The sequence below is a fragment of the Nicotiana sylvestris genome, chromosome 1, assembly GCF_000393655.2.
Source record: "Nicotiana sylvestris chromosome 1, ASM39365v2, whole genome shotgun sequence".
In the NCBI taxonomy this organism is placed as follows: Eukaryota; Viridiplantae; Streptophyta; class Magnoliopsida; order Solanales; family Solanaceae; genus Nicotiana; species Nicotiana sylvestris.
The window spans coordinates 8,822,161-8,894,249 of record NC_091057.1 but is presented as its reverse complement, the minus strand read 5'-3'; the positions used below and the strand labels follow the sequence as shown (position 1 = coordinate 8,894,249).

The window sequence follows — 72,089 nt, the reverse complement described above, 5'->3', positions numbered from 1 at the left end:
AGTTCTAGGTCGCCCACCAGTATAATGCGGGAATACATTTAAGTTCTAGGTCGCCCACCAGTATAATGCGGGAATACTTTTAAGTTCTAGGTCGCCCACCAGTATAATGCGGGAATACATTTAAGTTCTAGGTCGCCCACCAGTATAATGCGGGAATACTTCTAGCTCTAGATTTTGGAATCAGTCACCCCACCTGAAGACGGAAGGGTACAACAGAGATCCCCAAACGGGAAACAATAAAATCCCCAGCACCAAGAAGCAGACAACTGCAGAGGCAAGCGCGCAATTCAAAAGGAAAAAGGAACGCGTCTCAAAAGAAGCAGTTTGGGAACGTTATAGCATGCCCAACATAACAATTTTGATGAAAATCCATACCACCAAAGAAACAATGGAAAGGCTTGAAGAAGAGGGCATGTTCCCAGCGGATCAAGCAAAGTGATGAAAACTGGCATTCAAATGTCAGCGAAGGACCAGCATCCTCTCGCAAAGTCACAAGATAAAGGCATCGGAGGAAAGCGTTAGCCGACAAGAAAGCAAGGCAACAAGAACAAGTGGAAGATGGATAAGATCTCATGATCCTCAGTCTAGCTTAGCTTCTTGTTTTCCTTTTAGAGCAATGTAACAGGGAGATCGGTTGAGCAGTAGCATCCTACAGCAGCATACAACAACGCACAACAACAGCAAGCACTACAGTCACACGGTAGTCCCAGCTACCAAAATTTCCCGAACTACATTGACCTGATTCCTGTTCAGCCCAGGATATGTAGGAAACCTCTGAAGCAAAGGTTCGGTCAAATCTTTTTCAAAAAAATGCTTCACACGGAGTATTCGGACGGGCAAAAATCGCTCGCTTTATCTTTGCGCGAAAACCCTTCGTGTCTTCGTGCAAAGAGGGGCAGCTGTAAGCACGTGATTTTTGCTTCACGGACAATCGCTCCAAAAGAAAATAAAAATAGTGGCAAAAGGCTTCGCTGTACAATTTTTCGATCTTTCCGTGACATGTGTTGTTAGTCGTTTGTGAGTCTGTCCATTTTGCATCTAGTCATTATCAAACAAAAATACAAAAAATATATGTGGCGTTAAAAGAAAATTCAAAAAATATATGTATGTGTGCATCGTTCGTTCTAAGCTGTGATCTAACCATTTTATTTTATTTTATTTCTTATGTGTGTTTATTGTTGTAGGTGTTACACAATATGTGTGCAAGCTTATTTTAATTATGTACCTTATTTTAGGAATTTTTGGATTAATTGTTTGAAATAAAAAGGGAAAGGAAAATCTGATTGGGCCCCAAAACGAGGCCCAAAACCAAAACACTGATCCAGCCCAAGACGAGCCTGCCCAAGCACGGACTCAAACGACGTCGTATCGGCGTCCCCATTTGAAGTCGTTGATCTGATTCAAAGGAACGGTCCAGATCAGGCTGTTCAACTCACCTCAACGACGCCGTTTCAGGCAAAATGATCTGAAACGTCTGAGCCTCTTGATCCAACGGTCCACACACGCACCCGTGACCCAACCCCTCACTTAAACCAAACCACCCCGTTTGACTATCAAACGACCCCGTCTCATTTCTCACCCTCAGATCCAAGCCGTTGAGATCATCTGATCTAACGGCTCAGATCCAATCAGCCTCCCCATATATAAACTCGACCCTTACCCCCACGCCCCAAGCCGCACCCCCCTTCAGCCACTGTTCACCATCTTCCCCAGGACCCCTTTCCTCTCAAACCCTTAGCAGCCTAGGTTTTCCCCCGTGAGCCCGGTAACCACGGTTCCGATGACCACCAAAATAACATCCCCGATGCACCCAACCACCCTGAACACAAATCCGTTAACCGTTCACCTCGAATCAACCCGTAGATTCTCGAATCTTCGAACGAAGATTCGAGCAAAAACTAGATCTACACCGATTGACCCCAAACTCACACCACAACCCCTCCTGACCTCCCTCACCCCCTGAGTGGCTTTGGTTCCGTTCGAATCTGACTGGAATTGAACGGTTCCCAAATCGAACCTCAAGAGCCCTAGGATTCAGATCTATGGGTTTGTCCGAATCAGTGGCAGGATCAGGGCCTAGCAGACTTTTACCGAAGTGTTCTCAGTTGAGAACGCTTCGGTTAAAGTCCATTAGACCCCAAAATCACCTGGCCCGAGTTCGAGCTTGAATCAATCTTAGTTTCATTTTCCTGAGGTATTTTTCCTTTTTCTTTTGTCCTCCTAAAATCTATCTGTCGTTCATGTTCTGGTTTGTTTTGTTTCGTGACTCGTCTATCCATGTGTGTACGTTTTAAGTTAATAATGAGTTTTTTTGTTGGTTTTATTGGTTGTTTGCTGTATATTATAGCTTGTGTAGTCATCTAAATAATTGTCGTCAACTGAATTCACTTGAAAGATGTTATAGCTTGTGTAGTCATCTAAATGAGTCTACATTTCAGTATTGATTACTATGCCTGTTTCTTGTTGGTGTTACTTGTATCGGCATGACCAACTTGTACCCTTTAATTGGCACCCTTGTTTGCTTAAAGTTTGAATCATTGCCTGAACTTAGGCAGAGAATTGGTAATTAGCTTTAGAAATCTAACAAATCAGCCTGAAAGCAGTTTGAGTTTAATTAGCTAGTAGTCAGGTATTGGCTGAAATTAGAGAGGTTTATATACTAACTATTAAGAGTTAGGGTAATACAGTAATATGCAAGGTATAAGGGTAATCTTGGCATAAGACAGGGTCTGATTAGGGGATAATTTCAGAATATGTCAAGTGGTAATTAAAATAGGATTAAATTAATGCTAATGGGGGACCAGACCTAAGAGTATGAGAATTAATTGAATACTTAACTAAACCCATAACCCTTGATTAGAGTAATAAGATAGGGCATGGGGGCTGATTAAGGATTCCAAGAAAGGTGCCTTTAGGCATGGGGAGTTAAGGGGTATGGGCAGTCTGCAAGTAGGAGGAAGGCAGCTTAACTGCACTGGGTCATTGTGGCTTATAAATAGGCCATTTGAGAACTTAAAGGAGGCTGGACTTTTGGTCTTCAGAAGAAGAGAAAACAAAGTGGAATTTTTAGTCTTAAGACTGTAATTTTGAGTCTTGAGAAAGGTTTTGTGAGTTTAAAGAAAAAAAAAGGGACTGAAAACATAAGAGAGTTCCAGTAAATACTGTAACCAAACACTATCTAAAAGTTGTGTAAGGATTCATATTGGTCAAGCTGTCTTGGCCAGGTTTTGTTGTTTGCATTAACTGAGATGCTTGGGATTGTTGAACTGTTGGTGTTGCTGCATTGAACACTCTGCTATCTCTGTTGTTTCCTTACTCTTTCCTGGGATTGCTGGTTTGGTACTCGACTATCTGCTAGTTCTTTGTTCTGGAAAACATTGCTGGTTGTCTGTGGGTTGTGGAAAACTTTTGATTGTTGGTTTGTTGCTGTGCTGTTGCTGTGTATCTGTTGTTGCTGTGTTTACTGCATACTGCCCAGCTGATCATCCCTTTCTTCTTTGTCCTATATACCAGGTACACAACCAATGCACTGTCAAGAAATGTAATTGAAAAAATGAGCATGAATACAAATGAAAGATCCTGAAGGATGTCTCTTATACATAGATTGTTACATTAAATATTCATGTAATGTGTAATAGTTTTTACATTTTTGTTCTGGGTACTAGAGACAATCTTCATGCCTATAAATGTCAATGCATGGTAGTTGAATGCTAGAATGTGCATATAGGTTGATGATGAGAGTATGCCCAAGGCAGTAGGTAGTATCTCATACTTAGTTCAATGGTGTAGTATGAGCCTGTAATATAGTCCAAGCATGAAATTCGTACACTGTAAATAAGTTCTTTCCTTTCTAATAAATTGCCATATATAACTCTTAAAATCATGTTTTAAGATAAAGAACACAAATTCAGGGCCTCAACCTCATGAAGGTCGAGCCCAGGTCAAAAACAGACCAGGCAGGCCCGCATCGAACGAGCAGTGGCCCAGGTCTGGCCTATTACGCATGGGCTGGATTTGGGCCCGGGATTATTTGTTCGGCTGACTGTACATGCAGCCTCATTTCTGACTTTAAAGCATTTCTGAATTCCATTACAAACAACTCGCAAGCATGTAATTAATTAGGACTATCTGCTGTTTTCAATTGATAGAGACAAACACGACAAGAAACGTAGTTGCTATAGGATATCCTTTTAAAATAAGAACGAGATGAGCCTCGATGAAAATAAACAAAACGCGCAGATGCGGGGCCCTTGTTAAATGTATATTATTGAAGCATTTAGTTTCCAGGACGGGTTGTTTAGCAAATCTCACAACCCTCCTAAAAATAACAATACGTTAGTCTCGTTAGAATACGCTTTAATAAACCTTACCTTCTTAAACTCGGGTGCACATTTATGTGACCCAAATCCAAATCTCGACGGGTTCGAAATGTATTTCTAATCACGGGTACATTGATTGTGACGTGGTTCGAGAGGCATATCCATGACGTCGCAAATTCCTTTTAAAAGTAGAACGAGACGAGCCTCGTCAAACAAAAAATGTACACAGCTGCGGGGCCCTCTAACTGTATATATATTAAAACACTTAGAATTTGGGACAGGCCGTTTAGCCAATTTTTCGGCCTTACCCAAAACAACAATGACGCGTTAGACTCTTTAGGCGCGATTTAATTAATTTTACCTTCTTAAACTCGGATGCGCATTTCATGCGACCCAAATCTAAATCCTAAAACATCAAATAAAATATGTTTCGTATTGTGGGTGCATTTCATGTGACACAATCCAAAGATATGTTTTAAGCGATGTTCACATTCCTAAAAAATAATAATTATAATAATAAAGCGGTAAAAGATAAAATTTGCACATGGTTCATAATTGTATTAAAAATCAGATAAATAAGCCGAATATAACAGTTGAGCGACCGTGCTAGAACCACGGAACTCGGGAATGCCTAACACCTTCTCCCGGGTTAACAGAATTCCTTATCCGGATTTCTGGTACGCAGACTGTAATATAGAGTCATTCTTTTCCTCGATTCGGGATTAAAATTGGTGACTTGGGACACCCTAAATCTCCCAAGTGGCGACTCTGAAATAATTAAACCAATCCCGTTTCGATTGTCCTTTAATTGGAAAAAACTCCCTTGCACCCCCTCGAGTGCGGAAAAAGGAGGTGTGACAGATGGAATTTCCGGGTTCGCTGAGGTGAAAGGACCAGGAGGGAAAACAGTGGAAGTAGAGGCATGCTCAGCAGGAGTCACTACCACAACTGGCTCTTCAGACTGGCCAGTTGGAGCAGTAATTGTACCCTGCATGCTGTATCAGGAAAAAGGGCCTTCGCTTTGACTTTGATGTCGCAGGGCCTCTTCTCCACTTTCAGGTCCCGGAAGTACATAGTTAGGAAACTGGGGAATGAGTAGTTTCTGTCATGCTTGGCACCCACAATGGTAATAATTCTTGACATCACATTCCCCATATTTATTGGGTACCCCGCCATGATCAACACCACCAAAACTGCCCAGTGAAGAGGTAGGGAGTTGTCATGTGTCGTGAGGTCTAACCTGCTACATCCAAATGTCTCCCACCCCCATGCCTCGAAATTCAGACTACGTCTCAGAATCTTGATGCCCGCAGTCAACCAGTTAGGGGTGGTACCCGGTATTGCCAGGTATTGTGCAAACCATGGGCAGACCTCCTCGCACAATTCCATCTTCGCCATGTATATGGACTCATTCTCCTCATCAAAGTCGAGGTAATCATTGATTGTCTTTCCATCGAATAACACATTCAAGTTCCGCGCCTTGGTCACCTTGGTGCCCTTTTTGATGTGGGCAATATTGGTGTAGAATTCTTTGACCAAATGCTCATTGGTGTCCACACAGTCCCCCAGAAAATGTTCCCATCCGACTCTCTCCCTAAATTACCTTCTCACATTGGGGTTGTGAGGTAGCAAGTCTCTATCTACAAAGCTCCTTTCCGGGATCAACTTCCTCACTGGCCACCACTCCCGGAATTTATGGTATATAACTTCGCTCACGAATCTGTCTTGCCAAGCCTCCGGCTTTCTAGTTTTAGCTACCCCTCCAACTTGAGGTTCACCTCCTTCTCCTACTTATTCTTCTCCCCTACTTACTCCCCAACATCTACTGCATCCTATCCAGATAATGAAGCTATGGGAGAGGTGGAGTATTCCCCACTACCTGCACCTGAGCCCTCAGACGACCCAAAAGAAACATTTACGGACGCTTGTGCAGTAGGAGATGCTGGCGATGTGTCTGTTAGCCTGAACCTCTATGGCTAGTCAGGGACGTACTCTGGCACGGAGTCCGAAGAAATCTCCCAAGAGGGCTCGTACTCACTCCTTGACATGTCAAAGGCTCTATCAACTGCTTTTATCAGTTTCCTTGTGTTCTTTATGTTTTTATAGCTTGGGGAGTGAGTTTAATCATCTTCTATTTCCCTCCCCGGGAAGATTCTCCTCTGCCCGGTTGTTTAGATCCTATACCTCATTGTTTTACCATTGTCTGCAAACACAATTCAAATGACTTTGTTAGTATCAGTAGCAACAGGCAAGAAACAGAATTGTAGACAGAAGAAAAATTTCAGACATATTGCAAAAGTCACCCAGTGCGGACCGCACATGGGCTAATGCGAACCACACAAAATGTCCATGCGGTCCGCACAGGGGTGGGGTTCAAACTACCCACCCTCTGTATCTAGGCAGTGCGGACCGCACAAAATGTAGTGCAGCCGCATGGGGGGCAATGCGGTCCGCACAAAATGTAGTGCGGCTACACTGCCCAAAGTTCAGCCTTCAGGAGTTTCATCAATACGGTCCGCACAAAATGGTACTGCGGACCGCACAGGGGCACCACGGACCACACAGAATCGACTGCAATCCGCACTGAGTGCCCAGAAGCAGCACAAACCTAGAGTTTCATGCGTTATGACTTTATGTCCAATTTTAACACCTAGGTAATTGCCCTATGATTTTAATTACTTAATCCCCCATTACCCAAGAACATACTAACCTGATTCTACCAACATTTAAGAAAATACGGGGAAGAGCCATGAGAAGAAGCAAGAAAAATGAAAAATAGAAGAAAAATAACGAATTCAAAACAATTATAAAGAATGTGATGTTACCAGATGCAAGAAGCAATGATGATATCAAGTCCAAGAAATTAATTGCAGGTAAAAAGATGATGAACAATGTTCTAGAGGGTCTGAGAGTCAATAGTGTGAAAACGGTAAAAGGAGGCCCTCAGGCCCTATTTATAGAAAAGGACCTGGGGCCCAGTCTCACCAACCAGTGAAGACCGCACAAAATGGACCGCGGTCCGCACCACTCAACATGATTCAAATCTTGAGAAGGCAACCACCGCGGTGCTTACAAAATGGGCTGCAACCGCAGTGGTCCACCGCGGACCGCACAAAATGTAGTGTGGCCGCAGTGGTAAACTTCAGAGAGGTGGTCATTCACCCTTCACCAGTGCGGTCCGCACAGAATGTAGTGCGGATGCATTGGCAACTTCAGAGACCTAGCACTTTTTTCCACTAAGTCCTGCACTACATCAACACAACCCTGTAACATCTCACAACCAGTTAGACCAAAAATCAATCCTATACTACAAAGAAAATCAAAGAAAACAAGAATAAAAACACATGGGTTTCCTCCCAAGAAGCGCCTAATTTAACGTCGCGGTACGATGTAGGTTACCATCACATCATTTGAAATGAAGAAGTGCCACCACGTGACTGTCATCAATTTTTCCAAGATAATGCTTGCCTGGTGCCCATTAACTCTGAAAACTTCACCATTTTTGTTCTTCAAATTAAGAGCACCAAACGGGGTCACACACACCACTTCAAAAGGTCCACTCCATTTGGACTTAAGCTTTCCCGGAAACAAACGTAACCGGGAGTTGAACAAGAGAACCAAATCACCTACTTTGAACTCCTTTCCACGAGCATATTTATCATGAAGGTACTTCATCTTGTCCTTATACAAGGACGAACTGGAGTAGGCATGGAATCTGAATTCATCAAGTTCATTAAGTTGTTCCACAAGAAGATTGGCTGCAACATCCCACTCAAGATTTAACTTCCTCAAAGCCCACATGGCCTTGTGATCTAACTCAACCGGTAGATGAAAAGCTTTCCCAAACACCAACCGATACGGAGACATACCAATCAGAGTCTTGTAAGCAGTCTTATAAGCCCATAGAGCGTCATCCAACTTCTTCGACCAATCGGTCCTATTTGCATTGATCGTCTTTGACAATATGCTTTTGATTTCCCTGTTGGATACTTCCACTTGACCACTTGCTTGAGGATGATAGGGGGTAGAAACTTTGTGATTGATATCGTACTTAGAAAGCAACGTATCGAAAGCTCTATTGCAAAAATGAGAACCCCCATCACTTATGATTGCACGAGGAGTAGCAAATCTTGTAAAAATGCTTTTCTTGAGAAATGCAACAACACTCCGGGCCTCATTGTTGGGCAAAGACACGGCTTCAACCCACTTTGAAACATAGTCAACCGCCACAAGAATGTAAGTGTTCCCACAAGAGCTAACAAATGGGCCCATGAAATCAATACCCCATACATCAAAGATATCCACTTCAAGAATTGTATTTAGAGGCATCTCGCCTTTCTTTGAAATTTCACCCGCTCTTTGGCATTCATCGCATCTCTTCACAAAATTACCCGCATCTTTGAACAAAGTTGGCCAATAAAACCCACAACTAAGAACTTTAGAAGTCGTCCTCGCCTTGCCATGATGGCCACCATAGGGAGAGGAATGACAAGCCTCCAAGATACTCAATTGCTCTTGCTCCGGGACACACCTTCGGATCACACCATCTGTGCAAATCGTGAACAAGTACGGCTCATCCCAAAAGAAATCCAAACTATCCTGCTTGAGCTTCTTCCTTTGGTTAGAAGAGAGCTTAAACGGGATTATACCAGTCACAAGGAAATTAGCATAATCGGCAAACCATGGCATATCATTCATCGACACCGAAAGGAGTTGTTCGTCGGGAAATGAATCATTGATCTCTCGGCCATCACAAGGCCTCCCCTCCTTTTCCAAGCGGGACAAGTGGTCCGCCACTTGGTTCTCACGACCCTTCTAGTCCACAATCTCCAAATCAAACTCTTGAAGCGGCAAGACCCATCGTATCAGTATAGCTTTGGAGTCCTTCTTTGTCATCAAGTACCGGAGTGCGACATGGTCGGTATGAATAATAACCTTAGCACCCATAAGATACGGCCGGAATTTTTTCATAGCAAACATAATAGCCAAAAGTTCTTTCTCGGTCACCGTGTAGTTCACTTGATCATCATTCATTGTCCTGCTTGCATAGTACACCGGATAAAACATTTTGTTCACTCGTTGACCCAAAACTGCCCCAACCGCAACGTCGCTCGCATCACACATGAGCTCAAAGGGAAAGCTCCAATTAGGCGCGGTAATGATAGGAGTGGTGGTCAACTTATGCTTGAGAAGTTTAAAGGCTTGCATACACTTGTCATCAAACACGAACTTAGCATCTTTTTCCAACAACTTGCACAAGGGATTAACTACCTTTGAAAAGTCTTTGATAAATCTCCGGTAGAACCCCACATGCCCAAGAAAACTTCGAACTCCCTTGACGGATGTAGGGGTAGGGAGCCTTGAAATCACTTTGATCTTAGCTTTATCCACCTCAATGCCATGCTTCAAAATTTTATGCCCAAGAACTATTCCTTCTTCCACCACAAAGTGACATTTCTCCCAATTGAGGACAAGATTGGTTTCTTCACATCGGGCCAAAACTCTATCAAGATTCTTCAAGCATTCATCAAATGAGTCCCCCACAACACTAAAATCGTCCATGAACACCTCCAAAATGTCTTCCACTATATCAGTGAAAATGGCCATCATACACCGCTGAAATGTAGTCGGTGCATTACACAACCCAAAAGGCATCCTAAAGAAAGAAAATGTACCATACAAACAAGTGAATGTGGTCTTCTCCTAATATTCTGGAGCAATAAAGATTTGGTTGTACCCAGAATACCCATCTAAGAAGCAATAGAAGGCATGCCCAGCAAGTCGGTCTAACATTTGATCAAGGAAAGGCAAAGGAAAGTGATCCTTGCGGGTCACTTTATTCAACTTGCGGTAGTCCATGCATACCCTCCAACCGGTGACGGTTTTTGTAGGAATCAAGTCATTTTTGGAATTTGTCACCATGTTCATGCCACCCTTCTTCGGTACACATTTCACCGGTGAAATTCAAGAGCTATCAGAGATGGGGTACACAACCCCGGCATCCAACCACTTGATCACCTCCTTTTTCACAACTTCTTGCATTGCCTCGTTCAACTTCCTTTGATGCTCCAAGGAGGGATTTTCATCATCTTCCAGAATAATCTTGTGCATGCAGAATGCGGGGCTTATTCTCCAAATATCAGCTAAAGTCCATCCAATTGCCTTTTCCGCTTTTGAAGCACCGCCAATATGGCATCAACCTGCATCTTAGTAAGGCAAGAAGAAAGAATAACTGGCAAAGTAGAATTTGAGCCTAAGAACTCATACATGAGGTGTGGAGGCAGTGTTTTAAACTCCAACACCGGAGGCTCCTCAATTGAAGGTTTGGTTGGTGGAGTCTTTCTATTCTCGAGATCCAAAGACAATTTCCTAGGCTCATAAGAATAAGAGCTCATTCCATATAAAGCATTTACACACTCCACTCGGCTTGCATCCTCATTGACATCAAGATTCAACAATATAGCCTCCAATGGGTCCTCCACATTGTTGCATTAGTGTCATCAATTATTACTATTGTGACGAGGTCAACAAAAGAGCACACCTCGGTACTATTGGGCTACTTCATATACTTGCACACATGAAAGATGACTTTTTTATCACCCATCCAGAAGGTGAGTTTCCCTGCTTCCACGTCGACCAATGCCTTCCCCGTAGCTAGGAAATGTCTCCCCAATATGATAGGAACTTCATAGTCAACCTCACATTCCAAGATTACAAAGTCAGTTGGCAAGATAAATTTGTCCACCCGAACAAGCACATCATCAATAATACCCAACGGTCTCTTCATCGATCTATCCGCCATTTGTAACCTCATGGAAGTTGGCCTAGGTTACCCAATACCCAAGGTTTTGAAAACTGAGTAGGGCATCAAATTGATACTAGATCCCAAGTCACATAAAGCCTTGGCAAAATCCGCACTCCTAATGGTGCAAGGAATGGTGAAAGCACCGGGATCTTCAAGCTTCGGGGCCATTGAATGCACTACAACACTAACTTGGTGAGTCATCTTTATAGTTTCACAATCCATAGAATGCTTCTTTGTGACCAAGTCTTTCATGAATTTTGCATAGCCCGGCATTTGTTCAAGAGCCTCCACCAAAGGGACATTAATGGACAAGCTCTTCATCATGTCAATGAACTTCTTAAACTGATTCTCATTCTTTTGCTTTGCGAGTCTTTGAGGATAAGGTGGAGGTGGCCTTGGCAAAGGAGCCTTGGCTTTTGGCACAGCCGAATCCGGCATGTCTATTATGTGTTCCTTAGACGGGTTCACATCATTTTGAGTTTCCACCTCGACATCTCGAATATGAATCCTCACTTCATTGTTCACATTTTCATCAACCACATCTTAAACTACCAAAGGTATTTCATCGTCTTGCAACTCAACATCATCACCCAAAACTTGCTTTTGCTTAGAGGTATTCACATCACCGCCTCTCCCACTTCTTGTTGTTACCGCCATCACATGATTGTCTCCACCCTTCGGGTTCACTACTATATCACTTGGTAGAGCACCCTTAGGGCGTGTATTCAATGACTGAGAGATTTGGCCTAACTGCACCTCCAAGTTTCTGATAGAGGTATTGTGGGAAGCTAACTGTGCATCAGAATCCGCATTCTTCTTCATCATCTGCACGAACATCATTTCAATTCTACCCATATCATTACCCGAAGAATTAGGACCTTGAGATGGAAATGGGGGTGGATTGGTCGGTTGTTGGTACATTGGGGTCCTTTGAAAGCCTTGGCCCCGATTTCCTTAGTTTCCATTATTCCATCCACCTTGATTATTGTTGTCACCCCAATTGTTATTATTACCAGTCCAATTCCCTTGGTTGCCTTGATTGTTGTTCTCATTTCCCCAGTTGTTGTTTTGGTTGTTGTTCCCCCAATTACCGTTGTTTTTCTATTGATTGCCCTAATTACTCTCTCAAGGTTTAACCCTTTAATTGGGACTATCAATCTCTTGAATACGCCCCAATTCCTTGTTGGACCAATTTTGGAGACTTAGACTCTCTTTCTCAAGAAGAGCCCAAGTCAACTAAACACAAACTAGTGTTTACAACCACTAATTCAACAATTAACCATGAAATTGGTCCAAATATCAAACACCCATAGTAAATCTAGCCCTAAAATACAAGACCCATCAATTACCTACACTAGGGTTGAGCCACAACCCTAGCTTATTGGTCTAGCTACTCATAATTGAAGAAGAAAAGCAAGAAATAGATGAAGAACAGTGCATATTAATTAATCACTAAGGTAAATAAGAAGATTCAATGATTAAAAGTGGATAAAATTACCCAAAATGGCTAAGAAGTCGAACCCACGAGCGCAGATAAGTGATTACAAAATCTGATACCCTAAAAATAAAAAACAACTATTTATACTAAGCTGGAAAATCTGGACAAAAATACCCCTGCGGGGTTAGTACGGACCGCACAAAATGGTGTGTAGCCGCACTAGGGCTCTGATCTTGAAAATTGAACTCTATGAACTCAGGCACTGCGGACCGCAGAGAATGGACTGCGGCCGCGGAGACTTCTTGTGCGGTCCGCATAAAATGGAGCGCGGACCATATTGACTCGAAAACTCCAAAATGGCACTTTCTGATTCTTGGCTCTACGGACCGCACTAAATCGTTGCCCTTGTGCCTGATTTTCAAACTCTTTGAATCTCCTAGTGCGGACCGCACAGAATGGTGTGTGGCCGCATCGGGGCCTGTTTTGCCTGAGCTTGCCTTATCTTTGTCACTTGTGCAAGTTTCACTCCTTTTGAGCTGATCTTTGACATCTTGTCACTTTGCTGATCAAACCTGCAATCAAGCACAACTTGTGAGCCTTTTAGGACTATTTTGTATGAATTTCTAATCAAAGCATAAGAAAGAAGGAGTATAAAATGCGTTAAAATCCCTAGTTATAAATGATGAAGAGGGTTTCCCTCTTAGAGCAATTAATGCATGACTACCAAGTGGAAGCGGACAATTGGAAGGAACTGTATGAAAGTCTTCAAATTGACATGGAGATATTAGAAGAGAACAAATGTACCTTAGAGCAGCAGGTTAGGGTTTTACCTTCACAGTTGGCAGTTGAAAAAGCTTCTTCAAATCAAGCTGGTAAAGACAAGAATCTTCTTGAAACTTCTTTGTCCGAGCAACTCTCCAAGGCTAGTGAAGAAATCAGAGAGTTGAAGGCTCTCTTAAGTGAGAAAGAAGCGTATGTCGGTGAACTTGTGCAAACTCCGACCCAGACTCAAGAAGACCTCCGGGAATCTTCTGACAAGGTTCGTTCCTTAGAAAGTTCGCATGCTTCTCTTCAAGCTTCTTATGATTCTGCCTTGGTTGAAAATGAAAAGCTTAAAAGTGCAATTGTTGACTGAGAAGTGATTACGAGATTCTTGAAGATAGAACCGCAATTGAAGTGAGTTGGGTATTTTTAAATACTCGCCATGATACCCTTGTGGAAGTTAGACAGGAGAATTTTAACTTGAAAGTTGAGTTAGTCAAAATCAAAGAGACTATTGAAAAGACTCAGCAGAGCCAAGACTTTCCTTCTCCCGTGGCTGAAGCTTCTTGCAATGTTGAAGATGATATGGGTATGGTGAATGCTTCAATTCCTTCAAGTCAAGTTGAGCATGCTGCTGCTGATGACCCTGCTTTAGTTCCTTCTTCAACTCCTCAGTGACAAGTTAATGATATGTGACTCTTTTTTTTCTTTTTGGTGGAATGTGGTCATAACCCTTGGTCTTATTTGAGGGTTTTTTTTTGAAAACATCAAGTCCCCAGACCTTTTTCGGGGCGTTTTGTATAAGCAACTCTTTAGTTTATACTAAGTTCATACTCGGTCTAAACTTTTCGATGATTAAGAAGTTTTCGTAGCTATTTTTGAACTTTTGTCTTGCCTTTATATTTAAAGACTTATTCGATAATTTGCACTTTTATTTTGTAAAATATTTTTTTAACTCCATGAATGTTTTAAATCAATCATGAATTTTATAAAAGAGAGCCCTTTTATATTCGACATTTAATGAAGAAGACGTCTCAACTTCATAATGGTGTTAATGTACGATAAAAGAAATAGGAATACACATGTTTTTAGGAATAACTTTGACAAGTTTTTATTTGAACTTTGTCAAGTTCTAAACAACACCTTACATGTATTTAAATAACTTCTATAACTTCTTCGTAACTGTTTTCCTTACAACAGATTTCAAAAAAGAAAATAACACACAAGATTTTTATTTATAACCCGTTTCAGTACATTAACTTTAACCTAACTATGATAAGGTTTTTCTTTGGCCTTAGCTCGTAATGTTGCTCTGCACTGGACTCATTCAATGAGTAAGCTTTTCAGGCTTGAACTTTGATTATTTTCCAATCTTCTTTGCCTTATTTATACATATGTCTATGTATATTATATAGTCCCCCAAGTGTTTGAGCTTTGAAGTGTGAAGTCTTGGGAACTTGATTACTCCTCTTATTTGGTCCTTTTCCTGTAAAGGAATAAAACATATGGGACTCGGAGGTACAATTACAGATGAAGACTGCTTAACCCGTCTCAATTTCTATCAAAATAGTTGTAACCCTAGACCGGGAATTTTAATTTATTCCACATGCCTTGTAGGTCGTGATTCATCATTTAGTACGGGCTAGGTTTTTTCCTATCATCTAAAATCGTTAGTAAAATTTTAACAATTCAAAATTAGAATTTTAAAATGAGGATACCTGACCGTGGGTACTCCTTAGAAATAATATCTCTTTAGATGAACGGTATTCCAATGTGAAGGTAATATCTTGCCATCCATTGTTTCCAGCTCGTATGCTCCTTTCCCCACAATACCATGAATCTTATAAGGTCCTTCCCAGTTTGGTCTTAATTTTCCCGCATTGGCCTCCTTCGTGGATTGAAAAACTTTCTTGAGTACAAAGTCCCCAATCTTGAAGTATCTTAGTCGTGCTCTTCGATTGTAGTATCGTTCGATGACTTGTTTTTGTGTTGCCATTCTTATTAGTGCATCTTCCCTTTTTCCTTCAAGTAAATCAAGGTTTATGTGCATTTCTTCTTCATTGGATTCTTCTGACGCTTGTGTGTACCTCGTGTTGGGCTCCCCTATTTCAACTGGAATTAAAGCTTCAGCTCCATATACCAATGAGAACGGTGTTTCACCGTGCTTGTTTTTGTTGTCGTGTGGTACGCCCATAAAACACCAAATAACAATTCTGGCTAATTGCCTTTAGATTCTTCCAGTCGTTTCTTCATATTGTTGACAATGACTTTATTTGTTGATTCTTCTTATCCATTACCCACCAGATGGTAAGGCGTGGATGTAATCCTCTTGATCTGCCAACTTTGAAAAAATTTTGTGATTTGTGCGCCTATAAATTGTGGGCCATTATCACACACGATTTCCTTTGGTACACCGAATCGACATATGATATTTCTCCATATGAAATCTCTGAATTCTTTTTCTCGCACCTGCTTAAATGCTTCTGCTTCTACCCATTTCGTAAAGTAGTTAGTGAGTACAAGCAAGAATTTTACCTGTCCTATTGCTTGTGGTAGTGGACCCACGATATCCATCCCCCATTTCATAAAAGTCCATGGTGCAATGACCGGATGTAGAAACACCGCAGATCTATGGATGTTATTACCGTATCTTTGGCATTTATCACATTTAGCCACAAAATGTTCCGCTTCTTCTTCCATTTTAGGCCAATAATAGCCTGCTCTAATCATGGTTCTTACCAGTGATCTTCCTCTTGCGTGATTTCCACAATGCCCCTCGTGTATTTCTCTCATTACATATTTCGTTTGAGAAGGCCCGAGGCATCTTGCTAAGGGACCACCGAACATATTTCGATAAAGATTGCCTTGCTTTAAACAATACTGAGCAGCCTTTTTACGAAGCGCGTGAGCCTTTTTCCTGTCTTCAAGGACGGTTCTATACTACAAAAAAGCAACGATCTCGTTCCTCTAATCGCATGTTAAGTTATTGAAATTTATCTCATTTTTGTCTGGATCGAGTACTGAATGAAACAAATGAATTACGAAGGCATTTTCATTTCTTGTCATGTCTGCCGCAGATGCGAGATTAGCTACGGCGTCTGCTTTGACATTATCATCTCTTTGTATTTGCGTAACTTTCCAGGTTTGGAATTTCCTAATCAGATCCCATACCTTCTCTAAGTACTGCTGCATGTGTGCTTCCCTGGCTGTTTAAGTCCCCTGCATTTGGTTAACTAGAAGCTGCAAATCGTTTTTGATTACAATCTGATTAATACCAAGTTCTCGTGCCAGTTCTAAACCTATAATCACAGCTTCATACTCTGCCTCATTGTTAGTTATAGAATGACATTTTATTCCTTGTCGAATGGTTTCACCCGTAGGTGGTACCAAAACAATTCCTAAACCTGCCCCCTTAACATTAGATGAGCCATCAGTAAATAAAATCCAAATTCCTAGATTAGACCCGTGGAACACCTGTAGTTTTTTTTACTTCTAATTGCATTCCTTGGTTAAAATCAGCCAAAAAATCTGCTAACACCTAAGATTTTATTGCGGTTCTAGGCTGATATGTGATGTCATATTCACTTAATTCTATAGCCAATTTGGCTGACCTACCTGATAACTCATGCTTGTGTAATATATTACGCAATGGATAAAAAATTATTACGGAAATAGGGTGGGATTGAAAATAAGGTCTTAATTTTCTAGATGCCATGATTAATGCATACTCAAGCTTTTCTAATAGAGGATACCTCATCTCCGCATCTAATAACGATTTGATAACATAATAAATTGGAGACTATTTACCTCGGTCTTCATGAACTAAAACTGCACTCATCGCTACTTCTGACACAGCCAGATAGATGAGCAACCTTTCCCCAACCTTTGGTTTTGCGAGCAACAACGGATTTGATAGGTACGTCTTCAAGTTTTTGAGTGCTTGTTGACATTCCTCAGTCCATTCAAATTGATCTTGCTTTTTAAGAGCTGAAAAGAATTTAAAACATTTTTCTGATGACTTGGAAATAAATCTCCCCAAGGCTGCAATTCTTCCTGTCAGTCTCTGCACTTCTTTTTTACTTGTAAGCATGTCAGGAATTTCTTCAATGGCTTTAATCTGCGCGGGATTTACTCTAATACCACAGTTAGAAACAAGAAAACCCAAAAACATACCTGACGAAATGCCGAATGCACAGTTTTCGGGATTCAGCTTCATATTGAATTTTTGTAAGATCTGAAACATATCAGACAAGTGCGATATATGATCCCCTGAATGTTGAGTTTTAACAAGCATATCATCTATGTATACCTCCATAGTTTTTCCTAAATGTTCTTGGAATATTTTGGTTACCAATCTTTGATACGTTGCACCAGCGTTTTTGAGACCAAAGGGCATTACTTTATAACAGTACGTCCCCTGGTCTATTATAAATGAAGTTTTTTCTTTATCTAGGGGATCCATTTTGATCTGGTTGTACCTTGAATACGCATATAAAAAGCTTAACAACTCATGTCCTACAGTAGTATCAATAAGTTGATCTATATGTGGTAATGGAAAAAATTTTTTAGGACAAGCTTTGTTAAGGTCTGTGTAATCTACACAAACTCGCCATTTTGCCATTCTTTTTCAGCACTACAACAGTATTGGCTAACCAATTAGAATATTTTACCTCGCGCATAGACCCAATTTTTAATAGTTTTTGAACCTCATCTTGAATCACCCGATTTTTGAAAGTCCCCTGCTTACTCTTCTTTTGTTTGACGGGTGGATACGATAGGTCTTCATTTAACTTGTAGTCATTACTTCCAGTGATATTCCTATCATATCAGAATGGGACTAGGCAAAACAATCCACATTAGTTTTTAAAAATTCAATCAACTTACCTTTCATGTCGTAACTTAAATTGGCCCCAACCTGGATTTTCCTTTCAGGCCATTGTGTAAATAACTCTACAGCCTCCAGTTCTTTAATTGTTGTTTTGATATTTTCATTTTCATTTGGTTCTTGAATGGAATCGGGCCTTGAGTCCACATCTGTTCGCCCTTGTTCAGTTGAAGCTTGTGTTGTAGTATCCTCAACTGTATTCTATAACTTCTATTTTTCTTCGTTTATCGTATTTGAATCTGCTACAGAGTTGATGCTCCTGGATGTCTGTTGATCCCCATGAATTTGACGTATTCCCCATGGTGATGGAAATTTAATAACTTGATGTAAGGTAGATTGAACGACATCCATCTCGTGGATCCATGGTCTCCCAAGAATCATATTGTAAGCCATTTACATCTCTACCACCTGAAATTTCGTATCTTTGACAACCTCTTTTGCGAATGTAGTAAGTGTTACCTCCCCTTTTGTCACAACTCTTGAATTGTCGAATCCAGACAAAGTATGCGCCTTTGGTACTAGTTTATCTTCAGCTTGCATCTTGTTTAGTACTCTTAGCATAATAATGTTCGCAGAACTACCTGGATCATTCAAAACTCATTTCACATTAATATCATGTACAAGTAGATATTTATGTGGAGTTAACACGTGATCCGCATCTGCATCATCAAATGTAATACTTTCTTCCTCCAAAACATGTCATACCCGCTTCCCGTGGGTAATTGTAACTTTATAGACTTTATTAGCTGCGGTATACATCACCCATTGATTTCCTCGCCCCCGCTTATAACATTGACTCTCCTTTTGGGAGAAGGAGGTTTAAGGGGCTCCTGCCTATTCTTCATGTATGCTTTCTTACCTTTCTCACTGAATAAATCGGTGAGATACCCTTGCTTTAATAGATGGTCAACTTCACCTTGTAATAATCTACATTCTGCCATTTTATGACCATGATCGTTGTGAAATTCGAGCCAGTGATCAGGATTGCGCCTTTTCGGATTTGATCTCATTTATTTTGGACACCGTACCTTATCACCCATGCATTTTAATACCGCTACTAACTCTCAAGTGTTGGCATTATAATTGTAACCGCCAAATCTTGCCTTCAAGTTCCTATCATCATCTCAAATTTCTCGTGTGTTTCGATCGTTTCCAAACCTTGATGATGAACCCGACTCTCTATTTCTCGATCTATGATCGTACCTTGAATTATCTTGCTTTGATTGTGAATCTTTTCCTACTAGGCCCATATATGGTTCGTATCTATTTTTATCGGACCTTTTTCGATTTCTGAATGTCTTGAACTTACCTTCTCCTCTTTCTGAGATCGGGAGATAGTGTCTTCTTCTATCCTCAGCTTCGTGTTGTATCTATTGTAAACATCATTCCAGGTTGTTGCTGGAAATTCATGCAGACTTTCCTTGAGTCATCTCGTGGCTTCTAAGCATTTCTCATTAAAATTACTGGGAAAAACCATAGCTGCCCAGTTATCAGGTACACGTGGTAACATCATTCTTTCACGCTGGAACCTATCCACGAACTCTCTAAGCAACTCTGAATCTCCTTGCTTGATTTTAAAAATGTCTTCCATTCTTTTTTTCAACTTTTTGAGCTCACGAATGCACTTTGATAAAAGAATCTACAAGCTCAGCAAAAGAATTTATAGAATTTTCGTGTAAGAGGGAATACCATGTTAATGCTCCCTTGGTGAGTGTTTCACCAAATTTCTGGACCAATACTTATTCAATTTCTTGTTTGGTTAACTCATTGCCTTTCACACTAGTTGTGAATGCAGTTACATGGTCCCGTGGATCAGTTGTGCCATCATACTTTGGAATATCAGGCATTTTGAACTTCTTCGGGATCGGCACCGGAGCAGCACTAGGCTTCCATGGTTGTTGTAAATATTTATCCATGTCTATTCCTTTCATTACAGGTGGTACTCCAGGTATTTGCTCTATGCGATCGCTTTGCTCCTTGAGCTGCTTCTGCAAGGTTAGAACTAAATTTTGTAAGTCAAAATTAACTATGTTGCCTTGTTCGCCATCGCAAGACTCACATGGAGTTCCACCAGTGCCTGAGTTAACGATCCCAGATTGTGGGTTTTCCAAAGTATTCTGATTTGGAGTTGGTGTCGGTGGTGCAACTAGCAACTGGCTGGTAAAGGCTCAAAAAGCATTGCTGACTTGCTGAGCAATGAGATTTTTTAATGCATCATCGAGTGCTTGTTCATTCACAACTCTAGCATTTTGATTTGCCTCGAATCCGTTTTGATTTGCAACCCCATTATTTGTATCAGACCCATCTAGAGTTCCTTCTCATGACTGACGTTGTGAATCACGTGGCGAGGGAAGTGGAGTCCTGTCACCCGCATCATTCTCCTGATGTTGAGGATTTTGTTGGTTGTTGTTATTCGACATGGTAAGTTTTTTGATGAAACAATTGATTAAGAAAGTAAACGATTATTAGATTCCCGGTAACAGAACCAATTTGTTTAACCAAAAATAGTGATTTCGGCCAAAGCTTTATCTTAGAAGAACTCGGGTTACTGATAATAAAAAATACAATGAATAAAAGAAACTGACTTTAATAATAATAAGATGAACAAAGCAAAGCAAAGTGAATCAGTATATTCCGATGATATTTCGTGTCATTACAAATGATCAATCTTTTCCCTTTATAGCTATTTTAGGTAATACATTTCGTTTCTACCATAATTGAGCCATTATTGTCGATTAATGGCATTTAATGACATTTAATGTAACGTTACAATCAACAATCATATTTGATTCAATACAGATTCCTTAACATTTTCCGTATTTAATGCTCAATAGTACATATCTATACCTTATTTACTATCAGATTCATTCCCTTCCATCATAAAGAGGTTCGAGCACCTATCCTCCTTGCCTTTGATCTGAACATCTGCCCGTGCTTGTTGAAGCTCATGTTTCTTTGATTATTCTTCATCACCTATCCTTCTTTAACTGGTCCACATGTCATGACGTGTCATTTTTTAATGAATTCCATATATAAACTTAATTTTTCCCAATACACCAGGGACAAAAGGCATGTAGAAGTTCCCTTTGACCATGAATGGAATAATTCCTAGCACCAGGTTCACTACATAAACTTTTAATACCATATGGTCCAGCAGCCTCTGCAAGAACTTGCTGTAGTAAGGCATTCTCATCTTACCTTAGATCAGTTTTCTTGTTTTCATGTTCAATAGTTGTATCATTCACATTTTCAATTACTGCTATATCCTCAGAAGTTAACTGCTTTTCCCCATTTTCTTACTTTAGTCCTTCCCATCTTCCTCACATTTTCAGTACTTCAATTTCTGACTTTTGCTATTATGGATACTTGGTAGAGTGAAGGGATCGAACCCCCTTCATCGAAAAATTACACAATATAAAAGAGTGAAAACGGTCTTCTTTTTGTTATATGTGCACTGTTATGAAAAAAAATCAAATGTAGTTGTGAAGGAGGGTCAAAATTGCTTTAGGCCTTAGGTTCAAAATCCAACTATGACGTTGTAGATTTTTTTGTATCCCGTTGTATAAATTTATGGTTCTTCCATTGTTCACAAGCTTGAACTATAGTGAAATTCTAATAATGAAATGGTTATGGAGATATTCAAAGAAGAACAGTAGCGTTGGATAAAGCTGGTACAAGTGAAGTATAGGGAGCTGGCATTCTGGTGCACAATCAGTAAGTTCCATGTGTGGTGTAGGATCCGCAACTGCATAAGGAATCATTGGCATGATTTCTCAGAAACTATACAAATAAAAAGTGGTAAATTGGGAAAAGATTAAAATTTGGAATGACTTGGTCTGCGCACACCCCTCTAAGAAACAGAATCCTGAGATCTTTGCTCTTACTGCAAGTCACTATTCTATAATGTAAATCTGGTTACAAATGGAGTTTAAGCCTCAAACAAAGTTGTTCTGATTGAGATATCAACAGTGTTGCAAAACTGTTGAAAGGAGTTTATTGTTTGGGAGCCTGCTTGGAAAGGAGGCTTTTTTCCGGTAGGTCATGCTATAAAAAATTGTTAGTGGGAAATTTAGTGTTTCAGAAGTGGCCATTAAAGCTCATACATGGCCCAAAAGCTCCATACAATGTGTTTGACTTTTGATGGATTACAGTTTTGCTACTACGACCTCAGTTTTATTCTCTTGAGGTCAATAAGTCCTGAATATGAAGCATTCCTTATTCCTTTTCTTGTGTAGATCTTGATAGTGCTTGCTCAATGGTACTTGGAGTTTCATAGTTATATGTACACATATTTGAAAAGAACTATGATCTTTTGTATTAGCTTATACCTGATGTTGGATACTGATTCTTTTACCTCTTGTGCGTACTCTATTTTTTGAAGAATGGACTTTTGGTTTCACATATCATCTTTTTATGATTCCTGAGTTGTATCCTTGAGTAACATTGAGTTTTAATGTGTTGATTGATGAGAATTATAAAAACAAAGTAGTTATTGCTAGTTTTCCTGGAAGTTGACCATTTTTACTCAAATACATATCTAATTTAGGACTTCCAGACTCTGAAATGTTTGTCCCTTTGGTGTCACATTGAATTGGCAAAAGCAGTTTGCTAAAAATTTTGTGCATAGTTTATTCATGTTGGATATTCAGTTCTATATAAAACTTTCTGCAAAACCACTAGTATATAGGCTCTTACTCATGAGCTTTTGGGACCAAACTATAAAGAGGCTGTTTTGGAGCTAAATGCATCAGATGATAGGTATATTGAGCGTTTGATTCAAAGTGTATGTGCCCTGTGTTGGGAAACTTGTCAAGATAATAGAAGGAAAAGGATATTTAGGAGAGAAACAATAAATTGCACAATACAAGACAAGACAAGATTTACGTGGTTCGGCAATTTTTGCCTACTCCACGACCACACAAAGAATAGCTCTTTATTAATTGAAGAGAGAAAGAAGAAGTTTTGGGATGTTCTACAAATGAAAATGTAGACCCCTATTTATAGGCATTTGAATGTTCTGCCGAGGTAAGCGCTTACATCATAAGAATACCGAGGTAAGCGCTTACATCATAAAAATGCCGATGTAAGCGCTTAAATCATAAGAATGCTGAGGTAAGCGCTTACATCACAAGAATGTCGATGTAAGCGCTTACATCATATTTTCATCTTTTTTTATTTTTCTTTCTTTTGTTTTGTCTACTTTCACATACAACAATAGGTTTGGTCCTATCAATCTCCCTCTCAAACCTATGTTACATCAAGAAAGAAAATAAAGAAAGATTTGCTATTCTCTGGTGGCGCCTTCACTCTATCAGTCTTGAAGGCTAACTGAGGCAGTGCACAACCTCAGTTTGTCAACACCGACAACTTTGGTCAACATGTCTGACGGGTTCTTTGATCCTAGTATCTTCTGTAGGGAAAGAGTTCCTTCATTTATCAACTCTCGGATATGATGATACCTCAACTGGATATGCTTCAATCTTGCATGAAACACTGGATTCTTGGCAAGATGAATTGCACTCTAGCTATTGCTGAAAAGCTCACAATTGTCCTGTTTTTTACCTAGCTCTTTAAGAAAATTCTTGAGCCAAATCATCTCTTTTCCAGCTTCTGAGATTGCCATGTACTCTGCTTCAGTGGTAGATAGAGCAACACTTTTCTGAAGTCTGGACATCTAACTAATAGCAGTACCACCCAAGGTGAACACGTAGCCCGTGGTACTTTTTCGACTATCCAGATCGTCGCCTAAATTTGCATCTGCAAAAACCTTGTAAGATAATATTGCTCTTTTTAAACAAAGTGCCATACCTGAGGTGCCTTTGAGATATCACAATATCCATTTTACACCTTCTCAATGCTCCTTTCCTGGATCTGACATGTATCAACTGACAACTCCAACTGCATGGGCTATGTCAGGTCTAGTGCAAACCATAGCATACATCAAACTTCCTACTGCTGAAGCATACAGAACTTTGGACATGTACTTACTTTCTTCATTTGTCTTAGGTGATTGGTCCTTTGACAGATTTAGATGGCTTCCAAGTGGAGTGCTTCTGGTCTTTGCATCATGAAGACTGGACCTGCTTAGTACCTTCTGTATGTACTTTTCTTGAGACAACTTTAAGGTTCCTTCCAACCTGTTTCTGCTAATCCTCATCCCAAGCATTTGCTTAGCTGGTCCTAATTCTTTCATTTCAAACTCCCTCGCCAGTTGCTGCTTAACCAAATTGATCTCATTTATGCTAGATCCTGCAATTAGCATATCATCAACGTACAACAGTAAAATAATATAGGATTCATCAAGATTTTTGATATAACAGCAATGGTCCATCTCACATCATGTGAAACCATTTTTATGCATGAATCCATCAAATTTCTTGTACCATTGTCCGGGAGCTTGTTTCAAACCATACAAACTCTTCTTCAACTTACACACAAGGTTTTCTTTACCAGAAACTTGAAAACCTTCAGGTTGCTTCATGTAGATGTCTTCTTCAAGGTCACCATACAAGAAAGCAGTTTTAACATCTAGCTGCTCCAAATGCAATTTTTTGCAGCTACGATACTTATCACCAACCTGATAGTAGTTAATTTGACTACAGGAGAGAAGATCTCGGTGTAGTCAATTCCTTCCTTCTGTTGAAAGCCTTTTACTACTAATCGTGCTTTGTATCTCTTCTTAACATCATTCTCTTCCTTGACTTTGTACACCCACTTGTTCTGCAATGCCTTCTTTCCTTTTGGTAACTCCGTAAGTATCCATGTTTTATTCTTTTGAAGAGAATTCATCTCTTCTTTCATGGCTAGCTTCCACTTATCAGAGTCTATCACCTGCATTGCTTCAACAAAATGCTCTGGTTCTCCAGCATCAGTAAGAAGTAAATAGTGAAGAGAGAGAGAGAGTTAGCCTATCTGGAGCATTCGTGACTCTTTTAGATCTCCTCAATGTAGGTTCATGAATAATAAAATCCGAATTTGATTCAGGTCCTGATTCCAGATTTGGTTCTGCATTTGATTCTATCTCTGGTTCCGGTTCTGGTTCTGATTCAGGTTAGGCTTTTAGTTCTTCTTCAAATTCGGCTTCTGATTCTTCATCTTCAATTTCAGAATCAGTTGTAATCCCTCTAGCCACTTCATTTTCTGAGATTTCTTCTAACTCAATTGTTTCAGACATTGTTGTTTGCTGGTGTTGGTTGGTTCTACTTCAAGCTTGTCCTTGTACATCACATTTTCATTAAATGTGACATTCTTGTGTCTTAGAATCTTTATATTCTGATCATCCCAAAATCTATAACCAAAATTATCATCACCATAGCCAATAAAGAAACATTTCTTTGCTTTAGGATCAAGCTTATCTCTATCATTAGAGTTTACATGCACATAAGCAACACAACCAAAAAATTTCAGATGTGAGAGAGTTACCTCCTTTCCTGTCTATACCTCCTCGGGAATTTTAAAATTCAGCGGTATAGAGGATCCCCTATTTATGAGGTAAGCTGCCGTATTAACAGCCTCAGCCCAAAAATACTTTGGCAATCTAGAATGTATTCTCATACTTCTGGCTCGTTCCTTCAGGGTTCTGTTCATCCTCTCAACAACACCATTTTGTTCCGGTGTTCCAGGAACTGTCTTGATCATTTTGATCCCATTTTCCGAGCAAAATGCTTTGAACTCTTGGCTATCATACTCTCCTCCATTGTCAGACTTCAGACATTTTAACTTTAGACTTGTCTGATTTTCAACTTCAGCTTTCCATCTTTTAAAGGTAACAAATACATCAGATTTATTTTTCAGAAAATAAACCCATACCTTTCTTGTGTAATCATCAATGAAGGTGACATAATAGCGTGATCCTCCTAGAGAAGTTACAGGAGCTGGTCCCCACACATCTATATGCACTAGTTCCAGCTTCTCTTTCTTTGGCGTCCTTCCCACCTTTGAGAAACTAACTCTCTTTTGTTTCCCGTAAATGTAATCTTCGCACAAATCTAATTCAACATGTTTTAGGTTTGACCACTTCTTTTTGGATGCCAAAAGCTTCATTCCCTTCTCACTCATATGCCCGAGCCTCCGGTGCCACAATGTTGTATCATGACCATGATCAACTGTTGCTATAGTATCTCTTTCTAGTACAGTTGCATACAGTGTTCCCCTTTTGAAGCCTCGTGCCACAACCAAATTCCCTTTGGTTATCTTCCACGATCCGTTGCCGAATGTTGTTGTATATCCTTCATCGTCAATCTGACCCATAGATATCAGATTTTTCTTGAGGCCAGGAACATGTCGTACATTTTGCAATTTCCATAGCGTGCCTTGTGAAGTCTTTATATGAACTTCACCTTTTCCGACAATGTCGAGAGGTTCGCCGTCTGCTAGATAAACTTTCCCAAATTTTCCAGTAATATAATTATGCAATAATTCTTTGCATGATGTAGAGTGAAAGGATGCACCTGAGTCCAGAATCCAAAATTCGACTGGACTGTCTGCACAACAAATTAGTGCATCACTGACTTGTTCAGCAATTATATTTGCTGAATTTTCTTCCTTCTTCTTCTTTGGTTCTCTACATTGACTACTGTAGTGACCCTTTTTATCGCAATTCCAACAAGTATTGTCCTTGCGATTTTTGGATTGTCCCCTTCTCCTTGACTTTGATCTGCCACGACTGTAACTCTGCCCTCTTTGGTTGATTCTCCCCTACTTTCGGTATTAAAAGTAGATCCTGGGGAATCACTTGATTCTCTTCGGCGAATATCTTCCCTTAGAACCAAGTCTCTAATATCACTCAATTTGAGTTTGGTGCTTCCTAATGAACTGCTAACTGTAGTTACTATTGCAAACCAACTCTCCGGTAGAGATGATAGTAGAATCAATGCCCCGATTTTGTCATCAATTGTTATATTAACAGAACTCAACTGAGTTAATATTATATTAAACTCATTGATATGCTTCGTGACTAATCCACCTTCTGTCATCTTTAAGTTGAACAATCGACGCATCAAATAGACTTTATTTGAAGCAGATGGCTTCTCGTACATATTTGATAACGCCTTCATCAGACCTGCAGTGGTCTTCTCGTTAATGATGTTAAATGCCACATTTCGTGTTAGCGTCAAATGAATCACACCAAGAGCTTGGCGATCTAATAGATCCCAATCTGCTTTGGCCATACTCTCCGGTTTCACCTCGGTCAGAGGTAAGTGTAAATTTTTCTAGTACAAATAATCCTCTATTTGCATTTTCCAGAATCCAAAATCTTTGCCATTGAACTTGTTAATCTTAACCTTCCCTTCTTCTGATGCCATTTTTCACAAAAACAATTTATATGAATAGTGCTTGTGAATAGTAACGATAATCAATAGTGTCGCACTATTCTTATGAATAGTACCTAAACCAATACTGTACTTTTCTACCAGAATTACACTGTTTGTGCTCTGATACCAGCTGTTGGGAAGTGTGTCAAGATAATAGAAGGAAAAGGATATTTAGGAGAGAAACAATAAATTGCACAAGAAAAGACAAGACAAGATTTACGTGGTTCGACAATTTTTGCCTACTCCACGGCCACACAAAGAATAGCTCTTTATCAATTGAAGAGAGAAAGAAGAAGTTTTGGGATGTTCTACAAATGAAAATGTAGACCCCTATTTATATGCATTTGAATACCCTGCCGAGGTAAGCGCTTACATCATAAGAATGCCGATGTAAGCGCTTACATCATAAGAATGCTGAGGTAAGCGCTTACATCACAAGATTGTCGATGTAAGTGCTTACATCATATTTTCATATCTTTTTGATTTTTCTTTCTTTTATTTTGTCTACTTTCACATACAACAATAGGTTTGGTCCTATCACCCTGGTCCGATTTGCAAGATTATCTGACCAAGAGATCCTTGGACGCGCCTTATGACTGTGGTTGCAGCAAAAAAGGTACTGGCAATCTTAATCCTCGACACACATGCTATTTTCTTCTAGTGTTCCCCTTGCTGCTCCGAAATGGTTTCTTTTGATCCTTGTGTTAAATCAACATTTTTGTCTGTACAGTGAGTCAGGTAGCATGTTATTATATAACCTTAATCTGTTGGCGCACAATGAACCTCCCAGTTGCTCTGTAAATTTCATGCCTTTCTTTGCTAGTTAATTTGGTTATGAGCTAACCAAGATTATGAGCTAAAGGGTAGGAACTTTAATTTTCTGTATCTTTCAGCCTCACAAGGCATTGTGAAAGTTTCATCTAATCATTTGAATATGCAGTCCATTTTGTTTTTACCAAATGTTATATGAGCTTTCAATCTGCTCTCACTGTTGTTTTCTCCCTGTTGTGTTACATAAGAAATTATCACTAATGCTTTTGTGTTCAAACCGTGTACCTAACATGCGTCTAACGACCCGACTTCTTATTTTAAGAATTTAACGCCTCGTTTAGAAACTTAAGGTCTCGAGTAGCTTTATAATATGTATTATGACTCGCGTGTATGGTCGAGTTTAGTTTTCGGAAGATTCGGAATTTAATTTAAAGAAAAATTCTCATTTTGAAGCTTAAATAGAAAGAGTTGACCAGAGAGTTGACTTTTGAGCAAACGACCCCGGAATGGAGATTTGATGATGTAAATAGCTTTGTATGGTGATTTAGGACTTAGGTGTATGTTCAGATTTGGATTTGGAAGTCGGTAGGGCAATTCAACGCATTTTGGCGAAAGTTGAAAAATAGGAGATTTTGGAAAAAATTCGACCGAAGGTTGAAATTTTGATAACGAGGTCGGATTTCGATTCCGGAAATTGAAACAGCTCCATTACGTCATTTATGATTCGTGTGCAAAATTTGAAGTCATTACGGTTTAATTCGATATGTTTCGACGCAAAATATAGAAGTTGGAAGATTTGAAAACTCATAATTCGATTCATGGCGCGATTCGAAATTTTAGTGTTGTTTAACATGGTTTAAGGCCTTGACTAAGTTTGTATGGTATTTTGGGACATGTTGGTATATTTGTTTAATGTCCCGAGGGTCTCGGGTGAATTTCGGAAAGCTAACGGATTTGATTTTGGACATTTGGAGATGCTGGAAATTTTGGACAGCTGATGCAATCGCTTCTGCGATGTTGTGGACGCAGCAGCAATAATGCGTGTGTTATCTGAACTTTCTAGGTTAACCGCGGTGTTAAATCTCCAGCAGATATATCCATGGATATCACCTGATTGAATCAGACACTCAATATGTCAACAACTGCATTTAGGGATGGTGTTAAATTGACACTTGAAGTTGAACTTGCTTCAACATCTTAGTTGCTTGTCACTTGCTCTTTACCAGAATGTCATCTTTGGGTTGTATACTGAGGTTCATTGAATCTCTTGAAGGGATAGTTATTATAAACCTAGAGTTATGCATCTTTTGTGGAAAGCAACAAATATCTCTTGCATTAAATAACTTACAAGCAACACACAGTGTTTGGTTTGGTCAACCAAGAGTGTTTTCAAGGTTGTAAGGCTCACATATCTCTTTCATGTAATTATTCATCTTTAGACCCCCCCCCCCAACCAATGAGGCCATTCTCTTTTGCTAAATGCTAGTATTAGTATGATCTAATTTATTTAAGCATGTGTTTTAACAAAATTATAATTATCGTTGTATCTGTTTATGGCGAAAATCATGTCTTATTTAGTACGCTATTACATCTTCACTTTATTATTTGCATATGGATTACATATTGTTAACTTATCAATTAAAGTTACTATGAGACAAAATTCAACTTTAACGTATTAAAAGAACATAATATTTTTAAAAAATATTATCAAATTGCACGATTTACCTCTCTAAAAATTAATAATCAATAATGTAATCCGAAATATTACTCCTCATGAGTAAATATAAAATTGCTTTCAAATAGCAAAATAATAAAAGGTTGATAATTTTGAGAGACATAGAACTAAAATATGAAAGAAATGTTAGATGTTCCTAAAAGATATAAATTTTGGCTATTCCAATGATACTCATTTTTTGATGTTCCCAATTAGTAAATATGTGATACTTTGACTCATTATTTTGAGTTATTCTCAATCTTCACATAGATGAATAAAACATTAATCATTCATTTGTTAGAGAAATTTGACAAGATTCTTCCTATGATCTTGCTAAATATATCAATATTAATTATTTTCAAGAGCTTATATATATTTTTAATTTTATTTTATAATTTAAATTTATTATTAATATTATTATTTAATTTTAATTTTATAATTATTTATATAGACTCCTAAAATTAGTAATAAGAATTAAAATAAATGAATAGAGAAAAATATGTTTATTGCCCCAAAGTTATTATTTCTTAACCCTAAACGTTATTTTTCCATTTCTAAAAGTTTACATGAAAGAAAAATCCTTGCACCTTTTGGTTTTCAAAAATTTTAAAAACTTTCTAGCTTCTTTAAAGATCTTTATCATAAGAGTGGAAATTCCCTATATCCGTATAATACTAATTGTCATAAATTTTGTTAAAGATTTTAAATAATTGGAAGCGATGACGATTTATTTTAAGCAACGAAAGCGGCAACCGTGGGAAATATCGAAATTCTTAGGTTTTCTTCCTTTGTAGTTCTGACCCTCTTTTTTCTACTGCTTGTTATCCTCTATATGAACAAATTGTTATATAAGGAGTCCTTTGTGGGAATTCTTTATTGGTTCTTTCTGTCCTCTGTCAGTTTCTGGAATTAACTTTGTTTGAAAGAGAATTTGAAATTCTTGGAGTATATTGGAAGGATAGTCAAATCTGAAGGTACCCGTGGACTGGAGGATTGCTTTTGGAGGTATATTCTAAAAGGGTTCATGTTAATTTATTTATCATTTTTCAATGGATAAATCATGGATTGGAAAGCCACGGAACACAAGCGAATACTGGCTTGGTTTGGATAAATTTCTTGATTTTGCATTTAAGAATGTGGTTGTGGAAGATACAATTAGATGCCCATGTCCTAAATGCGGCTTTGTCAAGTGGAAAACTAGATAGATAGTGCATGATCATTTGATTTGCAAGCCATTCTCACAAAATTATGTTATTTAAAATCTTCACGGTGAGAAACAAGTAGTAGAGCCTTCTGGAGATAGAGATGTTATGCAAGAGATGGTTCACCCAGAAAATCCAATAGAAACAATGATTAATGATGCATTTGGGCACTATAGGCACCAAGCGCTGATGTAGGGATATCTCAACCATTGGACTCAAATGAAATATCAAATGAGGGGCATAGGAAGGATTCTGGTGACTTTCATGATTTTCTCAAAGATGGAAGTGAAACACTGTACGAAGGCAGCAAGTTCACAAAGCTAGAGTTTTTAATAAAATTGTATCATATAAAGGTCTATTATGGATTAAGTGATAAGGGAATGACTATGATACTAGATTTGTTGAGAGATGCATTTGAAGATGCAAAGTTACCTCCTTCCTTTTATGAGGCCTAAAAAAAACATTAGCAAACTTGGCCTTGACTATACCAATATATCCTGTCCAAATAATTGTATGCTATACTGGGAAGGTGATTCAGAATTGGAAGCATGTAAGCATTGTGGTACATCTAAATGGAATCCTAACAAGAAAAAAAGCAAGTTGTAAAGGTGTTGCATTATTTTCCATTGAAACCAAGATTGCAACGATTATTTATGTGTTGTAAGACTGCTGAACATATGAGATGGCATGCTTCACGCAATAATGCTGATGGGTTGATGAGGCATCCAACGGATGGTTAGGCATGGAAGACATTTGATCGGACTCATTCTGGATTTGCTTCGGATCCTCGAAATGTTCGCTTAGGCCTTGCTAGTGATGGTTTCAGTCCTTTTGGAATAATGACTACTACATATAGTATTTAGCCAGTCTTCTTGATTCCATGCAATCTACCTCCTTGGATGTGTATGAAGCACATCTCCTTAATCTTATCAATGATCATTCCAGGGAAGCACATGCCTGGAAATAATATAGATGTGTACTTAAAACCCCTCATGAAGGAATTACACAAGTTATGGAATGATGGTGTAGAAACGTTTGACTCATCGTTGAATGAAAATTTTAGAATGCATGTAGATCTTATGTGGACAATCAGTAACTTTCCTGAATTAGGTATCTTATTTGGCTGGAACACACATACTGGTTTTGCCTGCCCAACTTGTAACTTTGACACAAAACATTGTCGTCTTCGTCATAGTAAAAAGTGGTGCTTTATGGGCCATCGATGTTTTCTGAGAAGAAATCAAAGGTTTAGGTTGAATCGAGTACGCTTTAATGGAAGTACAAAGGAGCAAAATCCACCATTAAAATTGTTAAGGTCTGCCATTTTGAGACAAATCGAAGAAGGGAGAGGTGCAGAGTTGAATTGTAGAGGGAAAAGATCTAGACGAGCAACTAAGAAATGGAATAAGAGAAGTATATTCTTTGAACTTCCTTATTAGAAATCTAATTTGTTGCGTTATAATTTAGACTTTATGCATATTGCAAAAAATATATGTGACAATATCATATATACACTGCTCCATGATAAATCAAAATCAGAAGATAATATTAATGCCCGAAAGGATCTAAAAGAAATGGGCATAAGGCGTGATGTTTGGCCGGATGATAGTGGAAAATATCATCTTGATGTGTTTTCACTTATGACTAATAAAAAAAGAAGCTGGACACTAAAAAGTTGTTCATTACAACTTTGAAGAATATAAAAGTACCAGATGGCTACTCAAGTAACATTTCTAGCTGTGTTAATTTGGTACAGAAAAAGATTTTTGGGTTAAAAAGTCATGATTGCCATATTATTATAGAGCAATTGCTACCATTGGCGATCCCCAATGTGTTGCCCGACCATGTAGTTGCAGTTTTGGTGGACTTTTGCTCATTTTTCAGAGCCCTTTCTAGCAAAACCTTGAATGTTTCAGAGCTTGATAAGCTCCAAGAGCGCATTGAAAGCACACTTTGCCACCTAGAGATACTATTTCCTCCAACATTCTTTACAGTAATGATTCATTTGTCTGTCCATCTAGCAGAGGAAGCAAAACTCGGAGGTCCAGTGCATCATCGAAACATGTATCCCGTCGAGAGGTAAAACATTAACATTTCTAATTTGAATATACTTGCATTCTGGTCACTTGAATTAGTTTGTACACTTATGGCCTATTATTTTTGTAGGGAGTTGGGACATTTTAAGTCCTTTGTATGGAATAAAGCACAACCAGAGAGTTCTATAGCTGAGGGTTACTTAGCTGAAGAGTCTCTTACCTTTTGTTCTCGGTATATCGAGGATATTGAGACAAGATTCAATATACCTAGGCGTGTTCGTGATGACCCAAATATCACTAAGCCTTCTGGAACATCCTATATATTTCCTCAATTAGGTAAACTTGCATCAGCTTCATGTACATTCCCTTTAACTGATATGCAGAAACTACAAGCTCATCGGTATGTGCTTCTGAATTGTGCAGTAGTCACGCCATTTGTGGAGTGAGTAACTCATACAAACTTTATATTCTTTATCATTGTAATGTTTGAGTAGTCTAGTCTTGTTCTTTAACATTAATGTAATTATTTCATATAGTGAGTTTAGACAAATGTGATGACCCAAAAGGTCATCACTTGATTTTAAATTGAATTCTGTGTTTCGAGACCTTAAATATCTCTTTTAGCATTATTTCGATTTGTGTTCTCAATCCGGGCTCGTAGCCGGAAAGCCTATCTGTGAAAATCTGTAAACAAAATGATAAGTTTTGATTCTAAAATGAATTAATTTGACTTCGGTCAACGTCTTGGGTAAACGGACCGGGACCCGTGATTTGATGGTCTCAGAGTGTCCGTAGGAAAATATGGGACTTGGTCGTATGCCCGAAATCAAATTCCGGGGTCCCAAGCCCGAGAAATTAATTTTTAAAGAAAATTATTTTCTGAAATTGTTTAAAGGATTTGGAAATGAATTTTAATTAGAACATGATCGTATCGGGCCCGTATTATAGTTCGGCGCCAGGTACAAGTCTTATATGTGATTTAAGACAATTTTGTGAAGTTTGGTAAGAAACGGAATCCATTTGACGTGATTCAGACCTTAAATGCAAATTTGATGTTTAAAAAAGTTTTGAGAAATTTCAATGATCTAGTGGTTTAATTCGATGTTCATGAAGTTATTTTGGTGATTTGAGTATACGAATAAGTCTGTATGATGTTTTCAAGTTAGTATGCATGTTTGGTTTGGAGCCCCGGCTCGGGTGAGTTTCGGATAGGTCTCAGGAGGTTTTGAACTTGGAAAAAGATAGTAGGTTTTCAGTTTTTCTGGTGTCTGATGTGTAATACTGTGCGATCACATAGGTGCATTTGCGATCGCATAGAATAGCATAGGGGGAGGATCTGTTGAACTATGCGATCGCATAGGTATAGTTGCGACTGCATAGGAGAATAGGAAAGCTGGAGGGGCTGGGTAGCTTAGCCTGTGTGATTGCACATGTTCCTTCGCAATCGCGGAGCGTGAGTGAACTATGCGATCACATTTCCTCTCTCACGATCGCATAGGTATAAATTGCCCAGTTATTTAAAGTCCAAAAAAATAGAACCCATACGGGATTTCCACCATTTTTCATAAACTCCTTCTTCTCCACACCTCTTGGGAGATTTTTGAAGAGAAACTTCACTATAGCTTCATAGGTATGTAATCCTAAGCTTGTTTTCTTCCATTGTTTATCAACACCCACTAGATTTCTAAGCCTAAAACATGAAACTAAGGGTAGAAAATTAGGGATTTGGGTAGAGTTAGGGCTTTTTGATTATTTGGGAATTTGACCTCGTTTTGGGGTCGGATTTCAAAATAAATTATATATTCGGGCTCGTGGATAAATGGGTGATCGGGTTTTGGTCCGAACCTCGTGTTTTGACCAAGCGGGCCCGGGGTCGATTTTTGACTTTTTGGAAAGAATGATTAGAAAGCTATAATTAAGCATTGGAATTGGATTGTTTAGAGTTTATTGATGTTATTAAGTTGGTTATGTCTAGATACAATTGATTTGGAGTCAAATTCAAAAGGAAAGGCGGTGTTTGAGGCTTGAGTTGGCCGTGGATGTTCGAGGTAAGTGTTCGGTCTAACCTTAGCTTGAGGGATTAGAAGTTGTGTCTTATTTGCTACTTGCTCCTTGTTGAGTACGACGTATAGGCATGGTGACGAGTATCTATACGTTGGTGTCGAGCATGACTGTGAGTTTTAAATTGCAATTGGTTGTGTTCTTAAATGATACTACGGATGCTTTAATTGATGATTCTCGATATTGAGCAAGGATTAAGTTTGTTTTCGTGGAAATTACTTATGATTGAGTACTGATGTTAGCTGAGATGAGTAGAAATTGGGTTAAGATTAGTTATAGCTATTTCTCCCTTGCAGGGACGTATTTACTCTTACTATCGAATCCCTTGCTGGGATAGTGTAGTTTATTGTTGATCCCTTGTCGGGACTCTTGTATGGTTGTTTCTAAAGGTATATAAATATATGGATCGGGTTGCACGCCGCAACAATACTATATATGGAATGGGTTGCACGCCGCAACAATGTTATTAAATGATATGGATCGGGTTGTACGTCGCAACAGTGTTAAATGATAAAGATCGGGTTGCACGCTGCACCAATATTAAATAATAGGGATCGGGTTGCATGCCGCAACAGTGTTATTATTGTTTTGTTGTAGATCTTGAATTGTTCTCTCATATTTCTCTTAAGTTTCTGCTGGATTTGATATTTCCCCCGTAGCATGTACCCCCTCCCATGTTCATTGTTTATTCTTGTTTATTTTCCATTGTATATTATAAAATTGTACAGGTTTATCTGGAATCTCGTCCTAGCCTCGTCACTACCTCGCCGGGGTTATGACAGGCACTTACCAGCACATGGGGTCGGTTGTGCTGATGCTACACTCATCACTATGTGTAGATTCTGGAGCAACTTTTGGACAGTAGCACTCGGGGAGCCTACCTTTAGTCCAGCCAGAGATCCCGAGGTAGTCCTGCAGGTGTCTGCATGCCCGACGTTCTCTTCTACTTTACTATGTACTCTGTTTTCATTATATTTCAAGACAGATTGTATTTCTTTCAGACGTTTGTATGTAGTACTCATAGACAATCCGTGAATATTGTGACACCAGATTCCAGGTAGAGGAGTATATTGGCATTATAGTACTGGCTTGGTTATTTTTAGCTGTTTAAGGCTTCCGCTTGTTCTGTTTATCGTTAATATCTAAATGTTGATTACCTGTTAATTCAAAATTATAAAAAGGATTAAAATGAAAGAGTTAGAATTTCTATATTTTGCGGCTGGCCTAGCTTATACGAGTAGGCGCCATCACGATTCCCGAGGGTGGGAAATCCGGGTCGTGACAAGTTGGTATCTAAGCTCTATGTTACATAGGTCTCACTATTCACGGAAAAACTTAGTAGAGTCTGAGGAATCTGTACGGAGACGTCTGTATTTATCCCCTAGAGACTACAGAGTTAGGAAAAACTTCACATTTGTTCTTTCTTGTCGTGCGATTTGGTTTCTCAATGCTAATTTAATTTTTACTCTGTTCTTTCGCAGATGGCGAGAACACGTGCTTCCTCATCCACTGATCAGCAGCCCGAGCCCCTAGCATCAGCTCCCATAAGGGATAGAGGGCAAGGCCGAGGCCGTGCTAGAGGCCGAGGTAGGGGCAGAGCTTAGCCCCGAGCAGCAGCACCAGCGGCGGAGCCTCAGGTTGACTTTGATGATGAGGTTCCGGTCCCAGCAGTTACGATGGGCCCAACTTAGGTCCCAGAGGGGTTTATTGTTACCCCAATTCTTTAGGATGCTCTGGTCCGTTTAGTGGGCCTTATGGAGAGTGTCACCCGGGCAGGTTTGCTTCTTGTAGTACCAGCAGTCTCTCAGGATGGAGGAGGAGCCCAGACTCCTGCTACTCGCACTCTAGAGCAGGTAGCTCCCCAGATTCAGACTCCAGCGGTTCAGTTAGTTGGAGTAGTTCAGCTAGGTGTTTTAGCTCAGACCGGCGATGGAGCAACTATGTCTGCCGATGCTTTATAGAGGTTGGACAGGTTCACCAAGCTCTTCACTACTACTTTCAACGGTGCTTCTTCTAAGGATCCCCAAGATTATCTAGACAGCTTCCACGAGGTTCTTAGGAACATGGGGATAGTTGAGACCAATGGAGTTGATTTTGCCACTTTTCGCTTGTCTGGATCCGCCAAGATTTGGTGGAGGGATTTTTATTTGGCTAGAACAGCCGGATCGCCAACTTTGACATGGGAGCAGTTTACTCAGCTATTTCTGGATAAGTTTCTCCCCATCACTCAGAGAGAGGCCTATTGGAGGTAGTTTGAGCATCTCCAGCAGGGTTCCATGACTGTTACCCTGTGTGAGACCAGATTCATCGACTTGGCTCGTCATGCTCTTTTCATACTTCCCACTAAGATAGAGAGAGAGAGAGAGAGAGAGAGAGAGTGAGGAGGTTCATTGATGGACTTATTCAGCCGATTCGTCTTCAAATGGCCAGGGAGACTGGGAGTGAGATTACTTTTCAGGAGGCAGCCTATGTGGCCAGGAGAGTGGAGATAGTTCTGTCGCATGGAGGTGGTCATGGGTTGGACAAGAGGCCCCATCATTCAGGCAAATTCAGTGGTGCCTCGTTTGGAGGCAGGGATTCGTATGGTAGAGGCCATCATCGTAGGACCTTTCAGTCAGCACTTCAGGTTTCTCACGGTGCTTCAGGTGGCCATAGTCCTCAGATGCAGTATTCTGATCAGCAGTCCTACAGTGCACCACCAGCTCCTATCAGTGCACTGCCGCTCCAGAGTTTTCGGGTTGGTCATTCAGGTCGCCAGGGTCCGTCTCAGTTTCCTCAGCCGCAACACTCTGGTGGAGTTTTGAGTGTGGTAAGTATGGTCATATCAGGAGGGCTTATCCGAGATTGGTGGGTACTCAGTCGCAGTAGCAGGGTTCCCGTGCTATGGTTCAGGCACTAGGTATTCCACAGGATGCCCAACCAGCTAGAAGTGGGGGTAGAGGTGCTAGAGGTGGAGGTAGAGGTGCTAGAGGTGGAGCTTAGACCGCTGAGGTAGAGGTGCTAGAGGTGGAGCTTACATGCTGTCCCAGGGAGGTAGTCCAGGGTGGTGGGGCCCAGCCCCGATGTTATGCTCTTCCAGCCAGGCCTGAGGCTAAGGCTTCCGATGCAGTTATCATAGGTAGTGTTCTGGTTTGTGGCAGAGATGCTTCCGTTTTATTTGATACAAGGTCTACATACTTTTATGTGTCATCTTATTTTGCACCGTATCTGGTCATGCCTAGTGATTCCTTGAGTGCCCTTGTATATATGTATACACCGGTAGATGATTCTATTGTAGTAGATCGAGTCCATCGCTCTTGTATAGTCATGATTGGGGATCTTGAGACTCGTGTAAATTTATTGCTTCTGGACATGGTTGATTTTGATGTTATATTGTGGATGGACTAGTTATCACCTTACCACGTTATCTTGGACTGTCATGCCAAGACTGTGACCTTAGCCTTACCGGGTTTATCCCGTTTTGAGTGGAGAGGGACTCCTGGTCATTCTACCCGTAGTGATATCTCTTACGTGAAGGCTCGGCATATGGTCGAGAAGGGGTGTTTGGCCTATTTGGCTTATTTGGCATATGTTCATGATTCTAGTGCTAAGGTTCCTTCTATTGATTTTGTGCCTATTGTTCGTGAGTTTCCTAAGGTATTCCCTTCAGACCTGCCGGGTGTGCCACCCGATAGGGATATTGACTTTTGCATTGATTTAACTCCGGGCGCTCAGCCCATTTCTATTCCGCCGTATCATATGGCCCCACATGAGTTGAAAAAGTTGAAGGAGCAGTTGCAAGACTTACTTGAGAAAGATTTTATTAAAACCAATGTTTCGCCTTGGGGTGCGCCGGTGTTGTTTGTTAAGAAGAAGGACGAATCGATGAGAATGTGTATTGATTACCGACAGTTGAACAAGGTTACAATCAAGAATAAGTATCCATTGCCGAGGATTGATGATTTGTTTGATCAGCTTCAGGGTGCCAGGGTATTTTCGAAGATTGACTTGAGATCTGGCTACCATCAGTTGAGGATTAGGGCATCTGATATCCCAAAGACAGCTTTCCGCACTCGGTATGGGCATTATGAGTTCTTGGTGATGTCATTCGGGTTGACAAATGCCCCAACATATTTTATGGATTTAATGAACAGAGTGTTCAGGCCTTATTTGGACTCGTTCGTGATAGTATTCATTGATGATATTTTGATATATTCCCGCAGCCGGGAGGAGCACGAGCAGCATCTCAGAGTGGTTCTTCAGGCTCTAAGGGATAGTCAGTTATATTCTAAGTTCTTGAAGTGTGAGTTCTGGTTGAGTTCAGTTGCATTCCTGGGTCATTTTGTATCGGCAGAGGGTATTCAGGTTGATCCGAAGAAGATTGACGCAGTCAAGAAGTAGCCTAGACCAGCATCAGCTATAGAGATTCAGAGTTTCTTGGGATTGGCAGGCTACTATAGTTGGTTCGTGGAGGGGTTCTCATCTATCGCATCCCCGATGACCAGGTTGACCCAGAAGCGTGCCCAGTTCAGATGGTCGAACGAGTGTGAGGCGAGCTTTCAGAAGCTCAAGACAGCTCTGACTACGGCACCGGTGTTGGTTTTGCCCACAGGTTTAGGGCCTTATATAGTTTATTGTGATGCATCTCATGTTGGACTTTGTGCATTGTTGATGCAGGATGGCAAGGTCATTGCCTATGCTTCGCGATAGTTGAAGATTCATGAGAAGAACTACCCGGTTCATGATTTGGATTTGGCAGCCATTGTTCATGCATTGAAGATTTGGAGGCATTATCTATATAGTGTGGCATGTGAGGTGTTCACGGATCACAAGAGTCTTCAATATTTGTTCAAACAAAAGGAGTTGAATTTGAGGCAGAGGAGGTGGTTGGAGTTGTTGAAAGACTATGATATCACCATTTTATATCATCCAGGAAAGGCCAATCTGGTGGCCGATGCTTTGAGTAGGAAGTCAGCCAGTATGGGTAGTCTTGCTTATATTCCGGTCGGTGAGAGACCGCTTGCTTTGGATGTTCAGGCTTTGGCCAATCAGTTCATGAGGTTGGATATTTTTGAGCCCAGATGTATGTTAGCTTGCACAGTCGCTCGTTCTTCATTATTGGAGCGTATCCGAGATCGGCGGTATGATGATCCCCATTTGTGTGTCCTTAGAGACACGGTGCAGCACAGAAGTGCCAAGCAAGTTACTTTAGTTGATGATGGAGTTTTGAAATTGCAGGGTCGAGTTGTGTGCCTAATGTGGATGGACTTAGGATTTGCGGCAGCATTATTGGTGACGGAGAATGAAGAAGGATATCGTTGCATATGTGGCTCATTGTTTGAATTGTCAGCAGGTTAAGTATGAGCATCAGAGTCCCGGTGGTTCATTTCAGAGGATTGAGCTTCCCGAGTGGAAGTGGGAGAGGATCACTATGGATTTCATTGTTGGACTCCTACAGACTCGGAGGAAGTTCGATGCAGTATGGGTCATTGTTGATAGGCTGACCAAGTCAGCACATTTCATCCATGTGGTAGTCTCCTATTCTTCTAAGAGGTTAGCTGAGATCTATATCCGGGATATTATTCGCCTTCATGGTATGCCCGTGTCTATCATTTCGGACCGAGGTACGCCGTTTACCTTATGCTTCTGGAGGGTAGTTCAGCGAGAGTTGGGTACGCGGGTTGAGTTGAGCACAACGTTTCATCCTCAGACGGTCGGGCAGTCCGAGCGGACCATTCAGATTTTAGAGGATATGCTCCGAGCTTGTGTCATTGACTTTGGAGGCTCGTGGGATCAGTTTTTGCCTATAGCAGAGTTTGCCTACACTAACAGCTACTAGTCGAGTATCCAGATGGCTCCCTATGAGGCTTTATATGGCAGGCAGTGTCAGTCTCTGGTTGGATGGTTTGATCCGGGAGAGGCTCAGTTATTAGGTACAGATCTGGTTCAGGATGCCTTGGAGAAGGTCAGGATTATTCTGGATAGGCTTCATACAGCTCAGTCCAGGCAAAATAGTTATGCCGACCACAAGTTTTGAGATTTGGCTTTCATGGTCGGTGAGCGCGTATTGCTTCGAGTGTCGCCTATAAAGGGCGTGACGAGATTTGGGAAGAAGGGAAAGCTTAGCCCTAGGTTCATTGGTCCGTTTGAGATTCTTGATCGAGTGGGAGAGGTGGCTTATAGACTTGCATTGCCACCGAGCTTATCAGCCATACATCCAGTGTTTCATGTGTCCATGCTTCAGAAGTATCACGGCGATCCATCCCACGTGTTAGATTTTAGCATTGTCCAGTTGGACAAGGACTTGTCTTATGAGGAGGAGCCGTAGTTATTCTAGACCGGTAGGTTCGTCAGTTGAGATCGAAGAGTTTCTGTTCGTGTTCAGTGGAGAGGTCAGCCTGCTGAGGCATCGACCTAGGAGTATGAGTCCGATATGCGGAGCCGTTATCCCCATCTTTTCCCCGACTCAGGTACTTCTTTCTTCTATCCGTTCGAGGACTAACAGTTGCTTTTAAATTGAATTTTGTGTTCCAAGGCCTTAAAAACCTCTTTTAGCATCGCCTCAATTTACGTGCACAGTCCAGGTACGTAGCCAGAAAGCCTATCTGTGAAAATCTGTGAAAAATGATAAGTTTTGATTATAAAACAAATTAATTTAACTTTGGTCAATGTTTTGGGTAAACAGACTCGGACCCGTAATTTGACAGTCTCGGAGGGTCCGTAGAAAAATATGGGACTTGGGCGTATGCCCGGAATCGAATTTTGAGGTCCCAATCTCGAGAAATGAATTTTTAAAGAAAGTTATTTTCTGAAATTGTTTAAAGGATTTGGAAATGAATTTTGATTTGAAAAAGCTGGTATCGGGCCCGTATTTTGGTTCCGACACTCGGTACAAGTCTTATATGTGATTTAATACAATTCTGTGAAGTTTGGTAAGAAACGGAATCCATTTGACGTGATTCGGACCTTAAATGCAAATTTGATGTTTAAAGAAGTTTTGAAAAATTTCATTGATCTTGAGGTTTAATTCGATGTTCATGATGTTATTTTGGTGATTTGAGTACACGAATAAGTCCGTATGATGTTTTCAAGTTAGTATGTATGTTTGTTTTGGAGCCCCGAGGGCTCGGGTGAGTTTCGGATAGGTCTCGAGAGGTTTTGAACTTGGAAAAAGATTGCAGGTTTTTAGTTTATCTAGTGTCTGATGTGTACTACTGTGCGATCGCATATCACAACGTAGGGGGAAGGGTCTGTTGCACTATGCGATCGCATAGGTATAAGTGCGACCGCATAGGAGAATAGGAAAGCTGGAGGGATCTGATTAGTTTAGCCTGTGCGATCGCACTTGTTCCTTCGCGATCGCGGAGCGTGTAGTTCAGTGAACTATGCGATCACATTTTCTCTCTCGCGATCGCATAGGTATAAATTACCCAGTTATTTTTAAAGTCCAATAAAATAGAACCCATACGGGATTTCCACCATTTTTCATAAACTCCTTCTTCTCCACACCTCTTGGGCGATTATTAAAAAGAAACTTCACCATAGCTTCATAGGTATGTAATCCTAAGCTCGTTTTCTTTCATTTTTTTTATCAACACCCACTAGATTTCTAAGCCTAAAACATGAAATTAAGGGTAAAAAATTAGGGATTTGGGTAGAGTTAGGGCTTTTTGATTATTTGGGAATTTGACCTCGTTTTGGGGTCGGATTTCAAACCAAATTATATATTCGAGCTCGTGGGTGAATGGGTGATCGGGTTTTGGTCCGAACCTCGTGTTTTGACCAAGTAGGCCCGGGGTCGATTTTTGACTTTTTGGGAAGAATGATTAGAAAGCTATAATTAAGCATTGGAATTGGATTGTTTAGCATTTATTGATGTTATTAAGTCAATTATGTCTAGATACAATTGATTTGGAGCCAAATTCAAAAGGAAGGGCGGTGTTTGAGGCTTGAGTTGGCTGTGGAAGTTCGAGGTAAGTGTTCGGTCTAACCTTAGCTTGATGGATTAGGAGTTGTGTCATATTTGCTACTTGCTCCTTGTTAATTACGACGTATAGGCATGGTGACGAGTATCTATATGTTAGTGTCGAGCATGATCGTGAGTCTTAAATTGCAATTGGTTGTGTTCTTAAATGATACTACGGATGCTTTAATTGATGATTCTCGATATTGAGCAAGGATTAAGTTTGTTTTCGTGGAAATTACTTATGATTGAGTACTGATGTTAGCTAAGATGAGTAGAAGTTGGGTTAAGATTGGTTATAGCTATTTCTCCCTTGCCGTGACATATTTACTCTTACTGTCGAATTCCTTGCCGGGATAGTGTAGTTTATTGTTGATCCCTTGTCGGGACTCTTGGTATGGTTGTTTCTAAAGGTATATAAATATATGGATCTGGTTGCACGCCGTAACAATAATATATATGGAATGGGTTGCACGCCGCAACAATGTTATTAAATGATATGGATCGGGTTGTACTCCGCAACAGTGTTAAATGATATAGATCGGGCTGCACGCTGCAACAATATTAAATAATAGGGATCGGGTTGCATGCCGCAACAGTGTTATTATTGTTTTGTTGTAGATCTTGAATTGTTCCCTCATATTTCTCTTAAGTTTCGGCTGGATTTGATATTACCCCCGTAGCATGTACCCCCTCCCATGTTAATTGTGTATTCCTATTTATTTTTCGCTGTATATTATATAATTGCACAGGTTTATCTGGAGTCTGGTCCTAGCCTCGTCACTACATCGCCGGGGTTAGGCCAGGCACTTACCAACACATGGGTTCGGTTGTACTGATGCTACACTCTACACTATATGTAGATTCTGGAGCAGCTTTTGGATAGTAGCAGTCGGGGAGCCTGCCTTCAGTCCAGCCAGAGATCTCGAGGTAATCCTGCAGGCATCTGCATGCCCGACGTTCTCTTCTACTTTATTATGTACTCTGTTTTCATTAGATTTCGAGACAGATAGTATTTCTTTCAGACGTTTGTATGTAGTACTCATAGACAGTCCGTGAATATTATGACACCAGATTCCGGGCAGAGGAGTATATTGGTATTACAGTACTGGCTTGGTTATTTTTAGCTGTTTAATCTTCCCCTTGTTCTATTTATCATTAATATCTAAATGTTGATTACCTGTTAATTCAAAATTATAAAAAGGATTAAAATGAAAGAGTTAGAATTTTTATATTTCGCGACTTGCCTAGCTTCTACGAGTAGGCACCATCACGACTCCCGAAGGTGGTAAATTCGGGTCGTGACAACAGTACATAAGGAGGAGTTCAAGAAGAAGACCTTTACCTACATAGATAAAGAGGAGAGTTAATAAAGAGTTTGTTGATTGGTTTCAAAAGCAGTTGAGTAAGTAATCATTAGTTATTGTTTACATTTGGTTTGAATGAGCAAACTTCACTAAAACAATTTCGTTTTGATTTAGATTATGAATCCAGACACAATAGATACAATGTCTATTGATCTAAAGTTTCTCGCCCGAGGTCCATCGGTAGTTGCAAGATGTTTTCTGAACTTTGTCTCGAGAAGAAGGTCTAAGAACACAGAATAGTGGAGTTTTCTTAACTTCTAAAACATCCTGTGTTGCAAGTAGTATTGACGGAAATTTAAGGCAAGCATAGTTACCATATTATGGGAAGTTAGAAGATATTCTTGAGATTAATTATTATGGTCGATTCAAGGTTGTTCTTTTCAAGTGTAGATGGGATGATGCTGCTCGAGATAGAGGGTATAAAAAGGATCGTTAGAACTTAAATTGTGTTAATTTTGAATGTTGATTCATACCGGTGAACGTGAAGAACATGAGCCTTACATCGAAGCATCTCAAGCACAAATGGTATACTATGTGGATGGTGTTGTCACTAAAGGGTGGAGTGTTGCTATGCATCTAAAGCCAAGAGATCTGTATGATATGAGAGAAGAAGTAGTGGAAGATGAAGTATATGAGAATGAACCATACCAAGAGCAAGAACTCGAATAATTTTTTGGTGATGGTGATGAGTATCTACAACTAGCTGCGGACCATATAATTGATGATGTAGTAGAGACAAATGTTGCTACTAACGTAGCAGTTGATACATATATGTTTGAATAGAAAATTTATTTAATAAGTTGCTTTACCTGAAGGTAATAATATTGCATAAGTAGTGTTTATTTATTTATTTGATATATAAGTATATTTAGAATGGTATTCATAATTGGTTTGAAGGCATATTTAGAAGTGATAAGGTTAATTCAATCTGTTGTTCCTCACATGACATCCAAGAAGAAAGGAAAAATCGTAAATGTTGGAAGTTGCATTGCTTTAGATCCGGGACCATGGTCAGGTGCTTATAGTGCATCCAAAGCTGTTGTACACTCATTTACTGATACCTTGAGGTATGCTTGTATGCTATAGCTAACTTTGTTTTGGATGGTTTTTCAACTTCAAATTGCAACCAAGCATACAACGATTAAATTTTATTACAAGCTCTTAAGCTTAGTTATCTTACTTTATCTTTAGTTTTTGGGAGCTTTATTTTTATTAGATTGTCATTATGTATTAGATGTACTGATTTCTTTTCCTTGAACCACATTAATGTTTTTTACTTTGTTCTCATCTCATAATTAACGACTCAAACTCCATACTTAAGATTCACTGGAAACCAGATAAGTTTATCTGGACGTGTTCACCTTCTCGCATGAATGTTACCTTTGCATCGGATGAGGCATCACTTGTCAAACCTCAGCTTTAAACGAAATTACTTTCTGGCATTGTTTTCCTCCTATGATCAAACTTTTTGACTGCATAAGTATCTTTTTCATTATGCTGAAGAGTTGTCAATAAATCCTCTTATAGAGTAGTTATGTTGAACACATTGTTGGCCAGGTTGCAATATACAAGTCATATGGCTGAAAATAGGAAGCCAAGGTGCAGTATGTTACCTGGTTAGTTCCTTGTTTGAGACTAAATCAGACAGTGAGACCGTGTTATAGGCTGATAGCATCACATGGAGGTATAGTTGTGCCCTTTACTACCAGTTACCTGGTCAAATCAGGTTGTGCACCTTGATTCTTATAACATATTAGCTGCATAGTTCACAGTATTGTTGAATTTTTCTGAGTAGTGATATTCCTGTTGGAAAGCTTATTTTACTCCTAAATCTGCAGCCTAAAGTGTTGTCAAGCTCGCATAAAGCATGCTTAGGCGCTGAAACTAGGCACAAAATAGGCTTATCTTAAAGAGGCGAACTAAACAATAAAGAATTTTATAATGTCTTGTCCATATAACGTTGTTATTTACTTGTTCCTATTCTTCCTCTCGAGTCGAGGGTCTTTTAGAAACAGTCTCCCTGCCCTCCAGATTAGGGGTAAGGTCTGCTTACACATTACCCTCCCCAGACCCCACTTGTGGGATCCCACTGGATTGTTGTTGTATTCATATTTGATTCACCTTTTTATATTTGATTCACCTATTTTTAATCTGTGGTATTCATATTTGTTTTCCATAAGAGGATCTCTTGGAGAAAAGATGAAAGTATTGGAAGAAGTGAGAGAGAGAGAGAGAGTAATGTACAAAAAAGAATAGTTGGAAGCACAATTTTGTTATCATGTTAGAGGGTATTACCCGCTAGAGGAATCAATGGGAGGCCGGAGAAAGTTTCATGGAGCAAAGGAATTATTATTGTCGAACCGCTACGATGTTCGAATTGCCCACAATATAGTAGGAAAATGCAATGTTGTCACGACCCGGATTTCCCACCATCGGGTGTCGTGATGGCACCTACTATCGGAGCTAGGCAAGCCAAATATTTAAAACACCTTTACTGCTTTCTTTCAAACAATATAATAAACGAGACAAAATCTAATAGGAAGACTTTAATACACATCACTACCCAAGGTCTGGTGTCACTAGCTCACGAACTACTACAGAATACTACAAACAATGTCTGAAAAGGAAATACATCATGTTTGTCTGATACAAGATGAACAAACGGAAAAACATGGATAGGGACTTCGGCCTGCGAACGCCAGCTAGGCTACCTCGAGAGTCCCTGGACTGAAGATAGCTCCCAGAAGTCCTACTGGTGCGGTCCGTAAGCTGCTCCCTGATCTGTGCACCAAAAATGCACAGAGTGTAGCATCAGCACAACCGACCCCATGTGCTGGTAAGTGCCTGGCCTAACCCCGGCGAAGTAGTGACGAGGCTAGACAGTACCTACCACAATTAACCTGTACAGATATATATACAACAAGTGCGAGAAAACAATAACAAGATAATACCAAGTAAAACTGGGAGGGGACATGCTATTGGGGAGTAACAGATAAAAATGAAATATCGGAAATAAATAGAAGAAACTCTGGTTTCCATGATATATATATATAGTGGACGGCGTGCCACACAATCCCGTAATATCATATATAAGTGGACGGCGAGCCACACGATCCCATAATATCATATATAAGTGGACGGCGTGCCACACGATCCCATAATATCATATATAAGTGGATGGCGTGCCACACGATCCCAATTCATCTTTATCACAGTGCACAATATGTCACCGGCAACAGAGGCTAATAACCAAGTGGACGGCGTGCCACACGATCCCATAATATAGTTCATAATATCTGACTTTATATAGTAGACCCCTTCAGGGGAGAATAACAACTCAATACCTTTAACTCGGCGAGGGTACAACTAACAGCCCAAAATATCCCGACAAGGGAGAATATATATATCAGTCTACACATCCCGGCAAGGGAGTATTCACAACACATTCTCCTTTTAAATCATTCTTCCTCAACCGTTCACATTATATGAAACTTATCAAATAAACAAGGAGCTTGTGTCACATTATTCGAATTAAAAGCAATCAAGACTCACGGTCATGCTAGACTCCGGTGCATAGATAACCGTCACCATGCCTATACACCGTACTCCACATTAGCAAGTAGCAAATATCATCCTAATCCTATTCCCTCAAGCCAAAGTTAGAACAAACACTTACCTCGAATGCTCCAAACTCAACTCACGCTTCTAGTATAGCTTTACCTCTTGATTCCACCACCAATCCGCTCGAATCTAGTCATAAGTTACTTAATCACATTAATAATTACTAAATGAATCATCCCCAATGCATGAAAATAGATTTTTCAAGGTTTTTCCCAAAAAGGTCAAAAATACCCCCGGACCCACGTGGTCGAAACTCGAGGTTCGGACCAAAACCCGGTTACCCATTCCCCCATGAATCCCAATAGATGATTTGTTTTTAAATCGGACCCCAAATTGAGGTCCAACTTCTCAATTTGTAGAAAACCTAGGTTCTACCCAAAACACCCAATTTTCCCCATGAAAATCTTTGATTTGAAGTTGAAATTATGTTAAAAGATGTTAAGGAATAATGAAATTAAGTTAGAAATCACTTACCAATCGTTTTGGAGAAAAATAGTTGTTTGGAAAATCGCCTCTTAGGTTTTGGGTTTTTGAAAAGTGAAAAATGACTGAGATTTTTCCGAACTTGTATACCTTTCTGAGGAACTGGCGCGGACCGCACAAAAATGTGTTGCGGCCGCGCCGAGTGGAAGAAAAGTGGGGCTTCTCTGAACCCTTCCAGCGCAGACCGCACTATTTTGGTGCGCGGCCGCGCTGGCTAACCTGAAACCCTAGCCCTCAGACTCAGCCACGCGGACCACACAAAAATGCATCGCGGCCGCACGGCTCCAGCGCGGACCGCGCGGAAATGACCGTGGCCGCGCTGGTGCCTGCAACACTTGAACCTGCATTTTCTTAAGTCCAAGACCTCCCGGACCCTATTCAAAACTCACCTGAGCCCTCGGGGCTCCAAACTAAACATGCACACAACCTTAAAAACATCTTACGGACTTACTCGTGCGATCAAATCGCCAAAATAACATCATATACATAGGATCAAGCCTCAAACAGATGATTTTCTTTCTTCAACTTTCATAACTCAATCTCTCCATTTTTAGTCAGAAACACGTCATATGACGTCCGTTTTTAGCCAAACTTTAGTGCTTAACACATATTTAAGACTTGTACCGGGCGTCGGAACCAAAATACGAGCCCGATACCTATATTTTCTAACTCCTTTTCATTTCAAATTTTCATATCAAATTTCAAAAAAACAATTTCTTTCAAAAATTCATTTCTCGGGCTTGGGACCTCAGAATTTTATTCCGGGCACACGCCCAAGTCCCATATTTTTCTTCAGATCCGGGTCCGTTTACCCAAAATGTTGACCGATGTCAACATTATGCATATTAATACCAAAATTCATCAAATGTTTCACATAATTCACATATTCTAACATAAAAAATACTTTCCGGCTACGCGCCCGAACTACGCACGCCAATCGAGGCAACTAAAAGCGAGGTTTTCAAGGCCTCGAGAGCACGGAACAAGGAAGAATTACGGTGATGACCCCTTGGGTCGTCACATTCTCCACCTCTAAAACAACCGTTCGTCCTCGAACGGACAAAAGAAAGAAGTACCTGAGTCGGTAAATAATTGAGGATAACGGCTCCGCATATCGGACTTGGACTCCCAGCTCGATGCCTCAGGAGGCTGACCTCTCCACTGAACACACACCGAAAGAAAACTCTTCGACCTCAACTGTCAAACCTGCCGGTCTAGAATAGCCATCGGCTCCTCCTCATATGACAGATCCTTGTCCAATTGGACAGTGCTGAAATCTAACACGTGCGATGGATCTCTGCGATACTCCCGGAGCATAGACACATGAAACACGGGATGCACAGCTGACAAGCTAGGTGGCAAGGCAAGTCTATAAGCCACCTCTCCCACACGATCAAGAATCTCAAATGGACCGATGAACCTAGGGCTGAGCTTTCCCTTCTTCCCAAATCTCATCACGCCCTTCATAGGCGATACACGGAGCAATACCCGCTCACCAACCATGAAGGCAACATCTCTGAACTTGCGGTCTGCGTAACTCTTCTGTCTGGACTGAGCTGTACGAAGTCTATCCTGAATAATCTTGACCTTGTCCAAGGCTTCCTGAACCAGATCTGTACCCAATAATCGAGCCTCTCCCGGCTCAAACCATCCAACTGGAGAACGACATCGTCTACCATACAACGCCTCATACGGAGCCATCTGAATGCTGGGCTGGTAGCTGTTGTTGTAGGCAAACTCTGCTAAAGGCAAAAACTGGTCCCACGAGCCTCCAAAATCAATGACACAGGCTCGGAGTATGTCCTCAAGAACTTGAATAGTCCTCTCGGACTGACCGTCCATCTGGGGATGGAATGTTGTACTCAACTCAACCTGGGTGCCCAACTCTCGCTGAACCGCTCTCCAAAAATGCGAGGTAAACTGCGTACCCCGATCCGAAATGATAGATAGCGGCACCCCATGAAGGCGAACAATCTCCCTGATATAAATCTCGGCTAACCTTTCGGACGAATAGGTGGCTGCAACAGGAACAAAATGCGCTGACTTGGTCAGCCTATCAACAATGACCCAAACTGCATCAAACTTTTTCCGAGTCATCGGAAGTCCAGTAACGAAATCCATCGTAATCCTCTCCCACTTCCACTCGGGAAGTGCAATCCTCTGAGATAGACCACCAGGTCTTTGATGCTCGTACTTAACCTGCTGACAATTCAAACATCGAGCCACGTGCGCAACGATGTCTTTCTTCATCTTACGCCACCAATAGTGCTGCCTCAGATCCTGATACATCTTCCCGGTGCCCGGGTGAATAGAATACCGAGAACTGTGGGCCTCCGCTAAGATCAACTCTCGAATCCCATCAACATTGGGCACACAAACTCGCCCCTGCAATCTCAATACACCATCATCATCTAAGGTTACTTTCTTGGCACCTCCACGCTGCACCGTGTCTCTCAAGACACACAAATGGGGATCCTCAAACTGCCGCTCGCGGATACGCTCTAATAGTGAGGAACGAGCAACCGTGCAAGCTAACACTTTGCTAGGCTCAGAAATATCCAACCTCACAAGACGATTGGCCAAGGCCTGAACATCCAAAGCAAGCGATCTCTGGCTGACTGGAATATAAGCAAGACTACCCATGCTGGCGGACTTCCTGCTCAATGCATCGGCCACCACATTGGCCTTCCCCGGGTGGTATAAGATAGTAACATCATAATCCTTTAGCAACTCTAACCACCTCCTCTGCCTCAAATTCAACTCTTTCTGCTTGAACAGATACTGAAGACTCTTGTGATCAGTGTAAACCTCACACGTCACGCCATATAAGTAATGCCTCCAGATCTTCAAGGCATGAACAATGGCTGCCAACTCGAGATCATGAATCGAATAATTCTTCTCGTGGATCTTCAACTGCCTCGAAGCATAGGCAATGACTTTGCCTTCCTACATCAACACTGCACCAAGCCCAATAAGAGACGCATCACAATAGACCGTATATGGCCCTGAACCTATGGGCAAAACCAATACCGGTGCCGTAGCCAGAGCCGTCTTGAGCTTCTAAAAGCTCGCCTCACACTCGTCCGACCACCTGAACTGGACACCCTTCTGGGTCAATTTGGTCATAGGGGCTGCAATGGATGAAAACCCCTCCACGAACCGATGGTAGTAACCTGCCAACCCCAGGAAACTCCGAATATCCGTAGTTGAAGCTGGTCGAGGCCAGTTCTTGACTGCCTCTATCTTATTCGAGTCTACCTGAATACCTGCTGCTTATACGACATGACCCAGGAATGCGACCGAACTCAACCAAAACTCGCACTTTGAGAACTTAGCATACAACTGACTATCCTTTAGGGTCTGAAGGACCACTCTGAGGTGTTGCTCATGCTCCTCCTGACTGCGGGAGTATATAAGAATATCGTCAATGAAGACTATCACGAACAAGTCCAAATAAGGTCTGAACACTCGGTTCATCAACTCCATGAACGCTGCTGGGGCATTAGTCAATCCAAATGACATGACCAAAAACTCATAGTGCCCATACCGAGTGCGAAATGCTGTCTTAGGGACATCAGACGCCCTAATCCTCAGCTGGTGGTAGCCAGATCTCAAATCTATCTTTGAAAACACCCTCGCACCCTGAAGCTGGTCGAATAAATCGTCGATCCTCGGCAGTGGATACTTATTCTTAATTGTAACCTTGTTTAATTGCCGGTAATCGATGCACATTCTCATCGAACCATCCTTTTTCTTAACAAACAACACCGGCGCACCCCAAGGCAAAACACTAGGTCTAATGAAACCTTTCTCAAGAAAATCCTGCAGCTGTTCCTTTAACTCTTTCAACTCCAGCGGGGCCATACAATATGGCGGGATAGAAATGGGCTGAGTGCCCGGGGCCAAATCAATACAAAAGTCGATATCCCTGTCGGGCGGCATACCCGACAAGTCTGAAGGGAAAACCTCAGGAAACTCCCGAACAATGGGCACAAAATCAATAGAAGGGGCCTTCGCGCTAGAATCGCGAACATACGCCAAGTAGGCCAAACATCCCTTCTCGACCATACGCCGAGCTTTCACATACGAGATAACACTGCGGGTACAATGACCAGAAGTCCCTCTCCACTCTAAACGGGGTAAATTCGGTAAGGCTAAGGTCACGGTCTTGGCATGGCAATCCAAGATAGCATAATACGGGGATAATCCCTAATATAACATCAAAGTCGACCATGTCCAAAAGCAACAAATCAACACGGGTCTCAAGACCCCCAAATACTACGATACAAGAACGATGAACTTGGTCGACCACAATAGAATCACCCACCGGTATTGACACATAAACAGGAATACTCAACGAGTCACTAGGCATAACCAAATAGGGTGCAAAATAGGACGACACATATGAATACGTAGATCCGGGATCAAATAGCACAGAAGCATCCCTATCACATACCAGAATAGTACCTGTAATCACAGCATCTGATGACTCAGCCTCTGGCCTGGCTGGCAAAGCATAACAACGGGGATGGGCCCCACCTCCCTGAATTATATCCCTGGGACGATCTGCTGTTGGTTGACCGCTACCTCTAATGGTCGGAACTCCACCTCTAAGACCTCTACCTCCACCTCTATGTCCTCTACACCCGCCTCTAGCTGGCTGGGCATGCTACGGGGCAACTGGTGCCTGGATCATCGGGCGAGGTCCCTGCTGCTGAGAGATGCCGGAATCTCGAGGGCAGTACCTAACAATGTGCCTCACATCGCCGCAAGTGAAACAAGCCCTCGACTGCTGAGAGTAATGAAGTGGCGGGGCACTGATAGGTGCTAATGGAGAACTGAAGAGCTGCTGGTCAGAATACTGCGGTTGAGAACCACGACTCACTGGTGAACCATGAGAAGTCTGGAGAGCTGACTGAAAGGGCCTCGGAGGATGGCCTCTACCATAAGAATCCCTACCTCCAGACGAGGTACCGCTGAATCTACCAGAATGACGGGGCCTCTTATCAGACCCATGACCACCTCCCTGAGAAAGTGCCAACTCTATCCGGCGGGCACCATCTGCCGCCTCCTAAAATGAAATCTCACTACCGGCACTCATGGCCATCTGAACATGGATCGGCTGGGCCAACCCATCAACAAACCTCCGCACCCTCTCTCTCTCGGTGGGGAGTATCACAATGGCATGGCGTGCAAGATCAATAAACTATGTCTCATACTGGGTAACTGACATCGAACCCTGCTGGAGACGCTCAAACTGCCTGCAAAGGGCATCCCACTGAGTAACTGGGAGAAACTTCCCCAGAAATAATTCTGAAAACTGATCCCAGGTCAATGATGGTGACCCTGCTGGCCTGGCTAAACAGAAATCTCTCCACCAAGTCTTGGCGGATCCTGCTAGGCGAAAAGTGGCGAAGTCGACCCCATTGGTCTCTAAAATACCCATAGTCCGAAGAACCTCATGACAGCTGCATATGAAATTCTGGGCATCCTCTGAGGGAGTGCCACTATATGTACTAGTGAAGAGCTTGGTGAAACGATCAAGCCTCCACAAAGCATCCGCGGACATAGCTGCACCATCACTGGACTGAGCCGCAATACTTGGCTGGGCTGCCACAGCTGGCTGAACTGCTGGAACCTGAGCCTGAGGAGCTACCGGCTCTAGAGTACGAGTATCGGGAGTCTGAACTCCTCCCCAGCCTGAGATGTGGCTGGAGCTGCGGGAAGCAAACCCGCTCTAGAAATGCCCTCCATAAAGCCTTCCAGTCGGACCAAAGCATCCTGAAGCACTGGAGTGGCTATGAAACCCTCTGGGACCTGAGTTGGGCCCACTGGAACAGTTGGGGCCGGAACGTCCTCCTCAAAATCGACCTGAGGCTCCGTCGCTGGAAATGCTGCTCGGGGCTGAGCCTTGCCCCGGCCTCGGCCTCGCCCTCTACCCCTAATAGGGGATGCTGCTGGGGGCTCATGCTGTTGCGCGGTAGAAGAGGAAGCACGTGTCCTCGCCATCTGCGAAAGAACAGAGTGGAAAGACAATCAGTACTTGAGGAAAAGAATCGCACGACAAGAATGAACAAGGTGAAGTTTTCCTAACTCGGTAGCCTCTGCGGGATAAATACAGACGTCTTCGTACCGATCCCTCAGACTCTACTGAGCTTGTCCGTGAGTTATGAGACCTAAGTAACCTAGAGCTCTGATACCAACTTGTCACGACCCGGATTTCCCACCATCGGGTGTCGTGATGGAGCCTACTATCGGAGCTAGGCAAGCCAAATATTTAAAACACCTTTTTGCTTTCTTTCAAACAATATAATAAACGAGACAAAATCTAAGAGGAAGACTTTAATACACATCACTACCCAAGGTCTGGTGTCACTAGCTCACGGACTACTACAGAATACTACAAACAATGTTTGAAAAGGAAATACATCATGTTTGTCTGATACAATATGAACAAACGGAAAAACATGGATAGGGACTTCGGCCTGCGAACGCCAGCTAGGCTACCTCGAGAGTCCCTAGACTGAAGATAGCTCCCAGAAGTCCTACTGCTGCGGTCCGTAAGCTGCTCCCTGATCTGTGCACCAAAAATGCACAGAGTGTAGCATCAGCACAACCGACCCCATGTGCTGGTAAGTGCCTGGCCTAACCCCGACGAAGTAGTGACGAGGCTAGACAGTACCTACCACAATTAACCTGTACAGATATATACACAACAAGTGCAAGAAAACAATAACAAGATAATACCAAGTAAAACTGGGAGGGGACATGCTATCGGGGAGTAACAGATAAAAATGAAATATCGGAAATAAATAGAAGAAACTCTGGTTTCCATGATATATATATATATATATATATATAGTGGACGGCGAGCCACACGATCCCGTAATATCATATATAAGTGGACGGCGTGCCACACGATCCCATAATATAATATATAAGTGGACGGCGTGCCACACGATCCCATAATATCATATATAAGTGGACGGCGTGCCACACGATCCCATAATATCATATATAAGTGGACGACGTGCCACACGATCCCATAATATCATATATAAGTGGACGGCGTGCCACACGATCCCATAATATAGTTCATAATATCTGACTTCATATAGTAGACCCCTTCAGGGGAGAATAACAACTCAATACCTTTAACCCGGCAAGGGTACAGCTAACAGCCCAAAATATCCCGACAAGGGAGAATATATATATCAGTCTACACATCCCGGCAAGGGAGTATTCACAACACATTCTCCTTTTAAATCATTCTTCCTCAACCGTTCACATTATATGAAACTTATCAAATAAACAAGGAGCTTGTGTCACATTATTCGAATTAAAAGCAATCAAGACTCACGGTCATGCTAGACTCCGGTGCATAGATAACCGTCACCATGCCTATACACCGTACTCCACATTAGCAAGTAGCAAATATCATCCTAATCCTATTCCCTCAAGCCAAAGTTAGAACAAACACTTACCTCGAATGCTCCAAACTCAACTCACGCTTCTAGTATAGCTTTACCTCTTGATTCCACCACCAATCCGCTCGAATCTAGTCATAAGTTACTTAATCACATTAATAATTACTAAATGAATCATCCCCAATGCATGAAAATAGATTTTTCAAGGTTTTTCCCAAAAAGGTCAAAAATACCCCCGGACCCACGTGGTCGAAACTCGAGGTTCGGACCAAAACCCGGTTACCCATTCCCCCATGAATCCCAATAGATGATTTGTTTTTAAATCGGACCCCAAATTGAGGTCCAACTTCTCAATTTGTAGAAAACCTAGGTTCTACCCAAAACACCCAATTTTCCCCATGAAAATCTTTGATTTGAAGTTGAAATTATGTTAAAAGATGTTAAGGAATAAAGAAATTAAGTTAGAAATCACTTACCAATCGTTTTGGAGAAAAAAGGTTGTTTGGAAAATCGCCTCTTAGGTTTTGGGTTTTTGAAAAGTGAAAAATGACTGAGATTTTTCCGAACTTGTATACCTTTCTGAGGACCTGGCGCGGACCGCACAAAAATGTGTTGCGGCCGCGCCGAGTGAAAGAAAAGTTGGGGCTTCTCTGAACCCTTCCAGCGCGGACCGCACTGTTTTGGTGCGCGGCCGCGCTGGCTAACCTGAAACCCTAGCCCTCAAACTCAGCCACGCGGACAGCACAAAAATGCATCGCAGTCGTGCGGCTCCAGCGCGGACCGCGCGGAAATGACCGCGGCCGCGTTGGTGCCTGCAACACCTGAACCTGCATTTTCTTAAGTCCAAGACCTCCTGGGCCCCATTCAAAACTCACTCGAGCCCTCAGGGCTCCAAACCAAACATGCACACAACCTTAAAAACATCTTACGGACTTACTCGTGCGATCAAATCACCAAAATAACATCATATACATAGGATCAAGACTCAAACACATGATTTTCTTTCTTCAACTTTCATAACTCAATCTCTCCATTTTTAGTCCGAAACACGTCATATGACGTCCGTTTTTAGCCAAACTTTACAGATAGTGCTTAACACATATTTAAGACTTGTATCGGGCATCGGAACCAAAATACGAGCCCGATACCTATATTTTCTAACTCCTTTTCATTTCAAATTTTCATATCAAATTTCAGAAAAACAATTTCTTTCAAAAATTCATTTCTCGGGCTTGGGACCTCAGAATTTGATTCCGGGCACACGCCCAAGTACCATATTTTTCTACGGACCCTCCGGGACCATCGAATCACAGATCCGGGTCCGTTTACCCAAAATGTTGACCGATGTCAACATTATGCATATTAATACCAAAATTCATCAAATGTTTCACATATTCACATATTCTAACATAAAAAAACTTTCCGGCTATGCGCCCGAACTACGCACACCAATCGAGGCAACTAAATGCGAGGTTTTCAAGGCCTCGGGAGCACGGAACAAGGAAGAATTACGGTGATGACCCCTTGGGTCGTCACAAATGTTCATTCTTTTAGGAACTATACTAAGCTTGATAATGTTGGTCCGAAGTATTACTACTGCATGTTCAAGTATAAAATGGCAACTGGAGCTTTTGTGCCAGATATGGTTCCAATGTAAGTGTATGAAATTCCGCATGGTTGCTGATTGAAGTTGAGTAATGTTCTTTATGCTCCTAATCCTTTTTTGTTGCTCTGAAGGTATTGCAAATGCGAGATGCCATATAATCCGGATGAGTTTATGGTTAACAATATTGATGAGAATAGTCAAGTAAATTGGATCACTTGGTCTTTCTCTTCTCTTCTCTTCTCAATCTCTGTATTTGGGCTACGGAAAGACTAATTTTCATGGCAGGGATATAACTTAGAGTCTTAGACAACCAAATTAAAAGAAAATGCCATTTTGGTAAGTTGATAGTGTATCTAGAATCTAGATAGGCTTGGTTTTACTAAAACTCATTTAGTTGTTCTCCTATGCAATGTAGATAAATACATTTTGGTGCTTTTAATCCCTTAGAAAATTAAAATTGGTTTCACAATGACTTATGCTGATATGGTCGTCTTGTATAGTGCAAGATAGACCTCCCAAATTGTAGATATTTAATTGCTTGAAAACGTGAAATGGTAAAATGGAGGACACGATTTGCTATTACCAGTGATGTTACTTGCTTTTTCCAATCAATTTCTTGACGCATTTCCTCCTCCTCCTTATGTACTTTATCTTGACTTGACCATATTCTTATCTTGCTTTTTGACATCTTCCTATTTCTGTTGTTCAGAGTGCGACTCCTGCAGTATTTCTCAGGTTTCTACGCGAGCATTGATCAGAATGGATAGACAACGATATTGATGCCTACGCAGCTGCATCTGTTAAAGTTGGTCCTTGCAGCCTACCTAGGGCCCGAGTCTATAATTTTGGGGGTCAAGTGATACTTCCACTAGCACACAAAGCTGAACATGAAGAGGCAAGTGTTCTAGATCCTATTAAAATCAATGTGGGCATGCCTTAAACTATTCCTTTCTGTCTTCTTTGGATAATATGGGATGGATTCCTCATCATTAATGTTGATCACAATCTCTTTTATGCTCAGTAGTTGCTGGAGGTCATCAAGATGGAAGGAGTTTGCCATTCACCAGAAGATGTTATAATGCCAAGAGATATGTTCCTACTGCAAGTAAGTTCTATTTCTGCACATGGATTTTGCTCTTTTGTAGAGAATCTTAACTGGATCTAACAAAGCTCGTACCTCTATATAAGAGACAAACTTGTACAAGATTGAGAAGCTTAACTTAATGGTTTGAGAAACTTCAGTTGTTACTCTGGCTCCGGACAACCGTCCAGTACCAAAAGTTAGAGACGATGTTGAGACTTTAGTTGATTATACTTTAGTTGATTATACTTTGGTTGTCAAAGTTTATTTTATTACACAATTGTCTCCTACAGTATAATTACCTATGAGTTGCAACCATGCCTTAAGTTTATTGAGAAGAATAGATGGTTGAAGTTCTCTATTAGTTCTCATCACATGACATGGACCGTTAGTTCATTGATTCTCTAATGAGTTGAGTGCAGAAGTGTTGTCGAGGTTTGGATGATCCTTTTCTCTTCAACGATCTTAGGGTAGCTTCTATTCGTGTGCTAAGTAGCTATGGTTAGCAACACCAGCAGAAGTGGTTCATCAATTGTTCCCTTTCTCTGTAAGGATCTTATAGTAGCTTTATTTGTTTCTTGAGATTGTTGAAGTTAAGTTGCGACAAATGATAGTGATTCAGGGAATTGCTTTAGAAACTGATGTTGAGTATTTTTCCTGATTATTGCTTATGTTACTCGTGTAATGCATAGTGTGCTAGTACGACTAATAATTGTAGAGGTATCCTAATTCTTATATTACATTCTTGACAGCACATTGATTACCATATACCATTTCCACAAGATCAATGGAGGAGCAACAGAAGGAGCTACACTTTCTACCTAATCATCCAACATGATAAATTCATAGGCCTATCTAAAGTTTTTGTGCATACATAAAAGACTTCCATATCTTAAATGGTTTAGCCATATTTTATATAATCTGTTAAGAGTCACTGTTCTGAAGACACAACTATACCTTGGAGGCTGATCTGATTGGTTAAACCAAAACACATCTGTGTCCATTGTACATTGCATGCTTTTATTTCTTACAATTCGTTCCTTTGGTTGTCATCTCCGATGAAGGTAAACGAGTTTTATCGGTAAGCAGCAGCAGAAAATTGACTGAAAAGAAAGGATGGTGGCAGAAATAAACTGCCACTATTTTTTTCAGAACACTAATAGTATATTGTAGCAGTTATAAACCCCCACATAACTTTTTTTTAAAAAATATTTAAATCAAATGTTGGGGTTTATAAACCCCACAATATCTTTTTTGAACTATTATGATCATATTAATGGGGTTTTGTAAACCCTCGCAATATTTTTTTACACGTCGAAATCATATTGCGGAGGTTTTAAACTAGCACTAATTGTCTTTCAAAACCCCCCACATAACTTTATTTTTAAAAAAAAAAAATTAAATTATATTTTGGGGGTTTTTAAACCCCCGCAATATCTTTTTTTAACTATTATGATCATATTGAGGGGGTTTATAAACCCTTGCAATATTTTTTTTTGACACATCGAAATCATATTGCCAGAATTTTAAACTAGCACTAATTATCTTTCAAAATCCCCACAAACTAAAAATTCATTTTGTGGCGATTGTCATGGAGGTTTTAGAAAGCCGCCGCAATAATGCTCGTGGCAAAAATAAATGTGGCACTTCTAAAAATCGCCACAATTCTTTTTGCAGGGGTCAAAAACAGTCACAATTTGACCACCCCACACACAAAGTAAGTGTTTTCTTGTAGTTATATTTAATATGAATAGTAAAATTCTAATCAAACTTTTTATGTACATCTGATTTTGCTAATATGTACACAGCATATATACCCTGGATAATGGATGCTATGCTAGTCAGAAGTCATATAATTTAGTTGTGTCATTGGAATTATCAAAGTGATTCTTTTGTTTTCTTGTTTTATTTCGGAGACAGGGTTCTTCAATCATCGGAAATGGTCGTCAAAGATGAGTTCGGAGATATTTTCTCTTTTTGGCTAAAAAAATTGGGAGTTTACATGTAAGGTGTACGGATCTTTAATGATGTTATGCCTTTTGTGAAAAATCGTACAGGCTAGGCCCAAAACGGACAATATCACGCCATGTTAAGAGTATATTTACTGTCAAATCAACGCTCAAGTTAAACGGGACTGTTGACATTCAATTTTGTCCCTCCTTTCTTCCAAACTATTTATTTAAGCTTCTAATATCACTAATAATGTAAGAATAGTTATTTTACCATTTTTAGCACAAACTAAACCTAATTATTATTATTATTATTATTTACTTAATATCATTATTACTAATATTATTGATATTACTACTACTACCACTACTACTGTCATTGGAATTAGTACTAGTATTACTATATATATTATCTAACCAATATTATAATTATATTTATTATTATCATTATCACTAATTATTAGAATTGCTAGAATTATCATTAAAATTACATTCATCATTGACATCACTACTATATTTTATCACAACCTTTTTATTTAAACAAGTTTGTCGTCACTTTACTTTTAAATTCTATAGTTATTATATTAAATGTAAGACAATATTTTATTAGTATATATATCATTAGCAAAACTTGGTAGTATTAATTGGAAGCCCAAAGAAGTTTATGAGGAAGAAATTCCAATCCAAACAATTATTTCATTTTGTAAAGCTTCAGTTCTTTAGCCAACTGAGCATAGCCCAAAACAATATTAAATCAGCCGAAAAAATATTAGCCCATTAGAAATATCTCTGATTTGGATTCAAAAATCTCTTTAATCATATTGAAATATTTTCTTCACTTCCAACAGAAAAGCTGCCATCCTACCCTACTTTATTGACCAAAGTGTGAAATTTTCAGACTTGCCTTCCTCTCTCATGGCTTCCCCACAACCTTTCTTCTTCTTTTTTCAAAACATGGATCATTTTTCAAAAAGCAACATTGACTTCACCATTTTAAGAAAAGAAATCAAAACCATCTCACAGAAAGGACGATTCTCTGTCTTGCCTCCAACGTTCGGATTCAAGCGGGTCCGTATAGGGGTGGGCATAATTTCCGAAAAACCGAATTCCGAACCGAACCAAATTAATTTAGTATTTCGGTTTCGGTTTTTTTCGGTGGTACTTGAATTTCGGTATTTCGGTTCAGTTTTCGGTTTTATAATTGAACTATTTCGGTAAATCGAAATACCGAAATTTGATAATATATCATACAGCCCAAAGCCCCAAAGCCACAACCCACACGCCCATACACAGGCCCAGCTGCGTCCCACTCCCACCCAGGCCCATCTCCCCCAACTCCCAACCCAAGCCCAATCCTAATCAAATAATCGATTAGACTTAGACGATTACCCAACAGTCCAACACTCAGAGTCTCAGACTCAGTTAATACACTAGGGCTGGGAGATATCATCGAGAATTCGAGTTCGAGATAGGGTATTAGGGTTTGCTTACTGCTTCAGCCTTCGGTGCTTAGGAGATATCATCGAGAACGAGAAGAAGAAGACGAGAATCGACTGCGACTCTAGGATATCAGTCTGCGAGTCGAGTTATGACCAGTCGACATTCGAGCTCGAGTCTCATCTCATCTTCACCGGTTAACTTCACTACTTTTGTAAGTTTTGTAAGTCTCATCTCATTCTCATGTTCTCATCCCAGTACTCGACTACTCTCTAAGGTTTTTTTTGAGATTTAGTTTCTGATTTTCTACATCAAACTATTTTAGGGTTATAGGCGGCGATTTCCAGCTCGATTCGATTCCTCACTCCTCACAAATTCCGGGCAAACGAAGTGTCGAAGACGCTGCTGTCCTGTTCCAGTGTTCCGAGCTCGATTCAATTTCAATTTCAAAGGTATGTTTCGCTTTCTTTTGGTTGTATTGCTGATTGAATGAACTGATGTTCCGAGCTTTTCCCTTTAGTAGGAAAATATCATCTGTATCACGTTCATACTCTTTCTTTTGGTTGTATTACCTTGTTTAGGTCTGATTTTTTGAACTTTACCATATCATATGAGCAACTAACAATAGCAGACTGCTCTCTTTGAAAATCATGAAATACAGTATCTTCTAGTATGTTGGCTTCTAGAATTTCAAGAAAAGATTTAGTCACTCTCTTATTCTTTAACCCAGGATCATTTGTTGAACAATAGAGTCATTGAAACCTTCAACTTTTTTTGACTTTGGGCTATGAACTACTTGAACTACTGGGAATTTATGTTTGTATTTGTTTAATTTTGTAAGGTAGCAAGGTACTTAATTTGTTGATTGTTATTGATAGCAAGGTAGTTATTAGTTAATTTGTTGATTGTTAATTTATGTTTATATTTGTTTAATTTTGTATAGATGGAAGATACAAGTAAAGTAAGTGATGTTGGTTCTAGTGAAAGTTTACCTATTACGGTAGATAGTAACACCAACACCATTGATAGTGAAGATTCCAAGAAAAGGAAAGCAATGCAACCTAGGTCTGACGTTTGGAACCATTTTGATAAATTTGAGGTTAATGGGGTTGGGAAAGCACGGTGTCGATATTGTAAACAAACTTATGCTGCTAATTCATCTAAGAATAGAACAACAGGATTGAAGAATTATTTGCTTAGATGCAAAGAATACCCACTTAAAATTGCAGAAGATAATAGTCAAACAAAGATAAATTTTCAATCTTGCCAAAATGATGAAGGATCAATTTGAAAATTTGATCAAAAAGTGGTTAGGAGGGCCTTAATTGAGATGATAGTTACTAATGAACTACTATTTAGCTTTGTAGAAAATGAAGGCTTCAAAAAGTTTATGAGAAAAACTCAACCACTATTTCGTATTCCTTCTCGTAGAACAATAACAAGGAATTGTTATGAAGTTTACGGTGAATTGAGGCAAAATCTAAAAAGTTCTTTTAGAGAAGCACAACCAAAAATTTGCCTAACAACAAACACTTGGACTTCATTACAAAGAATAAATTATATGTGTTTGACAGCCCACTTCATTGATAGGGATTGAAAGTTGTATAAAAGAATACTTAATTTTTGCCCTATCACTAGTCATAAGGGTGAAAAGATGGCTAAAGCTATTAGTGATTGTTTGCTTGAATGGAAATTAGACAAGGTTTTCACTATTACTGTGGACAATGCTTCTTCAAATGATGTAACTGTCAAAGAATTGTCTAAACAGTTAGATATGTGGAAAACTAATATGATGAGTGGTAAACATCTTCATGTGAGATGCATGACTCATATACTAAATCTAATTGTGCAAGATGGTTTGAAAGAACTTGATGCTTCTGTGACACGTGTTAGAAATATTGTGAGGTATGTGAGATCTTCGCCTGCAAGGACCTTAAAGTTTAAACAGTGTTGTGCACATGTAAAGGTAGAATGTACCAAAACGTTGTGTTTGGATGTTCCTACCAGGTGGAATTCCACCTATTTGATGTTGGATACAGCTCAACACTTTGAAAAAGCCTTTGACAAGTTGCATCTTTTTTATGATGGATTTTCTGCATATCAATGTTCTCATCTTTGTGAAGATGGTGGTAATGCAGGTCCTCTTGAATCTGATGATTGGGTGAATGTGAGGAATGTGATAGAGTTTCTTGCAAGATTTCACGAGCTAACTAAAAAAGTTTCAGGTTCACGTTATGTCACTTGTAATTCTCATTTTGAGGATGTATCTGAACTTTATTGTCATTTGAAAATGTGTTTAGCTAGTGAGGATGGGCATTTGAGAAAAATGGCTGAGCAAATGCAAGAAAAGTTCAAGAAGTATTGGGGTGAGCCTGAAAAGATGAATAAAATGATTTTTATTGCTTCCGTCTTGGATCCACATAACAAATTTGAATATGTTGAGGGAGCACTTGAAGAACTTTTTGGGGAGGAAAAAGGGAAGAAAATAAATGCTGAGGTGTATGCTTATATGAATTCTTTGTTTGGAGAGTATCTAAAAAAGTATTCAACCGAATCTTGTCCTCAATTTCCATCTAGTTCTACATCATCTAACAACACATCTAATACACCTAGTGGGAGTGTTATAAGTGCATCAAAAATTAGGACTAAGCTTAGCTTAAAGAAACAAAAGGAAGACAATGGAAGTGGGGGTGCTAAATCGGAGTTGGATAAATACATTAGTGAAGAACAAGAGCCTTTTAGTGAAGAATTTGATATCTTGAGTTGGTGGAAAACACATGCTCCTAGATTTCCTATTCTTTCGGAGTTGGCTCGTGATGTGTTGGCAATTCCAATTTCTAGTGTGGCGTCGGAATGCGCGTTTAGCACTGGTGGCCGTATTCTTGATTCATTTAGGAGTTCATTGACTACTAAATATGTACAAGCTCTTATTTGTGTTCAAGATTGGATTAGAGAAGAGAAGAATCCTATTAGTGTTGAAGAAGACTTGAAGTATCTTGAGGAACTCGAGCTTGGTAAGCTTTAATATTTTGTGTGTATTTTAATTCAAAATAATATATCATGCTTTTTCATTTGTATGACATATTTGGTCGTATTATCTTTAGATATGGAAAATAATGGAAGCACTACTAGCATTGTTTGATGTATAGTTGCAACTTGCATCTTGAGTGGTAAGTTTAATACTCTATTTGTTTGGTGATAATGATATACTTAATAGTTTGTAGTTTTGTTTTATTATCATCAAACTATAATATTCTAACTTATGATTTATATTTTTTTTAGGTTCAAGTGCAATCATGCCCCGTACTACTGCTCAATGCTCCGATATTTGGGAATACTTTGTGGTGAAAGAAGATAACGGAGAAGTTCGCAAAGTAGAGTGCAAACATTGCTCTCTCTGTTTTTGTTGCACTATGTTTAACTGTTTAAGACTTTAAGTGTTAAGACTGTTAAGACTTAAGACTGTTGCAGTTGCAGACTTGCAGTTGCAGTTGGCCAGTTCAGTTGCCATGTGTTTAAGTGTTAAGACTGTTTTTGTTGGACTGTATTTTTATTGCACTGTGTTTAGCATCTGCAAACTGCAGTTGTGCAAGTTAGCATCTGCAGTTTAACTGTTTAACAGTTTAAGTGTTCAGCTGCCATGTGTTTAAGGTTGGACTGTGTTTTTATTGCACTGTGAGTGTTAAGTGTTAACTATTAAGTTGATTGCCAGATCTGGCGTGCAAGTTTGCATCTGCAGTTGCCAGATTGTGAAGTTGTTGTCTGCAGAATAATATGTTATTCTTGTTTCAGGCTTTCAGCCATGAGCCATGTGCAGTTGTGCACATTGTGCAGTTGTGCAAACACTTTAGAATTTCGATTGTGCAAACACTGCATTTGTGATTCCTCTTCCAATTGTGCATGACTGCATGTGCAGTTGTGCACTGTTAGGTTAGGCATTAGCATTTAGCAATTTAGCATTGATTATTCATTGATTGTTAAACCGAAACCGTACCGAACCAAAATAGTAAATACCGAACCGTACCGAAATATTTTGGTATGGTATTTGGTATACCCAATTGATAAACCGAATACCGAAATACCGAACCGAAATTCTTACATACCGAATCGAAATACCGAACGCCCATCCCTAGATCCGTAGCCTTAAAATTTCCTTCTCCCTTTTTTTTTAATTTTTATTTTTGAGTTCCAGAATAAATGCTTGCTTAAGAATATGACTTGCTTTCTATGTAGAAATCATGCTTTAGGAATTATTTTATTGAAAAACCATGATTTGTGGTTCATTGCGTATTCTGGCAATAGAAAGTTTGAATAAGAATGACATGTGTTTGAATAGATTCTCATATGAACTTGGGTAAGGAATTTGCTCATAGTACATCTTATTATTAAACCTTTAGGTAATATGTCCTATTTAAGAACCATGTTTGTAGGCCATGAATTTTTATGGATTATCCTCTATTACTTATTTAAATGTCATAAGGAAGAAGTATTGTGAACATGGATGCTAAAATATTGTTTAAGAAAATGATTCACTGTTTTAAATAGTATGTGAACATGGATCTTGTTAAGAGAACTTGTTACTTTTAAATTAATCAATTAAATATTATATGGAGTAGCAGTGGCTTGACCCAACTGATCGGAAGCATGTTATATATATATATATATATATATATATATATATATATATATATATATATATATATATATATATAGTATGCCCATAGTATTTCTTATAGTGGTAGCTATAGATCATTCTTAGATCCTTACAAGTATATTTGCTTGGTAAATATTACGTTCTTAAGTTTTATAAAAACATCCTTTCCTTGCAACCTGTATCCTATTTGAATTTTTTTTTAAAATTTGTTCTTTATCTCTATAATAATTAGGACACATACTCTATGCAATTTTGTCTTCGTCTAGCTTCATTGTCTCATTCTCTTTATGCTTGTTGAAGATTTAAGTCATCTGCTAATTTAGTTCTTTTTACTTTCTTTTTCTTTGCATACCATATACGCCGGAGCAACAAAGAGTCTCAAGCGAGACTCTACCGCTGTCAAAGCCGAACCAAGCACTACTCTCTCATGGCTTCCTCCACTAGCATAACCGCAGGATTCTTCTTCCTAATTAAATTGAATAGAAAATTATTTATTATTCTATCTATTTTTGCTTAAGATACACTTTCTGGTGACCTACATTTTTGTCACGACCCCAATCCCGGTCATGATGGCGCCCAACACACTACTAGGCAAGCCCGACCATTCAACAACATTATCCCAAATTCTTATTCAGATTATAGATAAATATCACAGAGAATTTACTAAGTCATTTCATTCAAGTGTATAATTAATAATAAAATCTGCGGAAGTTCAATTAAAATACCACACCATAGCCCAATAAAATCTGGTGTCACGAATATGAGCCTCTAATACAGAATATCTACCTATTACAAGTCTGTCTAGGAAAAATACGGAATAAAAGATATAGATAGAGGGGAGAGATCAAGGCCGCGAACGCCATGCAGCTACCTCAATACTCCCGGATACTGGCTGCTCAGCTAAACAATTCCTCACTTAGCCTGTGGTGTACCTGGATCTGCACGCAAGGTGCAAGGAGTACTCCAACCCAGTGAGTAATAAACATAAATAAAGGCTGAGAATAAGAAATCATGGAAAAATACAAAGTAAACTATAACTGGCAGTTTAGAATAACAAATAGTGAAGCAACAAGTCAATTAAATCAGAGTACCAAATACTGAGACAGGTATAACCGATAAAAACAAATGCATGAGTGCAATGCAATGCATATGATGATACACTCTAGTACCCACTACGGCGTGCAGCCCGAGCCATCCATTTATTTATCGTCGACGGCGCTCATTGGGGGCATGTGCAGACTCCGGAGGGGCTCCTACAGCCCAAGCGCAATATCAAGCCATCTCGTGGCATCAAATCTAGGCTCTCGGCCTCATATCAATCTCAGTATAATCACCCAGGCTCTCGGTCTCAATATCAATGTAATCAACCAGACTCTCGGCCTCAATATCAATATAACACTGCTGCGGCGCGCAGCCCGATCCATGCTCAGTCCAGCAATCATCATAAGCCCCTTGGACATTTGTAAAACAGTAGTTCTCAGCCCGAAATATCATTTAGAAATATCATTTAAGTTTTCAAATCTTAGAAAGATGGATGAGTTTGCAAAACAGTATTTAAAACCTTGGACTGAGGTCAAATGATATGCAAAATATGCGAAAGCAGTGATATCAATCCCTGAAGGATTCAAATAATTGGCAAGAAGCCTACAATTGGAAACATGACTGAGGATATAAATTCTTTAACCAAATAAGTGAGGAAAACCAGTCAAAAATCCCCTAAGGGTTCTACAGGTCGACACAAGGCCCCAAGCATGACAACAAGCCCAATTCACAATAATAAAGTATACGGCTCAACCAAAAATATAGTAAAATATCTCTCGGGACGGACCAGTCACAATCCCCAACGATGCTCTACCCCACGCCCGTTATCCGGCGTGCAAGTCACCTCAATATAGCATTACGATGTGAAATTCTGGGGTTTCAAACCCTCAAGACATCATTTACATCAATTACTCACCTCGAACCGGCTACTTCTTTAGCTCGCGATGCCTTTGCCCCTCGAATTGGCCTCCACGTGCGTCAAATCTATCCAAAATCAGAACGAATATGTCATAATATGATAAGGGAACAAAGCCCAATCAAAATAATCGAAAAATACCAAAACTCGAAATTAGCAAAAATCCGAGCAAAATACTACTCCACAATGCCTTTTCCTCTCAAATCGACCTCCAAATGCCTCGAATCTAGCCACAATAATTCGATTCAATCAATAAAAATTATAGGAAGTAATTTCATATGGAATTCTACACTTTCCATTAAAAATCCGAAATTGCACTCAAAATTCGCTCGTGGGGCCCGCATCTCGAAATCCGACGAAACTTATAAAATCCGATAACCCATTCCGATACGAGTTCAACCATACCAAAATTATCAAATTCCGACAACAACTCGACCTCCAAATCTTAAATTTTCATTTTTGGAGATTTTGCAAAAATTTTGATTTCTTCCATTTAAATCCGAATTAAACGATGAAAATAACCATGGATTTATGTAATATAAACACTTTCGAGTATAGGACACTTACTTGAGTTGAAATCTTGAAGAACACCTCAAAATCGCCCAAGAACCGAGCTCCAAAAATCTCAAAACGAAAATGAAGAAATCAGCATTTTTGGTCCTTAAGTTTCTGTCCGCCCGTCACTAAAAGTCCAGTTTCATCACTAAAAGTCCACCAGAGACAGCTTTACCAGCCATATTCAATCGATCATAACTTTCTGTACAAATGTCTGAATGACAAATGGTTTAATTTTCTGGAAACTAGAATACAAAGGCTACAACTTTCATGTTTTATACATTTCCGATGCCATATATATTTCGAGATATAAGCTTCCAAATTAGCCTCCTCGCATCAGAAATTTCTGGGAAATTTCAAAACAGCTTTACTAGCCCTTATTCAATCGATTTTAACTTTCTGTACAAATATCCAAATGATGAATGGTTTATATTTTTGGAAACTAGAATACAAGGGATACAACTTTCATGTTTTATAAATTTTCCGATTCCTTATAGATTACGAGATATAAGCTTCCAAATTATGCTTCTCGCATCAAAATTTTCGAACCTTGCTGTCAAAAATCTCGCAAGTTAAATTGGCCTAAAAATGGCCCGAAACCATTCCAAAACTCACCCGAGCCCCTCGGGACTCTAACCAAATATGCCAACATGTCTTAAAACATCATCCAAACTTGCTCCAATGATCAAAACACCTTAACTAACACTATAATCATCGAATTCAAGCGTAAGTTCTTTTAAAACTTCCAAAACACACATTCGATCAAAAACCCAACCAAACCACGTCCGAATGACCTGAAATTTTTCATACACATCACAAATGACATAACGAAGCTACATCAACTCTCGAAATTCCATTCCGACCCTCATATCAAAATCTCACCTATCAACCGGAATTCGCCAAAATACTAACTTCGCCAATTCAAGCCTAATTCTACACCGGACCTCCAAAATTACTTCTGATCACACTCCTAAGTCACAAATCATCCCCCGAAGCTAACCGAATCATCGGGATTCAAATCCGATCCCTCTAACACATAAGTCAACGTCCGGTTGACTTTTCCAAAACAAACCTTCCTTAAAGAGACTAAGTGTCTCATTTCCTACTAAAACCAATCCAAATCAACTCGTTCACACCCAACACTGATAATGAAGCATAAAGAAATAGGAAATAGGGAAAACGGGGCGGTAACTCACAAGACGACGGATCGGGTCGTCACATCCCCCCAACTTAAACAAACGCTCGTCCTCAAGCATACCTAGAGTTGTCCTAGAAGCCAACCAATAGCTGAACGACTTTACCAAGAATATACCTGTGGGTGATCCCACATTACCCTATCTCGCATAGGTCCGATAACATAACATAGCTGAAATTTCACAATCCATCTAGTCCATAAACCATAGAACCACACTGCACCTTCCGAAATCATACACAAGATTAGAACTTCACATCCATACTCAGAATAAGCCCGAACTAGCTGTAATAACCCATACCTGCAACATCAGGTGCAATTATCTGATATACCACATAACTCAGACACTCAGAACGATAATTTCTATTCATAATAGCTGCACATAATAATCGAATATCGATAGGAAACCTCTTAACAACTAAAGCCTCATTCCAACACTTTCACATACTGCCAATGATAAAGGAAACACGCAATAAATCATAATCATTTCCTATGTCAACCATTCATGAAGTCATTTCTCTCCTGGTAATTACCATAGCAAAATTTGAATGAACCTCAATATTTACCCATCACACATACTGAAATCGAATCCGTTCGCATTCATTAATGATTTCAACGATCTCTTCTGACCAAACACACTACTCAGGTGACATGACACATCAATACATGCCTAAGCCACAACTTGCATAATACGTGCACCGATAAGAAACGGTCCGAACATACTCAATTCATGAAAATGACTCAACTGAGAGAGATGTACCTCAAACTCACCAGTACTGCCACAACACAAGGCTGAGACTCTGTCTTACATCATAGAAACAAGACACACAAATTTGACCCGCAATGTCATGTTTCCATATAGCTTTGCTGCAACACGCGTTCCTATCCAAATACTACTCCACAGGAAACACCTCAAGTCACTATGCTTAAAATCGACAGCCATGCTCAATTGATGTCTAGAGCCAAAGCAAATCATTACACCCATGGTGAAACAAATAACACATACCACGCAAACCTGATAGAACATAACTGGTACGTTATTCACCGAGCAACACCCAATTACTCATCCCGCTCGACTTCCACTACTACAACTCCTATCGGAGCCAGACGATTCGGTGCCCGGCACCAAATTAATACCGAAATCAACAACCTCGCCCGGCGACATGCCTAGATATATGAAACTCATATGAAAAGTCCCCTAACACCGGAACTGAATTAATGATAGCAACCTTTGCACTGACATCCATCACGAATGCCTAATTAAGAAAGCAATCCTTCCCAACTGTCCATTGGTCCTTTGAAATATAAACCACTCTGCTAGAACATAATCCAATGCACTTCATCACTCAACCCGTGGCATTTTCGGTATTTCCCGTAGCGCAATAGTTCAGAATCACTCAACACTAAGACAACTAGTCTGAATTCCGACATCACATCCAAAATCTAGCATACCAGCAAACAAAGATCCACTCGAGCCTCCAAATCCCGATTGCCGCTAAACGGTGCCGAAT

The 72,089-nt window shown here is 40.1% G+C and overlaps 2 protein-coding genes across 2 annotated transcripts; one reads left to right on the top strand and one right to left on the bottom strand.

The window, feature by feature from the left end:
• Positions 1–15,059: 15,059 nt before the first annotated feature.
• LOC138889896 (uncharacterized) lies at positions 15,060–15,518 on the bottom strand. The gene has a single exon (XM_070173239.1). It carries the CDS (start codon positions 15,516–15,518, stop codon positions 15,060–15,062), a length of 459 nt encoding a protein of 152 aa, XP_070029340.1.
• Positions 15,519–45,489: 29,971 nt separating this feature from the next.
• LOC104214031 (uncharacterized) lies at positions 45,490–65,193 on the top strand. Its single transcript, XM_070173226.1, has 10 exons — positions 45,490–45,683; positions 57,702–57,800; positions 57,885–58,002; positions 58,463–58,488; positions 58,573–58,648; positions 58,778–58,858; positions 62,297–62,434; positions 62,546–62,672; positions 64,359–65,137; positions 65,173–65,193. Exons 1-10 carry the CDS (start codon positions 45,490–45,492, stop codon positions 65,191–65,193), a joined length of 1,659 nt encoding a protein of 552 aa, XP_070029327.1.
• Positions 65,194–72,089: the final 6,896 nt, after the last annotated feature.

Coding starts and splice junctions, on each gene's coding strand:
- LOC138889896 (XM_070173239.1), bottom strand. CDS start 15,518: ATGGGCGTACCACACGACAACAAAAACAAGCACGGTGAAACACCGTTC.
- LOC104214031 (XM_070173226.1), top strand. CDS start 45,490: ATGGTATTCATAATTGGTTTGAAGGCATATTTAGAAGTGATAAGGTTA. Junction 58,489..58,572: donor ACTCCTGCAGTATTTCTCAG/GTTTCTACGCGA, acceptor TGGTCCTTGCAG/CCTACCTAGGGCCCGAGTCT. Junction 58,649..58,777: donor ACAAAGCTGAACATGAAGAG/GCAAGTGTTCTA, acceptor TATGCTCAGTAG/TTGCTGGAGGTCATCAAGAT.